At 32.0% G+C, this 60,948-nt stretch overlaps 11 protein-coding genes and 1 pseudogene across 15 annotated transcripts in view; 7 read left to right on the forward strand and 5 right to left on the reverse strand.

Moving 5' to 3' along the window:
- Positions 1-1,172, forward strand: part of LOC123211878 (monooxygenase 2-like) — a 2,355-nt gene extending 1,183 nt beyond the window's left edge. For both annotated transcript variants that reach the window (XM_044630829.1, XM_044630830.1), the window contains exons 5-6: positions 1-204; positions 468-1,172. The exon at positions 1-204 is cut by the window's left edge and continues 25 nt beyond it. In XM_044630829.1, the coding sequence (XP_044486764.1) occupies positions 1-204; positions 468-991 (728 nt within the window). In that variant the 3' untranslated portion in view covers positions 992-1,172. The remainder of the gene's footprint in view (positions 205-467) is intronic.
- Positions 1,173-1,733: 561 nt separating this feature from the next.
- On the reverse strand, positions 1,734-2,833 carry LOC123211879. 2 transcript variants are annotated; one of them, XM_044630831.1, is made up of 2 exons: positions 2,474-2,833; positions 1,734-2,043 (listed from the first exon to the last, which is right to left on the reverse strand). In XM_044630831.1, exons 1-2 carry the CDS (start codon positions 2,712-2,714, stop codon positions 1,982-1,984), a joined length of 303 nt encoding a protein of 100 aa, XP_044486766.1. In that variant the 5' UTR covers positions 2,715-2,833; the 3' UTR covers positions 1,734-1,981. The 2 variants fall into 2 exon arrangements, with proteins under 2 accessions (XP_044486766.1, XP_044486767.1); XM_044630832.1 differs by having other exon boundaries at positions 1,734-2,002; positions 2,474-2,811.
- A 1,840-nt stretch (positions 2,834-4,673) lies between these two features.
- On the forward strand, positions 4,674-7,480 carry LOC123211982 (ras-related protein RABD2c). Its single transcript, XM_044630978.1, has 8 exons — positions 4,674-4,860; positions 5,361-5,433; positions 5,859-5,906; positions 5,998-6,045; positions 6,491-6,562; positions 6,648-6,803; positions 6,890-6,993; positions 7,154-7,480. Exons 1-8 carry the CDS (start codon positions 4,847-4,849, stop codon positions 7,245-7,247), a joined length of 609 nt encoding a protein of 202 aa, XP_044486913.1. The 5' UTR covers positions 4,674-4,846; the 3' UTR covers positions 7,248-7,480.
- A 216-nt stretch (positions 7,481-7,696) lies between these two features.
- LOC123211981 (pentatricopeptide repeat-containing protein At4g16835, mitochondrial) lies at positions 7,697-9,977 on the reverse strand. The gene has a single exon (XM_044630977.1). It carries the CDS (start codon positions 9,756-9,758, stop codon positions 7,830-7,832), a length of 1,929 nt encoding a protein of 642 aa, XP_044486912.1. The 5' UTR covers positions 9,759-9,977; the 3' UTR covers positions 7,697-7,829.
- A 1,339-nt stretch (positions 9,978-11,316) lies between these two features.
- LOC123212009 (RGG repeats nuclear RNA binding protein A-like) lies at positions 11,317-14,672 on the reverse strand. 2 transcript variants are annotated; one of them, XM_044631024.1, is made up of 7 exons: positions 14,270-14,672; positions 13,453-13,768; positions 13,278-13,343; positions 13,022-13,151; positions 12,448-12,606; positions 12,294-12,350; positions 11,317-11,861 (listed from the first exon to the last, which is right to left on the reverse strand). In XM_044631024.1, the coding sequence occupies exons 1-7, from the start codon at positions 14,454-14,456 to the stop codon at positions 11,682-11,684; spliced, it is 1,095 nt and encodes a 364-aa protein (XP_044486959.1). In that variant the 5' UTR covers positions 14,457-14,672; the 3' UTR covers positions 11,317-11,681. The 2 variants fall into 2 exon arrangements, with proteins under 2 accessions (XP_044486959.1, XP_044486958.1); XM_044631023.1 differs by having other exon boundaries at positions 13,453-13,771; positions 14,270-14,639.
- Positions 14,673-19,103: 4,431 nt separating this feature from the next.
- Positions 19,104-21,059, reverse strand: LOC123210315 (phospholipase A1-Ibeta2, chloroplastic-like). Its single transcript, XM_044628590.1, has one exon. It carries the CDS (start codon positions 20,898-20,900, stop codon positions 19,314-19,316), a length of 1,587 nt encoding a protein of 528 aa, XP_044484525.1. The 5' UTR covers positions 20,901-21,059; the 3' UTR covers positions 19,104-19,313.
- Positions 21,060-26,594: 5,535 nt separating this feature from the next.
- LOC123210092 lies at positions 26,595-27,249 on the forward strand. Its single transcript, XM_044628288.1, has 2 exons — positions 26,595-26,713; positions 26,829-27,249. The coding sequence occupies exons 1-2, from the start codon at positions 26,618-26,620 to the stop codon at positions 27,243-27,245; spliced, it is 513 nt and encodes a 170-aa protein (XP_044484223.1). The 5' UTR covers positions 26,595-26,617; the 3' UTR covers positions 27,246-27,249.
- A 74-nt stretch (positions 27,250-27,323) lies between these two features.
- LOC123209935 (ubiquitin-like-specific protease 1) lies at positions 27,324-28,157 on the forward strand. 2 transcript variants are annotated; one of them, XM_044628038.1, is made up of 3 exons: positions 27,324-27,483; positions 27,556-27,952; positions 28,047-28,157. In XM_044628038.1, the coding sequence occupies exons 1-3, from the start codon at positions 27,394-27,396 to the stop codon at positions 28,061-28,063; spliced, it is 504 nt and encodes a 167-aa protein (XP_044483973.1). In that variant the 5' UTR covers positions 27,324-27,393; the 3' UTR covers positions 28,064-28,157. The 2 variants fall into 2 exon arrangements, with proteins under 2 accessions (XP_044483973.1, XP_044483972.1); XM_044628037.1 differs by having other exon boundaries at positions 27,324-27,952.
- Positions 28,158-38,784: 10,627 nt separating this feature from the next.
- LOC123210831 lies at positions 38,785-39,567 on the forward strand. The gene has a single exon (XM_044629318.1). It carries the CDS (start codon positions 38,785-38,787, stop codon positions 39,565-39,567), a length of 783 nt encoding a protein of 260 aa, XP_044485253.1.
- Positions 39,568-51,690: 12,123 nt separating this feature from the next.
- On the forward strand, positions 51,691-52,138 carry LOC123210842 (probable enoyl-CoA hydratase 2, mitochondrial). Its single transcript, XM_044629332.1, has 2 exons — positions 51,691-51,930; positions 52,011-52,138. The coding sequence occupies exons 1-2, from the start codon at positions 51,714-51,716 to the stop codon at positions 52,136-52,138; spliced, it is 345 nt and encodes a 114-aa protein (XP_044485267.1). The 5' UTR covers positions 51,691-51,713.
- A 385-nt stretch (positions 52,139-52,523) lies between these two features.
- LOC123210843 lies at positions 52,524-53,469 on the forward strand (annotated as a pseudogene).
- A 4,498-nt stretch (positions 53,470-57,967) lies between these two features.
- Positions 57,968-58,697, reverse strand: LOC123210973. The gene is made up of 3 exons (XM_044629472.1): positions 58,569-58,697; positions 58,265-58,466; positions 57,968-58,181 (listed from the first exon to the last, which is right to left on the reverse strand). The coding sequence occupies exons 1-3, from the start codon at positions 58,641-58,643 to the stop codon at positions 58,111-58,113; spliced, it is 348 nt and encodes a 115-aa protein (XP_044485407.1). The 5' UTR covers positions 58,644-58,697; the 3' UTR covers positions 57,968-58,110.
- Positions 58,698-60,948: the final 2,251 nt, after the last annotated feature.

The raw sequence follows: 60,948 nt of genomic DNA on the forward strand, positions 1-60,948 counted from the left end.
GTTCTCCCATAGCTAAGTGGATGGGATTCTCTGAGCCAAATTATGTTGGTCATTGTGCTTACCGTGGGCTTGCATATTATCCCAATGGACAATCATTTGAACCTAAAGTTAATTACATCTATGGAAGAGGATTGCGCGCGGGATATGTTCCTGTTTCTCCTACAAAAGTTTACTGGTTTATCTGTTTCAACAACCCATCTCCAGGTCTTGCACTTGCTCTCTATGAGTTGATCTGAATTCATTCATCCAGTGCAAACATTGTCGAGTAACTCTTACATCATCTAATCCATTATCTTTGTCTAATATAATGCTATATATATGAAACAAATAAATTTAATGTAGTTACTGGTAGTATTGATCAGATAAAGTAACTCAAAGTTCTTGCATCATCTTGAGAACCTATTGCCACAACACAAACTTTCAAATTCTACTAAACTGTTCTAACATCTAAGATGACTCTGTTGCAGGTCCAAAAATTACTGATCCAATTATGTTGAAGAAGCAAGCAAAAGCTCTAGTGAGGAACTGGCCTGCAGAGCTATTGAACATTATAGATCTTACCCCTGATGACACAATAATCAGGACTCCCCTGGTTGACCGTTGGTTGTGGCCATCAATAAGCCCTCCTGCTTCAAGAGGAAGAGTTGTGCTGGTAGGAGATGCCTGGCACCCAATGACTCCAAATCTGGGGCAAGGCGCTTGTTGTGCACTGGAGGATGCAGTAGTTCTTGCCAAAAAACTAGCAAATGCAACTAGGTTTACATCTGCACCTGTGGAAGATGCTTTCAGATCGTATGAAAGTGAAAGATGGCCTCGTATTTTTCCATTGACCATACGTGCAAATCTTGTCGGATCACTTCTGCAATGGGAAAACCCAGTTGTGTGTTCTGTTCGGAACAACATTATCATACCAAAGGTAGTTAAACTTGGAACAGTTTTGGAACATACAAATTTTGATTGTCAGCCTCTAATGTCAAGGATAAATGGTTAAGATTTCAGGTCAACAAGCTGTACTTTACAGGGAAGACTTCAGACATTTATTCACCAAAAGTATAAGCTCGCAGAACCCATTTGAAAAACAATTTTTTCTTTGTATTCCACTGTATAAGACCTTTATACCTTCAACACGACAACATATAATATACTGTTTTTATAGGTTCGTCACCGCTACATATAATAATTTTCATATGTGTGAACTATAAACAGCACAGTAGTAGAGTCCGGTACTTGCTGCGCTCTCACTCCTTGATTTTCATCACACACTGGGATGCAATGGCTCGTAAGAATAATCAGCAGAAAAAAAATGACACCCATGTGGGAGGGGTTAATGAAACTGAAAACCATGCGTAGAAATCATATGTGAGATAATAGATGAATTTATAAAGCTAAAAATCCCTTCAAAAGACAAACTATTTTTAAGTATTGTTGCCATGCCGTGATAATTTAACATAAAGGAAAATCCAGAGACATTAACTGAAGCTCTTGTCTATTCTGACCAGCGAAATCAGAATGAAAGAACCATTCGTTTTAGCCATGCAGTATCAAGAAAAGAAAAACCCACCTGCAAAAATGGTGTTGCTCCAATACCTAAACCCTACAAAACCACTTTACTGGTGGAACACGAGTTTGGTCTATGCTAAATGAAATACATAAACTCTTTCGGGCATCAGATTTTAATAGAAATGTGTGTGTGTATATATATATATATATATGAAAGGCTAAAGGCACATATATTTGAGCATTTCCCGCAAGCAAGAGAGAGCTGTATTCATAAACTAGTGCATTACATTCAATTTTACAATACAAATAAATCATAAATAGTGCTTCTTTTCCCAACAAGATGGTGACCTCATTGACACAAAAGAAAAATCTGTATTTCGTTTCTTTTCTTCCAACTTGTCAGTTTTTGATGCACCAGATTTTTGTTGGATAAGAGTCTCCCAGCGTCCGGTTTGTAAGCAAGACATATCTTAACCATATATTAATCTTCACATCCTTGATTCTGCCAACAGTACAACACATCGCCTTTATTTAAAACATAAACTACAGCGAGCAATATAAACACATAATGAGTTCACTTTCTTCTAAAAGTGCCTTATAATTATTAAAAAACAGAATTAACTTCCTGCCTTCAAAGAAAAGGGAACCAGATAAGAAAAGTAATGTATGACTTGATGAAAACAATTTCAAGCAATCAATTAAAAAAATTGAACAAATAAGCACATGTGTTCCTCTGAAGTTTGTAGCTAGAATGGCAAAGAAAAAGGGTGTGTGTTAAAAAACTATCAGAAAAAGGTTACTCTCCCGCTAAAAAGCCTCCAACAAATTACTCAATAAAAAGAAACCCTAAAAACATAAAAAGCTACAAGCCACCCTCAAATCTACGAAATCCGATAAACAAAAACTAAAAGTTTTCCACTGGAATTAATTGCTTCGACAAAAAGGAGATATTAAGATAAATTAATATATATACCACTGTTGGAGAAGAGCCAGAGAACGATAGCGCAGAAAACAAGAACAACAGGGATGGCGTGGACTGCGTTCTCCGCAAATCTGAGACGACGGCGCTCTCTCTTGGCAACGTGCGACAGAGGATCGTATGTCGGGAGATTATGCTCCGTAAATGCGGTGCGTCTCCGACCAAGAGATTTCGATGGTGATGATTTCACCACCAACTCCTCTGCTACACGCCAACCGCTCGCACATCGGAGCATCTTTGTTATTACTCTAATCTAATGAATGTGTTTACGCTCCTTTTCTCGGCTTTATGAGACGGTCCAAGCCCAACAACGCAAAAAGGTCGCGGGTTGGTTTTTTTTTTAAATCAACATATTTTTAATTTTTTTCTCCCAAATAATACCGTCAGACATATTTATGTTTGAATTTATAATTACATCCAATCTACCAACGGAAAAACAAACAGTGTCTTTTTTTCATTGGGCACCGTGAATTAGTCTTGTACTGCGAATCATCACAGCTGGACATCACTGTTCTAGAACTTCGTCAATTCACCATTTTTTAATTTTTGACCTCAGGAAGCTTCTAAGCACGCGCTCTAATGAGCGTGTTCGAATAGTTGTGTCGAAGAATAACTGAAAAATAATCGGGCTCATGGTAAGCAGTTTGCGTCAGACGTGCTTTCGGGGCATTGAGACCCAAGCTTCATGCAGACGTACACGTAAGTCGGCCGCCTAAGGAACAACCCGCTTCCCCGTCCTTCCCCAGCGCCTGCGCTGAAAAACACTTTTAACCAGTAATATGACAAAAATACCCTTACACCTAATAGTTTCAAAAAGTGAAATAATACCCAAACTTTTAAATCAACATTGAATTTTGAAGGATGAAAAAGATAAAATACGAAATAATCTGGATTAAAAATGTTCATTTCCACTTGAAATAATTAAACCCCTGATTTTTTTAAAAAGAAAATTTGTGGTTTATCAGATAATATTCTTAAAGTACAGTTGTCTTGGAAATGTTTTTATCCAAATATATTTACCCAAATCTGGCGGATGATGCAAGTAGTTGTGTATACTCTGTGTAGGGTCAGAAGACTATTTCTCATCAAGGTTCTTATAATAGAAGCGAATAATAAAGGGAAAATTAACTTTTTAAAATTTAAAGGGTAAAAATTATTTTGTTAAACCTTGGTGGGAGATAGAATTTGGTATTTATACAATTTAAAAATCAAATAATGATGAAAATTACGTGGCCTTTATACAAAGCAAATAATGATAAAGCTACGTGCCACTAAAGACCTAAATCCTGGATAATCATTAATGTAACATGACACTTTACATTCAGCAAATCAGATGGGAGCGGTTATTTAAATATACAAGTATAACACTAATTAGGATCTTTTGCCATGAGAACATTTTGTTAAAACCCAATGTTTATTGTAAGTTTAAAGTGATACCCATTAAATATTCAAAATTAACAAAAAATAGTTAGTTTAAAAGATAAAATTGTTATTTGATTTATAATATATTAAAAATAATAAAATATTATTTATTTTTATTATAAATTTAAAAAATTATATATATTTTTTTAAAATCAAGCTTTAAAAAATTATTTTTTTTAGTTAGAGTTTGTATTTTCTGACACTCTATTTTTCGGCGATAGTCCTCCTTTTTTATTTTTTTTAATATCTTTGTCAGAAACAAAAATGTTGGAGAAGGGGAAGAAGAAAAGACCATCATCGAAGGGAGATAAAATTGTCAGAGAGAGAAAAGATGAGAAAATAAAAATTCTAATAAAGAGAAAATTAAACTTTTGAAAGGAAATTGTTAATTTTTTAAATTTAAGAGAAAAAATAAATAATATTTTATTATTTTTAATATATTATTGATTAAATAATAATTTTATTCTTAAAATAAATTGCTCCTATTAATTTTAATATTTTATAAATAAAAGTTTAAAATTTTAATACATAATAAATATCAATTTGGATTTGCAATAAATCTTGGATGGGATTATGTCTTTTGGCTAAAAATATATTTCAATATATGTAGAATTAAAATCGCAAAAGCCACATGGATAATAATACGTGAAGGTAATAATGAAAATGCGTAATTTCGTCATTCCAGTACAAGTGCACAACACATGGCATCAATTGGTTTCTGTTGCCACGTCACCCCTGGCTTCATGTATATTAATTAAATCAAACTCAACAGCTTCCCGTTCCTTTTATAACACGCACCGTCTCTTATTCCCCCATTCTCTCTTCCCCTTTAAGCTCCTAACCGGCGATCGTCTTTAACTGCCTTCGGATTCTCGCGGGATTCCATTTGTCTCCTTAATCTCTTGTAGCTTCTGGCGATTTACTCGATCCACTAGCAACACAATCATGAATAACGAATAGTAAGATTCTATTCTGCTTGAAATTGTTTTTTTGCATCAATTCGATATAATTTATCTGGATCTGTGGTGAATTTGTTACTTTTTTTAATATTTTATTGTATTTTTTTAGGTTAGTAGGATTCTTATTTTGTTTTGATGATTGATGAAATTATGTGGTGTTGATTAGGTCGTTGATTCAGATCTTGTTAATCTAGTTTAGATCCATTGGTTTTTTCAGTTTCGTATTTCGTTTAAATGATCTGTTGACTAGAAAGAATAACATGATTTCAAAATAAGTGATGTCAAATTATGAGTTTATTCAGCTGCAAGTTTGGATGGAAGCTTGGACTTTTTTATTTAATTTAGCAAAATAATGAGACAGGTAAAACACGAATTATGAAATTCTGATTGATTTTAATTGCTGGACGTTGCTGAAGTATTATGCGTGTTTTTTTAAAATTTTAAGTTTATGACTGTTTGTTACGGGGCGAGCCTAATTTTCTGTGTTATGATATTTGCAGTGACTATTTGTTTAAGCTTTTGCTCATTGGAGATTCTGGTGTCGGCAAATCTTGTCTGCTTTTGAGGTTTGCTGTAAGTTCTTATTCATCCTGTCGTTATGTATTTGAAGTTTTAGTTTTTCACGTATGCTAAATTGCAGTTATGTAGATGTTTAATTTGGAGCGTCAGCGTTCCTTGTCTAATGTATCATGAGCTCTTTTTGAGTTCTAGTTAAAATATTGTTTAGGAAAATATCCTTTAGGAAGGATTCCGTAGTTGTTAGTAGAGGTAGTTTCATTTTTTCTGGGTACACAAATTGGAGATACTTAAACTATGACTATTAATTTTACAATGTCATATGGAGATCTCTTGTGTTGGTCTGGGGCAAAAGGTGGGATAAAATGGAAATAGGAAATGAGGCTGCCTCCTGGTTATGGTTTAAAATAATTGTTGTGGCTTTGTGATTTTCAATGCTCATTTAAACTGCATTGTAATGTTGATTATGTTTTGTAAACCAGGATGATTCATATCTGGAGAGCTACATTAGCACCATTGGAGTTGACTTCGTGAGTGATTAATTTCTCTGTTCTCTTTCTTAAATTTTTTTGCTTAATCATATGCTTGTGGAACTAACTTTCTATTTGGCCTGTTATCCAGAAAATCCGCACTGTGGAACAGGATGGAAAAACCATTAAGCTCCAAATTGTGAGTTCTTTTTGTACTCCTTTTTTTTTTTTTTAGCTTTACTAAACTTTAAAGTAAGTTTCCACATCTAGGCTGAGTATAAACACTGTAATTTTGGAATTATAGTAGTTGTGTCGCGCTACCTCCTAGTAAAATTGATTGAAAGTTAAGATTGTATTTATCCCAAGATTTATGACTTACATAATCAAAGGTTATAATTATTCTGGAATTTTTATATTAATGATCTTATGTTTTACAGTTTGTCAAAAATAAAAAATTATCTGATTTCTTGTCTCAAAAAATCTCATGTCTTGTCTCGTGTAAGAGACATGTTTGATTTTCCTTGGAATAATCTGATGTTAGTATTTCTTTCTTTTCTATCTATGGTAGACTTCTTCAGCTCTGTTTCATGTTTTTTAGCTTTTTTTTACATTCTCATCGTTTTTTTTATGTTTCCTGAACACAGTGGGACACTGCTGGCCAAGAGCGTTTTAGGACAATCACTAGTAGCTACTATCGTGGGGCTCATGGCATCATTGTGAGTGTTTCACATATTTTTAATTTGTTTTTGTATCCCACGTATCGCTCTGTGTAAGAGTTTCCTCATGCTGGTGCTCCTTCAGGTCGTTTATGACGTCACTGACCAAGAGAGCTTCAACAATGTTAAACAATGGTTGAATGAGATTGACCGCTATGCAAGTGAAAACGTGAACAAGCTTTTAGTTGGTAACAAGTGCGATCTCACAGCAAACAAAGTTGTGTCCTATGAGACAGCTAAGGTAATTTTAGTTGTGTGGACTAGTTTACATATTTGTTTAAAACACATTGCTTCAGCTTGATGGATATTTTTTTTTTTCTTTGTTAGGCATTTGCTGACGAAATTGGGATCCCATTCATGGAAACAAGTGCAAAAAATGCCACCAATGTTGAACAGGCTTTCATGGCCATGGCTGCTGCAATCAAGAACAGGTACCACCCTTTTTATTTTATTGTTAGATAGTTCTGAAAGAAACATAAAATGATGACAGTATTATTGAGTTTACCAATACTGTGTAGGGTTTAAGATTTAGGATTTAGGGTTCGTATGATACAAATTTCAATCCCTTTACCTGTCGGTTCGTTTGTGCAGGATGGCAAGCCAACCTATGAACAATGCTAGGCCACCAACGGTGCAGATTCGAGGACAGCCTGTCAACCAAAAATCCGGTTGCTGCTCAACTTGAAAGGGAATTAGTAATGGACATATGATCATTATTTTGTGTTTGTGGAATGTAAAACTAGTTCTCTCTTCTTAATGCGCTTTTATATCAAGATTATTTCTTATGATTTGCTTTTCTTGTCAGTTCAACGATCTTCTAATATTTCCATTCTTTTCAATGTATTTGACTTTAAAGAAAAAAAAAACATTTGTACAAATTAGGAATGTTGGTGAATGGCAGTATTTGTCTTTCTGTCACCTGTTCTTTGCTACTCTTCAACGTAAGTTTAGCTAATTACCGTGACTAGTTTCTTTTATTACTTTTAAAAGAAGAAACATTTCTTTATCAAAGTGATGAGAGAAAGCTAGGCCCAGATAGAGAAAAAAGAAATTGTTTTTCTTCAGAATTTGATTTTAGTTTGAACAGAATTCACACATTCAATCACTACCTGAAAATGATTTTAAAAAATGAAGTGTTTTTAAAAGTTTACTAGCTGCATGCTTGACCAGCCGGTGATCAATCTTAACATAGTCATCAAACAATCATTTTAAAAGCTTTTGACAGAAATCCATATTACCCCTTAGACATAAGACCATTTTTATAAACTTACCAATAGTCACCACAAGAACAAACACTGTCCTTAAAATGATGGAATCTTGTTGTGTCTCTCACAATAATTTCTCTTTTTTCTATTGCTGATATGTGCTTGATAGCACGATGGCAATCCCCACATACTCTCAAGTTTTTAAACACTCGAATGGGAGTCCCTAATGGCACTTTCATTATCCCAAAAGCTATTGCCAGCTTTTCACTGTGAAACAGCAAAAGTTGTTCTTTCAGTTCTTCTCCTACATCATGTAAGGCAAACTCAAGGTCGGGCACATAGCCCGCCAACTTCATTTTCTTCTCTAGTTCTCTCAGTTTTTCATGAATACTAGTTAGCTCTTTGTGAACCCGATCACTGGATCTAAACTCATGAACAACACTTCCCACCTCAATCCAACTATATCCAGGCGTCTTTACCACCTTGTTTTCTTTCATTGACCGTCTAACTCTAGCAACATCATCCCATTTATTCATAGCTGCATAAACATTAGCAAGTTGAACATACCCAGCAGCATTTGTTGGATCAAGACTAAGCAAGCTGTTGGCAGCAAACTCAGCCAGATGCAATCTTTTATGGATCCTACAAGCACCCAACAGGGTTCCAAAAATGGCAGGATGGGGTCTAAAAGGCATTTTCTTAATCAAGTCTACAGCTTTATCTAGCCTCCCAGCTCGACCAAGAAGATCAACCATGCAGGTATAGTGATCCAGCTTGGCTTCAATTCCATAATCCTTTCCCATTGACTCAAAATATCGAATCCCAAGGTCTACCCATCCTGCATGGTTGCAAGCCAGTAACACTGCAACAAAAGTGATCCAATCTGGGTTCATTCCCTCATCCTTCATCTCACCGAACAATTGGATTGCTTTTTCACCTGCTCCATGTTGAGCAAAGCCAGAAATCATAGCATTCCAAGTCACAACATCTTTTAGTTGAATCTCAAGAAACAACTTCCAAGCATCTTCCAAGTCCCCACACTTAGAATACATACTAATCAATGAAGTCGCTGCTGTTGTATCACTGTACAACAAGGACTTACAAACTAATTGATGAACTTGCCTACCAAACTGCAGTGCAGATAATTCGCTACAACCCAATAAAACACTACTCAAACTTGAAGCGTTTGGCCTAATCCTTAAGCTCTTCATCATCCTAAACAGCTTCAAGCCATCCTCAGCTCTACAATTCTCAACATAACCTGCAATCATAGCATTCCAAGTGACTAAATTCTTCATGGGCATTTCTTTAAATAACTTCTCAGCTAAATCAACCTTCCCAAACTTCATGTACCCATTAATCATTGCAGTCCAGGCCACAATACTCTTCACCGGCGCATCCTCAAAAAATTCCACGGCTCTATCCAACTCCCCACACTCAACATACCCAGATATCATAGCACTCCAAGAAACACTGTTTTTCTCTGGCATGGCCAAAAACAGGTCCCGAGCTTTGCTCATTCTCTTGTCACGGACGAAACCTGATATCATTGTATTCCAAGAAGCTATATCTTTGAAAGGCAATCGATTAAAGAAATCAAAAGCAGCTTCTATATCATCAGAATTGAGTAAAATACAAGAAAGCATGATATTATATGTAACCGTATCTGGGTAAGGAATTTTATCGAACAGTTCCTGTGCTTCCTTCATTTTTCCCTTCCTTCTGGAATAGGCCGCTAAGATTGAATTCCAAGTGACTGTTGTCTTAACCGTAATGTTATTGAATACTTTAAGGGCAGAATCTAAGTCACCTAATCTAATGTAGGTAGTAATACTCTTATTTGATGAAATGATTTCACTATAGCAATGCTTGCTTGGGTTGGCATTTGGGGATTGGATATAGAAAAGACAGTTTTGGTATCTGATTGGTAAGAAAATTTTGCGGAAAGGAGTCGAGTATTGTTGGTTTCTTGTACTTCTGAGGTAAAGCATTAGTAAGTGTAAAAAAACTCAGTTAATTATACAATACACAGCATCATCATACAACAAGGAAACAACGAAAGGCAGATTCTAACGTTAACAATAACGTTGGTGCTGTCTCGATGTAAATCGCCATTGCAGACTGTTTATCATTGGATAAACTTGATCATTTGCTTCCTTTGGGCTCAAGTATTTCCGAGCCTGGTATTCTCAAGTAATTTGTTGCTGGGATTTCCTAATTGACATGCTATGCCGTTGGAAAAATCATTTAATGATTTTGTAATGTTCAATAAAATTAAATCATTTTAGTCCTTAAAGTTTTACTAACTATATTTTACATCCTTAGTTAATGCCATTGACTTTGCTGGCAAACCAGCCGTATCCTATCCAAGATAATGTGATTTGGACTAGATTGCATCTAATCATTCAACATGGTGTGATTCTGTCAAAGTACATTAAGATTGTGTAATTTGACTGGAACCATGTCTTGAATTTATTTTTTTTAAAGTCAAATTACATTATTCTAAATGCAATTTAGTTGTACTATATCATCTTAAATATGATTCAATAAGATCATACAATTTTAGATATAATTTAGCTAAAATCACATTTAGAAGCACTTTAATGACCATTTAGAATAATGTTAAGTTAAAATTTTGATCTTTTAATTTAAAGATGTTGATGTAAATGATTAATTTTCAAATTAGTGAAAGAAGTGAATTTGTATATGTTTTAAAGGTGTAAAGATGTTGAGTTCAACTTGACTAATAGATGGACGGGCTCAAGTTCAACTCATTATTGAAATTTAAAACTTTTAAAATAAAATTTTAACTTATCAATTATTAAATTTAAAAAAATTATATTTTCTAATAAAAAAATAAAAAGAAATTTCACTATAATAAGAAATGAAGAAATAAACTTATTTATAATATGTAAGTTTGAGTTTTGGAAAAATTAAAAACTTCAAGTTTTGGTTAAAACCTAGTATTTATCATTCTTTATAACGAGTGAATGAAGTAGGCTTAGATTCTCAACCACTTAACCAAATAATAATAGAGTTTTGATTTGCCGGTAAAAGACTTGAAGTCAACCACTGAATTCAAATTCTCTACCGTAAAATCACACCAGGGTCCGGGTCCGGGTTCGGGCTCGGTGATAGTTGATTGGTTGTTAAATTGTCGACGGTTGGATTTTGTGGTGGTTTGATTGTTTTCCTCGTGAGAAAACAAGAAATCCTCCGCTTTAACCAGCTTTATCTTTTCACTTGAGACAAACATATATTCATAATCACCAGAACAAATTAGGCAAAAGGATGCTTCAGCAGACTGAGAAGCTTGTACGACCGAAAATAGCGGGGACTTCGAAACATACTTATTTCCACATTTGATTGACACGATGAAGGAATAAGATCCAACACACTGCACAGAACCCAAACCTTTGAATGCTCAAAATGCAAGCAAATGCCAGGTTTTTACTGTAATTGAAATGATTGAATATTTTATTTTAAAACCTACCCTTTTGATGGCCATTCACTCCAAGTGTATATCTCAAGACACGATACATATATATATGTCAACAAAAAAAGAATTCATTTCTGTAGCCGCATTAATAAAAGTAAAGCATTAGAAACACCAGAATGCAGAAATTCAAATTCAAAAGATCTAAAATCCTACCACAAAACCAAAACTGATGCCACTACTCGGTTCAACAAGAAATAATGACCCATCTGCCCTAATAATTTAAGCTGAAAAAGAAGGGTATGCATGCACGTCAAAGACTTAAAATTTACACTCAAGAAGACTTAACATTCACCATGGTTTTTTATGCAGGAAATATGATTCCTGTTAAATAACCTTCGACTTGACACGACTCTTAAATAGATCACAAGAGTGCAAATGGGGGAACATTAGGGTGTACTGAAGATGAGATGATGTTTCACTTGCCCCCCAATGAGGGAAAATGTCCAGGATCCTCAATAGATGGGGCTGCTACATTACTGGATGAGTAGCCTCCATATCCACCTCTTGAACCACGGCCACGGCCTCGACCACGACTGCCAGGGTTATAGTACCTCTCTCCTTCAGCAGGTTTCAAGAACTCATTTATGCTAACAGACTACAAACAAATTAAGTAATTCATTAGACAGGACTTCAACATCTATAATACAGGAAAACACTAGTAACACAGTTAAACTCAACAATATTGAAAGTTAATTTTCATTAATAAATACTAAAGAAGCACAAGTTCACAGCTGTATGCAAAACAAGAACAGACCTAAAATTTTGAAAACAATAACTTAAAAGAAATCAGCACCATACCATTACAAAAACTTGAATATTAATTTATCATCAATTTTGATAAAATTAGTAGAGAAAGCTTTGACTAGTGAATAGCCAAATTATATTCACATGTCGTGGAAAGAATTCAGAGAAAGAAGGTGGTTCCATCATGAGGTTTGTTTGGGGATAATGACACTATAAAATCAATCACAGAAAATAACAATTACTTATCAAGACTATTTTGTTAAAAATTGTTTCTAACACAAACCTTCTTAGCTTTCTCTTCTTTATCAGCAGCATCTTTGCGTTTGTCCTTATCAGAGCCCTAAAAATCAGTAGTCAACAAGTTAATGCACCAGAAAAATGTAAAATCAAAAGAAAAGGTAATAATAACTATAATTAGGAATGTTAATGGCTCTTACCAGTTTGACAAAGATGTCATCATTGCTTTTCTTACTTGATAGTGGTTGCATGGACTTGAACTCTTTGTCCACATCAACCTTCCTTTCCTCAGTCTTCAAGGCAAGCAAAGCTTTCCTCTTCTCTTCAAGAAGCTTTTCATACACGTCCAAAGTCATTTCCTTCACAAAATTGAAAGAAGTGAAAACTAGAAAGATGTGACTAAATATGCAAGAGATAGAAGAAATTAACAGGAAGAAAAATGGATTCATTGCACTACTCACAGGGTTATCACACATGCTAAACTTTGATAAAATTATTTCAGTAATTCTACAAAATAAAGGCAAAGGAAAGCGTAGAATTTAACACAGTTCACTTAATACAAACAGTGTAATCCATAACTGAAGTAACATCGCCTCCATCTTTTAATTTACCTTTATTCACATTGAAACATACTAATAAAGCACTTAAATTATGCTCTAAATAGCACTACAGTGATTAAGAGCATCCCAATCAATTCTATATTCTGTAAATAACCAACAGCTGAATATGGAACGTTTAAGAGACCAGCCACAATGTTCAGATAAGACAATGTACCTTTTCTTCAGGCTCCTTATCTTCTTGCTCATTCACAGGATTCTCCTTATTGGCACCCACATCTTCTTCACCAGCAGGCTTGTCAGCACTCACATTCTTCTCATTTTCAACAACAGGCTCTTCAGTCTCCCTTACATTGACAAGAAAAATAAATATGTATGTAAGCAGGACAACTCATATAAAAGAATAAAAATCAATCAACTGCCAGAGAAAAATAATTATTAAGCTAAAGTGATCAGATGGACAAAATACTCACGGTGCAATTTCATCAGCTGGAGTTCCCCAATTGCCACGACCAGCCCCATCACGTTTAATCTCATTGCTGATAAAATAAAATAAAATCCATAAATGGAGTTTGGAAAAAGAAAAAGGAGATTATGTTAACCTATTAGGTAGCTGAAGATGAACATCTCAGTTTTAAGAATACAAACCCACGCCCTGTCCCACTGCGACGTTCAAATTGTCTACGTGGACGATCTCCTTCCCCAGATTCTCCATTGCCAAAGACACCACGGCGACCCCCACGGAAGGAACCACGAGGAGCACCATAACTACGCCTTTCAGATGGCTTTCCTTCTTCTCCCTCTTCAGAGGGTTTGTATCCTCCAGAAAATCCATTACTGCCACCAAATGTGTCATTGTTGCTTGAATCTCGGTCATAGCCACGACCTCCTCCACCACGCCCAAAACCACGACCACGACTGCCACGGCCCCCACCACGTCCACTTTCAGTCTTTGAATCCCTCACTACTTGAGAAAAGACCAGCAAGTTAACAGAATGGAAACTCAATAAGTACCTAAATTTGAAATTTATGACTATATACAGCTAAGCTTTTGCCCTTTATTGTCTAATGTTTTCTTTTATAAAAGATTGATTTCTTCCTTACTTTTGTTCGGATTCTTTGCTCTGTTCCATAGCACAAAACGAAACGACACAGTTACAACAAAACCGATGTAGGTAACTTCAGACGCCATAGATTGTAATGCAAATATAACACTTCAACGGATCCCATCAACAGGAAATCACCAAAACAACAATCATTCACAAACTGCAAACACATAACACTCAACTGGCACCAAGCACATATATTCAAATCACTACTATGAAATAAAAGACAAGCGAAAAGTTAAAAGCTTTAATCTTCCAATCACTTCCTCAGCAACCAAACAATAAAGTACTAACAGAAATTGAATGCAACAATAAGGATCAAAAATAAAAAATAAACGAAACGAGTAGAGGAAGCTCACCAGCTTGAGTGGGAGGGGTTGGCTTGGTGGGAAATTTCGGCGCCGGCTTGGCCGCTGACTGAGCTTGAGGAGTTGACACAGATTTCTTAGGCTTGTCAGCGAGCTTGGGCTGCTGAACAGAGACGAGCTGACTAAGGTCTTCGTTATCATTGTCACCCAGCAGGTCAAAGGGGTTCATTGTGGCCATTGTTTTGGATAGGTATGGAAACTACCAAGTCAACAAATCAGGAGTTCGATAGAAGGAAATGAAGCCTTATTGCTCAGAAAAAGCCATTAAAGATTCGATCTAAAGAAAATAAATTTCTGAAGCAAAGAAAGAGAAAGAGAAAGTGAAAGTGAGAGAAACCCTAGCCTAAGCGGCAGAGAAGTAAGAGTAAGGCTAAACCTAATCTTAAAAACCCTAAAAGTGTGAGGCTACGGCCAGTTTCACTTTAACTAGTTTGCTGTTGCTTTTGTTCGCCGCCTGATGTCCACACTTATTCAGGATTGGCCCAACTCACTTACTATCTCGCTCCCTCTCTTTATATTTCAATGTTCATGTTTGGAACATTTTTTTATTTATTTAGTTAATTTTTTTAATTTTAATTCCTATGTAAATTTTAAAATTAACTATCACATTAAATTTATAATTTCATATATTAAGAAAATAAATTTTAAAAACTAACAATGTTATTACTTGTTGTACCTAATGATATATGATACTACATCATCGACACAATTCGGGTATGCTTTTTTTCCTTGCTCTTTTTTAGTTTTTAAATATAAAAGACCCAAAATTAAAATTAGGAATGAGACCTACTTTGTCCTTATCCTTTTTAAAGTTGGATTCAAATCAAACTCATTCAAATTTGAGCTTAAGTTCGGTTTAAATAAACCCGAAACGAGTCAATCCTATACGAGCTTGGTCAAGCTCTAGCTACTCGTCAAAATTTTAAATTAAAAATTTTGATACAAAACGATATCGTTTTGACTAATATATATTAAAATGACATCGTTTTAATAACAAAATAGTTAAAAACTCAAGTTCAAAATGAGTTAAGCTGAATTCGAGCTTAGTTTCTACGAACTTGAGTTCTACTATATATAAATCAAATCGAATTTAAGTTTAACTCAGATCGAATCTGGTCTTGATCCTTTCTAAAAAGAAAGTCATTAATTAATAAAATCAATAAAAATGATTTCAGACCTATTTTCACACACAATCAATTCAACCAAACATTAACTTAATTGAGTAGATTAACAAAGTTTTGTAGATTTATGTTTGATTGGCTAAAAAAATAGGGCTTATTTAGTTTGAATTTCATTAGAATTACAAAAAATTAAATTCATTTAGAAATAAAATGGCGATGGACTTGAATATTTATTACGTTTTAGAACTTAAAAGTCAAACTGGTGAGCACAAAAGTCCGTAAAATTTAATTAACAAACTGGGTTAGAAGTAGTGGTTGATTAATTAATACTATAAGATAAATTTATTTATATAAATTAAAATAATAATATTTGATTGGATGATTTTAAAGTATCAAATGATTAAATAATCATGTTATCATATCATAGGTATGTACAATTTGTTAATATGTATAATTTTATAGTCAAAGGACTTTTTTTCATTTAAAAATTATCGTTTTTTTAAGTTTTTATATTTTAATTTTATAAACTTTTTTATTTATTTATGTTAAAATTAATTAAATTTATTAGTTTTAAAACTTTACCTCATTTTTCGTTTTTAAACTCTAAAAACTAATAATTTTTCTTTAGATTAAGTTTAAGAAACATAATATTTTCTCTTTAAAATTTAGTTTTTAATCTTCGATATTATCGTCAAAGGGAAAGATTACTAGTAATAGAATCGGAGATTAAAAACTAAACCATAAGAGGAAAAGTTATTTTTTAAAACTCGATATAAGAAAAAAATTATTGATTTTTAGGATTTATGAAAAAAAAAAAGAAATTTGGAATCCATCATTCAAAGGAATAACAAATACAAGTCTATCTCCTTGATTTGGATTGAACTGTGATTAATATACATATTTATATTGACTGAATAATATATTTCAAACCAAGCTTTATCGCATCAAAGTTTCATAAAGACATTTTTTCTTAGTCCTCCTCACGATTCAAACTTTATCTTAAGACTGTCAGATAATATTTTCATAGCTTGCAAAATATAATATCTTCATTTTTATGTAAATATTAACAAATTATATTTTCTTTATCAACTGAAAAATTAATCACTTAACTACCCATTTTTAACTGAAAGGATCAAAAACCCACCCATAACATACCTTATTCCAAAAGGTCAAATCATGATTTTAAAACATAGATGAACTACTTCAATCGATTTAATTGGGAATTGGTTGGTCATTTGATCCTGGTAAACAAAAAAATAAGCTTTCTTATTTTGATTAAAATAAATCATAGTCAAACCAGATAGATGTTATCAAGTTTTGTAGCTCAATTTATTCATTTAAACTTTTTTTTTTTCCAATAAATCATAGGAGTCAAACCAGATGGGAATTGGTTGCTAATTTGATTCTTTTGTGTTTTTATAAATATCGAATTAATTATTCATTTAAACATTTTTTCCAACTCCAGTCCACGTGGATAAAAAAGTACAACATAATTTGCCCCCAGTCTGCGGGTAAGATTAATAAAATTCTTTAAATATAAAGGACAAATTATAATATTATTTAATTTATAATATTAGAAAATAATATAATATTATTTTTATCAGTCTAAATTTTGAAATCTTATTATTTTTTTTTTTCCTTCTTTGGCGACTATCTTAATCTCCAGCTGACTTTGTTTTTCCACCTTAAACCTTCATTGGCATCCAAAGACGAAGGCGATTCTCGCTAAAATGACAAATACAAAGATGAATAGTCTCTCGGCATTCATTATGTATTCACGGTTGGGGCGCTTGCACAATGTTTTGACGGAAGTCAAAATTTTGCCTGTACATATTTTTTACAGTGAATTACATTTTTCCTACCCAGGGTTTAGCTTTAAAATCCCTTTCCAGCCATATTTAACATTAAAAAAAAAAAATTTTAATCCAAAAATCAAGTATAAATAACAATTTTTCACCTAAATTTAAACTCAGTGAATGAAATAATAATATTAGATAATAAAATAATTATTATTTTATTTTTTTAAATTACCATATAACTCTAAATTAATAAAAATTAAAACTAATCTTTTAAATATCTAAATTGTTAAGAAGTCATTTTTTTCAATTCTCATCATTTATTCGTCTCTTTTTATAGTTTATTCTATTTTTTAATTGAAACCGAGTTGGTACGTAAAACATTGAAGACGCGGATGGTCCGAGTGGGAATTGCATTTGACATTAATCTTGGTATACTTTTGAAAGTTGAATTAAAATAATATTAATCTTTGAGTCAAATTATAATATAAAAAATGTTTTCATACGATTAATATTGATTCTTCTTTTCTTTGTCCATAATTCGGCTAAAAATTTAATGATATAAAATTCAGATACGAAATTTTGACAAATTCTTAAGTTTTAATTTGGAATGTTTAATTCAAAAAAAAAGACGTTAGTTGGCTGTGAATGCCGGTGCGGTGGGAAGGTCAAGTAAACATGCAATGCCATCCATCAAGAGAGTAGATGATTTCAAAGCACAGTTGGGTCGTCCACCCACAATCTTCTTCGTTTGCATACGAAATCTAACCAAGGCTTATACTATTGCCCCTTGCTCAGGATATTTTATCAAATTAGCCAGATGCAAAGAAACTTCAACAGCTTTGACGGATTCGAGTTCAGTGCCTTGCTCAAACTAAATGCGCGCCACGACTACAGATGGATATCTCATTTTCAAACTCGACATAGTTTACAAGAGTAATAGCCGTAAGACTTCAAATTTTGACGGAGCCAGCCAGCGTTGATTCCTTCACTTCTGAGTTCCGACCAAATAAATGTAGCTCCTTTTCGTCTTTCAATAATTCTTACTCTGAGACTGAGATGCATCCACATTGATAACAATTGCTGCCATTAACTAAGTTTTCCAAGCCTCGATCGGTTATCACAGGTTTCACACAATTAGATTTAGCTACTTATGCTACGTTTGTCACCTTTATGGAGCTTTTGACTTTAGGCCTCATAGCTAGTGCCCAAAGTCCAAGTTGTCGGTACAAAAGGACATGAATTTGCTCACCCAATGTTTGGTTTAAAAACATTTTCATCCCTTTTTTTGCATAAATATCAGTCTATCACTCAAAAGCAAGCTCTATGTATATTGTATTATATTCTAATAGTTGTAATATGATATTTATATTCATAATTTGTTGTGTTATATTCAATTCTTTAAGGGTGAAACTACCATTTTTTAAACTATTAAGAGTAGATTGATATTCCAAATATTTTAAAAGACCCCAAACTTTTATGTGAATCTTCAATAACACCCTAAAAATTTCAAAAAGACCTAGTACAATTTACACCTAATATACAATTTTACTTTAAATAATAGGAAGAGAGAAAAAAATGTAGGAGTACAAGGAAAAAAAAAAAAAGACTTCTTTTATAATTAAATATTTAAAAGATTATTTTTAATTTTTGTTAATTTAGGATTATATGATAATTTTGAAAAATAAACTAATAAGGATAAAATGATAATTTCTTTTAAATATTTTTGTTTCATTAATAAAGTTTAATTTTAGGTTGAAATGTTTAATTCATGTTTCTTTTTTTAAATGAAAAATGTTATTTATACTAATTTGGGGTGAAAAAGGTTTTAAGGCCGAATATTGGATGGGAAAATGTAAATTTCTTTCAATAAAAATTAATACTTAAACCAGAAATATGGCTAACAAATGAGGAAACAAGCGGTCCTTGGGAAGGAATTTCTTCTTACAATCTAATACATAAACTGTTATAATCCCTCGTGTTTGAGAGTTACAACTTGGGGATCATACAGATAATTACACAAAACTAACGTACTTCCACATGAAAGATGATTTAAATTGTTTATATTTACAAGGAGCATAATAATATGCTCTCTCTCGTTGTTTACAGCCATTTAAGTTACGATGGACTAGGTAGACAACCAGAGGAGGGTATGGCGACTCTTTCAAGATTTAAACTCATTAACTTTTTTGTGTACAATTTTTTAACATTAGGTCCCTGTTCATTCATCAACTTCACCAGACTTCTCTTGGCGTTTGCTCTGAATGGACAATTTGATGCCAAAAACCCATCCACCAAGTGCAGATAAGCCTCCAAATCATGGCAACATGCAACATCCGCATCCGGCTTCAAATATGGAGACATTTTGGTATCCACTCGTACCTCTGTTCCGACGTGTGAATATGCCAAAGGGTTGTTGTTGTCCAGAACATTCAGCATTTTTGTAATAGTTGTATTTGTCTTCTTTTCGTTTGTTTCTTCTCCGATGAATATGCCTGGAACTCTGGTTATCAGATCTTGATTGTTAACAATTCTTAACACCTTGACATTTTTTTTATTGATACGATTAGCGAACCCACGATTGCCAACACGTGGCCCGCCGAATGAGAAGACTGCCACCGGTGGAACCTGGGAGGCGCATGTGCTTAGCTCGTCGGCAACTAGCAATGCCAAGGCGGCTCCGAGGCTGTGGCCTGTTACTGTAATGCTGAGGGTCTCGCCTTTGTATAATTCCATCAGTCTTTTCACTTCTTCCACCACCGACTCCGCAAGACTAGGCACGTGAGCTCCACGTGTCTGGTACAAGCTTAAGAATCCACATTCAACTTTGGGATCTCCATGGGCCGAGACCGAGTCATCGGATCCCGGCATGTGTACAAGTTGAGCTCTTAAATTTTCAGCCCATTCAAGACACGTGGAAGTCCCACGTAAGGCGATGACTATGTCTCTCCTTCCCATCCGTTGGATCTCCCTCTTGTCTTCACATACAGCCACATAGCCTATCCAACTTGACCGTTGGGTCATCCACCCGAGATCTGGTGCAACATCATCGACCCACTTGGGTAACCCGACCGATGATGTTGCATAAAGACTCTTGGACACCTTGTACGACCTATCGGGCAAGGCCACGTATCTATGTGATGGAGCTTCTTCTGTTGACATGGCTGGATTCGAATGAAATGAATGATAAGCCGCTTGCACTAATTCACCGTATCTGACCACTTCTCGCCTCAGGTTTTCATCAAGCGGGTCAAGCAACCCGACCCAATCTTTACTCCCGTGATATTCCAGCCACCGGGAACCAAGATTGTTCCTTGGAGAATATTCTGCAGTTTTGGATAGCAAGCGTTGAAGCCTGTTCATGTGTCGCGGTGACATTTCTTCAGCTGCTTTAATTTCAGGCCAAATTCTAGCCAAATTGAGACTTTCTAAAAGATTTCTCCCCTTATTTTCCGTTGAGCCATTGATGGATTTTTTATGAAGTACCGGTGGCCGCGGATCAGGGTGGGTTGGTTCCGGGATTTGTTTTTGAAGGAGTTTTTCAAGGTTGGATAAATGTAGCGGCGTCGAATCTTTAGGAGGATTATATGATTTAATGAATTGAGTTGAAGCCGTAGTGTTGTTGGGTTTTGTTAATGGGTTCAATGGCGATGCTTGGCATATAAAGCTACCACGTACTGCAGGGTTACTCTGCAGAGACTGCATGGGAGGAAAAAACAAGGAGAAAGAGCTGAATTTGGGCTTCACCGAAGACAGCCAATGAGATACTGTGAGATTGGATCAATTTGTTAACCGAATGAGATCAAAGCACCCATATATAGTTTTGAACTGTCCCCCTACGCCCTCAGGGTTTCATATTGTTTATAATTAATGACGGGGTCATGGATGGCAAAACACATTATTGTGACCAGAATCGCGTCCTCGCTCGCGTGTTCGCGTATGAAAAGTCTGCAAACAGTGTGAAAGTACTTTATCGTTTTTAAAATTATAAATTGACCGGAATGCCCGTCTTACTCTATCCTATTGACGATTAGGTACTCGTAGGTCTCGTTGGATTGGTTGACGAGGATTACCCTGGATTAATGCAAAGATCATATAATAAGGAAAAACAATATTCGCATTTATTTTATGAAGATTCATCGCAAATAAGCCGCTTAAATAATTTTTGGTTCAACAAAACTAGGTTGGCTTTTGGACTGATTTTTTTAAAAATTACTTTATTTTATTTTAATATTTTTGCAAAAGTGATTTTTTAGATAAATGAGAATATATTTATATGTATTATTATATAATTAAATATTATTTTATTTTTAATTTAAAATAAATTAATTATATAATAACACTCATAAAAATAAAATATATATTTAAAATAAATATACATAATTTTATTATTTTTACACACTAAATTGTGAAATAGAAAGAGAGATTGAGGTTCAACTGCAACAAAAAAGACGGTATGTCATTGAAGTCAAATTATTAACTCTAGTTGTTGGAAGAGATTGTCAGGAAACAACCTTATCCACATTACATTAAATATATAAATGGGAAATTGAAATTTTTAGCACTTTTTTATTCCGTGTATACAAAATTGCCACCTATCCTAAAGCTTTCACAAATATACCACAACAGTACTCACCTTCCCCAAAATACCCCTCTTCAATTTTTCATGCATAAATTCTCTCTCCTCTTCTCTGCAACTTTTTTTTCTCTTCTTCCTCTTCTTCCAAAGTTATAAAGAAATCACTCTCTCTTCTCCCTCATCTTCAAAAACAAAAACAGGAAGGAAACAACCAAATTCTTCAAATTAAGAATTCTTCAAAGTAAGGATTTTTACAAAAAAAAGAGGAAAAAAAAGAGCAATCTACAAGAGAAAAAATGACCATCGAAGAAATGACCATGTAAGATGATCATGTAACAGAATTTAACTGGAAAAAGAAAAAAATTGATATTTAAGGATTTAAGTGAAACAAAAAAAACTGGGCATTTAACTTAAAAAAAAAAAAATAGTTGGCGTGAAAGTTGCTGTGTAACGCCAACTTTAAAAAAAAAATGTATATAATATTAAATAATATTATTATATTAATATAATATATTATATACTATAATATTATAATATATTATAATTTATATAATTAAATTATAATATTTTATAATATAATATTACATATATAATATAAAATATATTTTATATAATATATATAATTATTACAGGGGTTGGCGGCATCGCCAACCCCTGGCGTCGCCAGGGGTTGGCGATGCCGCCAACCCCTGGAAATATATATTATATATATAATAATAATATTATAATTATATATTAATATAATATTATTATATATAATATAATATATAAAATATTATAATTTATATAATTAATTTTTAATATTATTATAATATTTTATAATATAATATTTTATAATATATAATATTATATTATATTATATATAATATTATATATTTTATAATTATATATTATTATAATATATTACTTATTTTATATAATATAATTTATATTAATTATAAATATTATATTATAATATAATTTTATATTTTATAAAATATATGTAAAAGCAATCTGGGTTGGCGATAAGGGAAATTGGCCTGTAGCATTAATGTAGGGTGGGCCCACCTTTTATAAAGCAAAACATGATTTTTATATATATATATAATTATTTAATTTATATAAAATTATATCATATATTAATATATGATATATTATATTATATTTTAATTAGAATATTATAATTATATTATATAATTATATATTATAATATATTATATACTATAATATTATCATATAATAATATATTAATATAATATATAATATATAATATATTATAATTTAAATAATATTATTATAATATAATATTACATATATAATATAATATATATAAAATATATTATATATAATTATTACCAGGGGTTGGCGGCATCGCCAACCCTTGGCGTCGCCAAGGGTTGGCGATGTCGCCAACCCCTGGTTATATATATTATATATTATATATATAATATTATATTATAATATAATTTTATATTTTATAAAATATATGTAAAAGGACTCTGGGTTGGCGAGAAGGGGAAATTGGCCTGCAGCATTAATGTAGGGTGGGCCCACCCTTTATAAAGCAAAACATGACTTATATATATATATAAAATTTTTTAATTTTATATATATATAATTATATTATATATTTATATTAATATATGATATATTATATTATATTTTAATTAGAATTTTATAATAATATATTATTTATATTATTATAATTATTATTTTATTATAATAGTATATTAATATTAAAATATATTATTATATATTATTATAATATTAAAGATATTCTAGTATTAATAATTATATATTATAATATATAATATTATATATATTAATATAATATATATAATATTATATTAATAAATTTTTTTGCCAGGGTTGGCGGAACGCCAACCCTTGGCGTACGCCAAAGGTTGGCGATTCCGCCAACCCATGACTTATATATATATATATAATTAAATAATTATATATATAATTATATTATATATTAATATATATAATATATTATATTTAATATATTATAATATATAATTATAATTATATATTATATTATAGATAATATATATTATATATAATATATTATATTATCTTATTTATATTATATTTTTAATTAAAATATTATAATTATATTATATATTAATATATAAAATATTTTCTTTAATATATGTATAAGGGTTGGAGTTGCCAACGCCAACCCTTATATGTATATATTATTATTATATTGATATTATAATTATAATATATAATAATAAATAATAATATTATTTAATTTTATATATAATATAATATATATAATAAGTTATTATATATTATATATATTCTGAAGAATTCTTATTATTATAATATTATATAATAATATATATTATTATATTTTTAATTGGAATAATAAATTATATTTTAGTATAATTAAATGATTGATGCTCATGAAGTGACCCATGCAGAGAATCTCTGTAATATGAGGAAAGAATCCCAGCAGCATGAAACTAAAATATTAGTATTAATGGTAGGAAGAAGACATGTGACTGAACAATAAAACATGTGAGAATCCATTATAAAAGATTCAAAATGGACATAAGGGAGGGAGAGACGAACATTGATAAATTTATTAAGAGAATAAACACCTGCTGCAAAAAATTCATAGCAAAGTCATCCACGTCCAGGTTAGTGTTGACTTAACCCTTTATGTTATTTGTTTTCTTTATAAATAGCTGAAACTTAAATAATTATGGTGTTTTCATGTTCATGTAAAATTTAATTTTATTATGATTTCATGTTGTTAGATTGTTTAATGCTATTATTTCATGTTGTTTCTATTGTTTAAAGTTATTATTATTGTTTAATGTTGTTGTGATAGCTATAAAATACCAAAATACAGCTGAAAAAAAATTCCAGTTTAATGATGAACAGGTTGGCGGAATCGCCAAGGGTTGGCGAAACGCCAACCCTTGGCGTTTCCGCCAACCTGTTCATCCCCACTTAATTTATTTAATTTTGGATTTTTCCCTGTTTTCGTCTATTGCACGTAATTTCTTTACTTTTTATACTTGTTTTTTCCTGTCTTCTTTTATTGCATGATGTGTTGTGACTTGTATTGACAGGGAGTTAGAAAATATATTACAAAATTGCCACCAAATATGCCCCACTGAATTTATTTAATTTTTCCTGTTTTCTTCTATTGTAAGCAATTTCTTTATTTTTTATGCTTGTTTTTTCCTGTTTTCTTCTATTACATGATGTGTTGTTTTCCTTGTATTAACAGGGAGTTAGATAATATATTACGAAATTGCCACTATCTATTTTTTCATGTTTTGCCTTGATACATTTTTGTGCATCAGTTGATGATAAGATAGTTAAATATGTATATATGAAGTTTGATGCCATTGGTACTGCATTTGGGGCTTAATTTGAAAAAATGGAAGCATAGTGTAATTTGGAGTTTTTATGTTTTTAGGTTTATTTTTAGTTAGGATGGAAAAAGCTGCATTTAAGATTCGATATGGAGGCCAATGGGTTGAAGGTGATGATAATGTCACAAGATATGTTGGTGGGAATGAGAGAGGGATTTGTATTGACCCAAATGTTGATTTTGATGGATTCATTGGAAGAATCAGCTCTCGTCTAAGACTCAATCAAAGACAGTCAATTGTGCGTGTATTTACAGTAGGTGATATAGGTCCAATGGAGATTGTTGACGATGATGATGTGGAGTTTTTGATGGTTGTAGCAAGAGGTTCACAAGGTTACACAAAACTTTTTGTTACCGAGAGTCAAATTGACGGAAGGGCCAATCAACAAGGCGAAGATGTTCATGATGAAGAACGGTCAAATCAACCGACAGATGAGTGGGCACATCCACAAAGTTTTCAAGAGTTTGGAGGGAATTATGGTGTTAATGATGATAATGACGAGAACATGGATGAGGATTATGATGTAGAAGGTAATGAAGAGGAAGAGGTGGAGGAGGAGGAGGAGGAGGATGATGATGATGAAGACGAAGAATTCTCGGGGTTTGGTGACGACATAAACGGTGTTCCGAGCCAAGACGCTGGCAGAAGTCAAAGTCATCCTTGCTACAATGAGGCTGAATGTAGCACAAGACGTCATGGCTTTATGAATATTGGAGCATATTCAAGTAACATCCATAATCCAAATCCATTTCAATGGGTTCCTGAGCCTGCTGTTGATGTTGAGAATACAGGTATTACTAACCGGGCAACACAAAGGGGCAATCGTTTGCAAATAATGGGTTTTTATAACTCCAAGGCTGAATTGAGAGCACTATTTCGAACGTATGCCTTGGAGACCGGAATTCAGTGGAAGGTTGGTCACTCCGATAACATACGGTACGAGCTTAAGTGCGTACACCCACAATGTAAATGGCGGGCACGAGCGACGAGAGAGCAAGACGGAGACTATTGGGTCTTACGACGTATGGATGAGACCCACACTTGTCCGCGAGATCAAATATTGCCACATCACAGACAAGCAGGTGCCGAATCATTAGGTAACATACTTAAGTCCATGTTCGTGGTTGATCGTATTTATCGACCAAAGGAAATTATTTCAGACATGGCAGATAGGTATCGGATTGACATATCATACACGCAAGCATGGCGTGCCAAAACATATGCAATAAATGCATTACGAGGATCTCCGGAAGAGTCTTTCGGTATATTACGTGAGTACTGTCATAATTTGGAGCTTAAGAACCCAGGAACTATGGCACGTATTGATGTCGATCTGGAAAATAGGTTCAAGTTTTTTTTCATGTGTATGGGGTGTTCTATACGAGGGTTCCAACAATTCTGTCGTCCGGTGATATGCATTGATGCTTCGAGGGGAGTTACAGGACCAATGGCAACAACAACAATCGATGTTTCGGGGGGAGATGCAGGAAAAAATGCAATCATTAAATAATCGAATTACAGGACTTGAGGGTTCTTATGTTCAAGCATCTGAATCAGTACAGGTTATTATCCACCATACTTAATTTTATTTTTCAATTAGTTTTATTATTTAATTTCTTTTTTCAATTGCTTAATTATAAAGTTATGATAAACATTATTTTTTTTTCTTTTTTCCAGTTAGACGAATCATCCGACGAGGAAGTCCAACAACAAATTCAGGACCAACCAACAACTGCTCAGAAGCCGACAACAACTAAAAAAGTGTCAGCTTTCGGTCGTGTACTGCGAAAAGGGAAACAGTTGGTCAGTCCATTCACAAATCCAGTAAAGGAAAAAAAGAACAAACAACCAGTAATTAAGGGTATTGATGTTGACCCCAAGTTGGCTGGGTGCTATTCAGAGTTCACAATATGGTATGATCAAGCGTCTGATAATGACAGTCGACGCGTCTTCCTCGGGGGACCAGCCGGAACGACAGCCCGTATGCCCAAACCATGGTGGACCCAAATTGTAACACTAGGGCAATGGTTGGAAAACACGGTATGTACCCTTCCTTTGTATTTGTTTCTATTACTTATCATGTTCAAAGTATGATGTGATTAATCTATGAACACAGCATATTGAAGCTTTTATGGGTATATTTCGTAAATCTTATCCGGACGGTAATTGGACTACTGTTTCCACCCAATTTGTTGCACTTCTCCCTCAGTGTTACAGTGAGTTTAAACAATTGGGTGCAAATATGGAGTGGCCTACGTTTTTTCTAGATCAAATCAATGGAATCTCGCTTCGGACAAAAGAATTCTTTCGCCCATGGAGTAGTGTTGACAAGGTGGTGTACAACTGTAAGTTGTTTACGGTAAGATTGATTATTGATACTTATTTCATCTTCATTGGTCGACAGGTATTCTTTCCGATCAACTTCGACAACCAACATTGGGTGTGTGGCGTATTGGATATAAATGAATGGAGGATGTATATATATGACTCTGCCCAATATACTGAAAGCATAGAGAGGGTGAAGAAGTTATTGATGCCATTTAGGACACTAACACACCTAATGAAGGCGAGTAACTTCTATATATCAAAGGGAATTCCATCACCAGATCCTCTACCGACATTACAATATAGGTGTGTTCGTGATGTCCCAAAACAGGATGTTGGAAGTGGAGACTGTGGCATTTTTTTACTCATGTTTATGGAATACCTTGCCCGAGATCACCCATTTAATTTTACATCAGCACATTCCAAGAGATTAAGAAAACGCGTGGCTACAACCATATTCCAAGGAAGGACCCTCAGTAAGTATTAACTGTTTATGAGTTTATTTGTATGTCAGCAAAGTTTACTAAATTGATTGTCTTTATTCAATTCAATTGGAATGTGACAATGCAGGTTTCGAGGATTTCTAAACAGGCATGGATGGACGGGCATGCATACGAATTGGATGTCATTTTATTATGGCTTGAAAGATGTATTTTATTATTGATTGAAAGGTGTATTTTATTATTTTTTGAATGATGTCATTTTTTATTGTTTGTATGGTGTATTTGACACATTGTTTTATTGAAACACGGTATGGGCTGCATTAAAAAATAATAAATCAAATTGTTTTATTAATTTTACTAGTCTTCTTATATAAAAATATTAATTAACTGCCAAAATCCTAATAAATTTTTTTGTCAATTTGATTTTAGGTCAATTTTGATCCACCTTTAAAAACAATCCTCTTTAGCTATTATATTGGCATCATTTTAATAATATTTAACATATTGATAATAGTATAAGTACGAATATAAATAATATTAATAATATATTTTATAATAATAATATATAATATAATATATTATATTATAATAATATATAATAATATATAAAATTAATATAATAATATATATATATTAATATAAAGGGTTGGCGGTATATATAAAATATATTATAATATAATTTTAATATATTATATTATATAACATATTATATATTAATATAAATTATAATTATATTATAATATTATATAAATTAATATATAAAATAAACTGATAAGGGTTTCCACCAACCCTGGCAATAATATATACATATATTATATTATATATAATATATTAATATTATTAATAATATATATAATATATTATAATATAATATATTATAATATATAATAATATATATTTTATTATATATATAATTATAATATATAATTATATATAAATAATATATAATATTATATATTATATATAATATATTATTTATTATATATATAATATATAATATATTATTTATTATATATAATATAATATATTATATATAATATATATTATCTATAATATAATATATAATTATAATTATATATTATAATATATTAAATATAATATATTATATATATTAATATATAATATAATTATATATATAATTATTTAATTATATATATATATATAAGTCATGGGTTGGCGGAATCGCCAACCTTTGGCGTACGCCAAGGGTTGGCGTTCCGCCAACCCTGGCAAAAAAATTTATTAATATAATATTATATATATTATATTAATATATATAATATTATATATTATAATATATAATTATTAATACTAGAATATCTTTAATATTATAATAATATATAATAATATATTTTAATATTAATATACTATTATAATAAAATAATAATTATAATAATATAAATAATATATTATTATAAAATTCTAATTAAAATATAATATAATATATCATATATTAATATAAATATATAATATAATTATATATATATAAAATTAAAAAATTATATATATATATATATAAGTCATGTTTTGCTTTATAAAGGGTGGGCCCACCCTACATTAATGCTGCAGGCCAATTTCCCCTTCTCGCCAACCCAGAGTCCTTTTACATATATTTTATAAAATATAAAATTATATTATAATATAATATTATATATATAATATATAATATATATAACCAGGGGTTGGCGACATCGCCAACCCTTGGCGACGCCAAGGGTTGGCGATGCCGCCAACCCCTGGTAATAATTATATATAATATATTTTATATATATTATATTATATATGTAATATTATATTATAATAATATTATTTAAATTATAATATATTATATATTATATATTATATTAATATATTATTATATGATAATATTATAGTATATAATATATTATAATATATAATTATATAATATAATTATAATATTCTAATTAAAATATAATATAATATATCATATATTAATATATGATATAATTTTATATAAATTAAATAATTATATATATATATAAAAATCATGTTTTGCTTTATAAAAGGTGGGCCCACCCTACATTAATGCTACAGGCCAATTTCCCTTATCGCCAACCCAGATTGCTTTTACATATATTTTATAAAATATAAAATTATATTATAATATAATATTTATAATTAATATAAATTATATTATATAAAATAAGTAATATATTATAATAATATATAATTATAAAATATATAATATTATATATAATATAATATAATATTATATATTATAAAATATTATATTATAAAATATTATAATAATATTAAAAATTAATTATATAAATTATAATATTTTATATATTATATTATATATAATAATATTATATTAATATATAATTATAATATTATTATTATATATATAATATATATTTCCAGGGGTTGGCGGCATCGCCAACCCCTGGCGACGCCAGGGGTTGGCGATGCCGCCAACCCCTGTAATAATTATATATATTATATATAATATATTTTATATTATATATGTAATATTATATTATAAAATATTATAATTTAATTATATAAATTATAATATATTATAATATTATAGTATATAATATATTATATTAATATAATAATATTATTTAATATTATATACATTTTTTTTTTAAAGTTGGCGTTACACAGCAACTTTCACGCCAACTATTTTTTTTTTTTAAGTTAAATGCCCAGTTTTTTTTGTTTCACTTAAATCCTTAAATATCAATTTTTTTCTTTTTCCAGTTAAATTCTGTTACATGATCATCTTACATGGTCATTTCTTCGATGGTCATTTTTTCTCTTGTAGATTGCTCTTTTTTTTCCCCTTTTTTTTGTAAAAATCCTTACTTTGAAGAATTCTTAATTTGAAGAATTTGGTTGTTTCCTTCCTGTTTTTGTTTTTGAAGATGAGGGAGAAGAGAGAGTGATTTCTTTATAACTTTGGAAGAAGAGGAAGAAGAGAAAAAAAAGTTGCAGAGAAGAGGAGAGAGAATTTATGCATGAAAAATTGAAGAGGGGTATTTTGGGGAAGGTGAGTACTGTTGTGGTATATTTGTGAAAGCTTTAGGATAGGTGGCAATTTTGTATACACGGAATAAAAAAGTGCTAAAAATTTCAATTTCCCTATATAAATAGACTCTCCCTTCCCAAAAAGTTGTGGTTTTATTTATCATGGTTAATGTTGACTATAAGTATGTCAAACAGTGAGTGTGATTGGGTATAAAAAAATTTAAAACAATACTAAAATTGTGATAAATTTAATTACGGTTTGATTCAAATTAAATTTATTTAAATTTTAATTTGAATTTAATTTGAATAAACTCAAAATAAGTTAATCTTAAACAAGCTTGAGGTAACATTTTTTAGCTCAAGTTTGCTTGTCAAGATTATTAGTTAAAAATTTTGATATAAAATGACATCATTTTAATCAATATATATTAAAACAATATTGTTTTAATAATGAGCTAATTAAAAGCTCGAACTTGAAACAAGTCTAGTCAAACTCAAACAGAGTTTGAGTTTAGTTGTAACGAGTTTGAGCTCTATTATGTGTAAATCGAACAAAACTCAAACTCAAGATTGACTCGTCTCGAATCCAACCTTGAATAAAATATTGTTTTTTAAAATAGTTTACCATGTTATTCATAAATTTATAACTTATAACTATAAATTTATATCTATAGTTATGTTCTTAATTTTTTTTAGGGAAAATAACTAGTTCCCACCCAAATTTTAATTGAACTGTAAAATCACACCTGCAGTGATTGAAAAACTCAAACTCGTATTCATGACCTAATTTCTGTTAATTTTTTCTTTTAAAAGTAAAGATTAAATGATCATTTTATTGTTTATATTAAAAATATATAAAATTTGTTATTTTTTTCCTCTCAGGTTTTAGAAACTAACAATTTCATCATTGCCTAAAGTTTTTAAACTTTAAAAAGTAACTTTTTCACCCCCAAACCTAGGATTTCCATATTTTTTCATCTCTTCATCACACCACCTACCATAAGTTGAAGAGAAAGAGGAGGCCAACGAGAACATCAAAATGAATGTCAGAAGTTGAAGTTGAATAGTGAGGGTAAAATTGTTATTTTCAAAAGTTATGGGGGTGACTAAGTTTAAAAAATATAGAAACCCTAGATTTGAGGTGAGAATAGTACTTTTCAAAGTTTGAAAACTTTAGACAGAGGTGAAATTATTAATTTTTAAAACTTAGGAGAAAAAGTAACAAATTTTATATCTTTTTAAAACTAAGGTGAGAAAAAGAATTTTTAATAAAATTAACAGAATGATAGGTATTTAGATTTTCAAAAGTTAACATATAAGAGATTAGATTTGCATCAAGTTTTGGGTGGGAAATAGTCAATCGGTCTAGTTAATATTATAATTTTTGTAATGAATTTGGACAAAATCCATTGGTTAAGGAAAGTAAATGATTTTGTGCTCTCAGTTTAGTAGGGAATGATCTTTAATCCTGTAATAGTACCACAAGAAAAAAAAGTATATTAAATAAATCATAAAAAATGATATATTTTAACTATCGCGAGTTTTTATTATTTTACTTTACAAAAAAAAAATCTTTTCTATATAATAAATCATAAACATGTATATAGATGATACGATTAAACATTTTATGTTGTTCATATAGGTAATCATGATATACTGAATAACCATTTTCTTTAATATCACTTTTGTGAAATTGTCCAAAGAGAAATATGATGGGACAGTGCACAACACCAAACCACAACTTGTGCCCACAACTTGAACAGCCTTTCAATAAAAAGATGGAATATTGCTCGAGCACTAAAAAATGTCTCTATTACCACATGCGATGTAATGCCTGAGCACTACATAAAGAATGTAAAAGTAATTTAAAAAAAACAAACGGATCAGTATCCACTACTACATCAGTAGTAGTGGATAAGTTATAATGTAAAAGGTAACGATTCTTTTCCACTTTACTGCCAAAATATAATCTTTTTCACAAAAGAATATGCTAGATGGTACGCAATCAAGATTCCTTTTTTCTGCTTGTTTATCACACGTTGCTTTTCCTATTTGCATAGCAATCACAAGCCAAATGTGCGAGAACCTCAAGGGCAACGTGTAAAATGACATTCATTTAGCATAAAGTGATCGATTATGGGGGGTTGGTGGACCTTTGAAGAGTGAAATGATTTCCTTTTCTGTAATAATTTATCTGAATGTAACCCCACATAAGAAGTGGATGGTGGGTGGACCTATGTGGAGGGAATGAGTAAATTCGAAGTAAATTGAACTAGGCAGAGTTTGAGTTTTAGGATAAGCTTAAGATGGGTTTAAATTTATGAAATCTAATTTAATTTTGAATTCAAATAATATTATAAAAAAAGAGAACAAACTAAATTCAAATCAAGTTATTGCTGTAACTTAAATTTTATTTGCTCTAATTGGATTCGAGTTAAATCACTCTCAAAGACTCAAGATTTAATTCCTGGGATATTGAAATTTTTATCACTTTTAAACCCTACTAATATAAATTTATCACACATTTTATTAACTAAACATTTATACTACAAAATCTAGCATAATACATAGAGTACCATTATCTTTAATATAAAAAATATAAGTCTCAGCTAGCCTTAGAAAATTAAATAACAAATATTTTATAAAAATATTGTATAAAACTCATCATAATCCAGATCAGTATTGATTCATACCCTTTATATTATGCATTTTTTTGTTTCACAATTAAAACCCAAATAATATATAGTAGACAAACTCTATCATTTATGGGAATTGAGAATTTATTTTTCAATGGTTTAATTTGTCAGTTAAACTAGTTAGGATACGGATAATACAACCTCAAAAATAAAATTTGATTAGATAGAATGATCATTTATGATGTGTTTAAGATAAAATCAGGTAAAAAATGTACATAGAGAAAATTGAAGGGTATGAGATATCTTTTAGGGTAGACAATATCTCTTGAAGTGGGAGATATCTCCCACTAGTTCTTTTAAACACCAATTTGATTTAATAATTTAAATTTTTAATGAAATTTAATTAGGAATTTAAATTATTAAATCAAATTGGTCATCTGAAAGAATTTGTCGGCAACCTCACCTACCCTAAGAGATATCTCCTAACCTATAATTTTTTCTAGGTACATTTTCTCACTTATTTTCACTCAAAACACATCGTAAACAATCATTTTACCTAATTAATTTTTATTTTTTCAATTGTACTGTCAACATTCAAACTAATTTAATTAACAAAAAACAGTATTGAAGGATAGGTTCTTATTGTCCATAAATTATCGAGTTTATTAATTATATATTTTTTGATTTTTAATTATAAAACAAAAAATAATGTGGTCAATAATAAAGGTATTTTAGAAAGTGTGTATATTTTATAGTATAAATATATAGCTTATAAAAAATGTGATAAATTTTGGATAAATAAACCCAAAAAATATAAAAAATTTTAATAACCCTTAATTCCTCTCGATAGTATGTGAAATAAATATAAATAAGTATACATTATTTACAGTCCCTCGGTGTCTGCGAAGTTTCTTCGCCATGTCCAGTCCCATCTGTAAAATCACGTGTTCTTGATTGGCATGGAGGAGAGTACCTATTCATCGACCTCACGTGTCACTCACTTCACTTGTAGTTGACTCAACAACCTTGAGAATGTGTATCACCAAATCTCTCTTCCTTAAACTGTAATCAATAGAAAGGTAAGAAAAAACGTAGTCCAAACCGACTAACGCCAATGCCGGACACGAAATTATACACCAACTTATGTAAGTCAAAAAAAAAAAAATGCAGAGAACACGGGGCTGACGAACGCTGGCTCATGGTTTCAACAACCGCAAGCTCACCGACCAACCCTTGCTTTCTTTTGAAAGGGGGGGAGAGAAAAAGGAACGCGTTTGTCTTCTAAATTTCTATGTAAACGTATGGTTTGAAATTAAATAATAAAAATATATTGATTTCGTCACCCAGATATGACGAAGGCGGTCGGCACCAGAAACCGCGAGACAAACTAATTTAACACAGTGGTAGATGGATGGAAACAGTGTAATATGTAAGAGCTGGCGTTTGGTACAACAGTCAATGTCAGGACTCACACGGGAGTGAGTTAAACACATAATACTTTTAAATACAAACTTATGATGAAAAATATAAATTATCTGACTTTTAAATTGGTCTTTGTCAAGGGATGACAAAAAAAAATTCAAGTTATATGAATATTCAATGAATAAAGTTGGTGGATGTTGATTCAAAGGCTATTTGGTATTACTGAGACTTGTTAAAATTGTTGAAAAGTGATCGAGCTGTAAAATTTCAGAAAAAGAAAATCTAAGTTTGAGCTGCATTGATCCCATGATAATGTATTTTGAGATTTTTTTTATCATAAAAAAATGGAGATGGGAACAAAAAAATCTTAGATTTGAAAAAAAAATATTTTCTAAAACTAAAAAATATAAGATTAAAAAAATTGTTAAAAGTCTCAAAGAATATGACAATGTTCTGCTGGAGAAACAAGATCAATCTTCGATCTCATTTATTTCCTCTCTTAATTTTGTTGTTTGTTTATGTGGAATTAATTCAAGATATTCAAAATTTAACTGCAGTCTGGTCTCATGTCAACTGCAGTTGTCTCCCCCTTTATTAGGCTGGACGGTGGATAAGAAGTGATTTATCTTTAGGACAAAAAATAAAAGATTGCAACCAATTTCTTCCAAAAAACTAAGAAGTCAACACTTCACGTTCAGATTAGATCTCATTTTCTTGCAGGTCCGACCAGAAGAAGCAAAATTGTTCACAACAAGAATATTAAAGGCTCATATACTATGGATTTGTTAGAAAAATCAAATTCTAAATTCTATCATACATGTAACTTCCAGTATTTGTCAAATTCAGATAGTACTATAAAGAATATATAATTTATTTGACCAAGCAGTTCTTCTCATGTAATGAGATGAGCAAGTCTCATTTTTTATTTCGTAGTTGAATGCTATAAGAAGATAAGACCAAGGACTCCATGTCGTAATAAGCCAACGAACTATTTCTCATCAACCATTGATCTCTTGTTCATAAATTGTCCGTCATTTATTTTTGTTAATAAAAATAATAATATAAAAAGACAAAAATAACATTTTATATAAACTTAAAAAAGAGATTTGAGTCTGCAGTGATGGTGGGTGGATTAATTGAAATAGAGAGAAATGTTAGAGAGTGACAAAACATACATCATTTTCGAGATGAATGTCGTGGTGGAGAGAGCCATTGATGCAATAGATGTTAATGGTGATGGAGGAGAACTTCTTAATGGATTAGATATTAACGATAATAAAAGTGATAGACTGAATACTTCTAGTGGTAATAGATGCAAACTTTTTCAATAATAGTGAGATGAAATAAATGTTATCAGAGATGATGCATAAATGAAATTTTCGAATTTAAAGATTGAAAAATTGTCATTCAATCCAAAATTTGGATAGGAAGTAGTCATTCGAGTACCAAATTTGATGGAACAGGCTACCAAATTCACAGTGGAACACAAACACAGAACTTAAACGTACCTAACAAACAGAGACATGTATATTATAAATCCCTCACCTAATGTTGATGAATTTGAAAACTTGTCTCTGACTAAATATGAAAACAGACTCCTGCTGTTTCCTATCAATTTCCCCAAGTGTAGGACTTTCAAAAAGCATTAATTTTTAATTGAAATTCTCAAAGTCTTCCATCTACCTGATGCAAGTCTAAAATCAAACAAGGAACATCGATTACCAAATTAAATAGTAACATTTTAAGGCATGTCTACTTCTCTAACAAACATGGTTCTGTAAGCATCCCCCCCACACGGGGAGTGGAGGGCAATAAAGCTTGTTGGAGAGTGGGAATCTACTAGCCTAATATCGTTGAACAAAATCAAAGTCATTACAAGTAAAGATATTTTATTCTTCCATTGCAAGCGTGCGTTGACATCCATATTTTCTTTGTTAGGCGTGGGTGGGTTGACAAATTTGATCTTCACTATAGTATATGAATTTTAGTCCCATCACAGTTGACTAAAATTTGCACTGATATAAAACGGAACACGGAACACGTTTTATGTTACTTAAGTTGTCTTCTTGTACACATAATGAATATGATGTATCGGAGTCCAATAACTTGGATAACAATATGGGGTAATTTATGAATACACGAGACCTATTAAAAAAATAGTGACACTTCTTTTATAAAGTTTGTATGAATAATTAAATATACAATGAGGTGACATATGATCTTATCTTCATTGAATGAGCTAATTTTCCATTTTGACTCAATTATTTTGTATATATATTTTGTAAGAATAATATATCGTATTTTCTCTGGGCTTCCTTTTTTTTTTTAATGATCATATATTTTTACACTTACTTGAATAAGTATAATGATCGATCTCAACATGTTTGTGAGGCAACATAAATTAACTAATGATACTGTTAATATATACAACCAGTATAATGTGATAAAAACGATGATTTTATCTCATATAAAGATGATTGTCGTTATCTCATGGTCAAAGAGGGATACAGGAGAGATTAAGAAGAAGAAAGAATGCGATGATAAAGTTTGTTGGAAAGTGATGACAAAGAAAATCAAACTCTAGAGGGGAAATACAACTTTTCAAAACTATTAGTTGAAGAAAAATTGTTAGTTTTTTAAATAAAAATGAAAAAATAAGATAAAAATTTAATTTTTTAATTTTTTTTTTAAATATAATTCTTGGGTGGAAGTTTTCAAAACAAAAGAGTGAGCATTTGAATTTTTGAAACTTTGTTGATGGGGATTAAAAATAGATCAAACCTTTGGTGGAAATATGTCTTTTGCCCTTTAAATATAATTCTTGAGATACATATTATTATTAGAAAATTATCTTTTCAGTTTTAATTCAAATAATTGATCAATGTTGAGTCGTTGAAAATTGAAAAAAATATGAATTTGTTGTTTAATTCCATAAAGACAAAGCTTTTTGTTACATCCCTTAATTAGAGAGGTCCAATCTTTTCTAGAATCGGCCCAATCTTTTCTAGAATCGGCCCAATGTCTTGGCAAAGTCGAACAACGACCTCATGCCAAGTGATTTCTGACTCAAGCTACCTAACGGATCCTATTGAATCATGTAAATTTTAGACTCTTTAGCTTTCTTGCCCATATTGAATATTTAAAGTAAAAATAATATTATAAATTTAAAAAATATTTGATTAATTTTTTAGATAAAATATGCCTAGATGTATTTCAATATTTTGACTATTATGATTAATTTTTTTTATTAATGTATTTTCATTTACATAGAAGAGAGAAGATAATACAAACATGAAAACTACATAATAAACAAACTATTGGAAGTCAAAATCACATCCACATCCACATCCACATCCCTGGAAATCATGCAAATCATATCCAGAAGATCAAGCAAATCAGAATCCATATCATATCCCAGATAACTAGCAATCACATCCCTGGAATCATGTTTATATTGATGAGCAGATTGTACAATATTATGTTACCGAAAATAGATTGTAATTTACAGTATATAAAACCATTGCATATAAAAACCATATACACAAGTAATAAAAAACAGAATTCTTTTTTACTCTTCTTGAGCTTCTCTGGTTCGCCACATTGAACCAACTCTGCTCTATCAAATTTTGGCATGGTATCAGAGCGACTTTCCGAATTGCTCCTTCTGTGATCTTCCGAATTGCTCTTTTCTTGATCTTCAGTTCCAACATACTTGCATTCCATTAACCTGCACAAAGAAAAAGATTGGATTAGATGGAACCAATCAAAGCAACCACCAAAACATCACCTGAATGCACCACTGAAACATCATAAATGCCAGCGTTTCGGCTGGTTCATTCAAACAAAAATAAACCGGAGCCTGGAGATGTTCTTTATGCTTCACCATCGGATGGACCAGAACTCGTGTTGATAAAACAGACGCTGATCGGAGCCGATAATTATGCACAGTGGGCTAGAGATTTCAGAAGAGCCCTCATCGCAAAAGACAAGATTGGATTCATCGATGGCACTGTACCCATACCGTCGGAACCCGATCTTGTCCGATTTTGGATGCGATGTAACACCCTTGTCCGCGCCTGGATTAACAATTGTTTGACTGAAGAGATCGCGGCTGGTCTACCACCTACAGAAGATGCAGGTGAGCTTTGGGGATTCATCAAAGACATGTATGGAGCTTTAGATCTTGCAAAGATCTACAGCGTTCGACAGATTCTTGCAGAGATCCGACAAGAAAATCTGCCCGTCACGAACTATTTCAACAAGCTTTCTGTCGCCTGGAATGAATTGGATACTGTTGAGGAGTCGATCGTTGCACCACCGGAGGTTCTTCGACAAATCCAACGCGCGAAGGAACGGGAGAGGTTAACGCATTTTCTAATGGGGCTGAATGAAGGATTTGCGGCTTTCAGAACCCATATTCTCACTTTTGCGGAAGCACCATCGCTGCGACATGCGTATCATCTTGCCGTCCAAGATGAAAGCCAGAGGAGTCTCGGTCACCATGAAGAAAAGGGCATGACGGCTTTGGCTGCTTATCAAAGGAGGGAGACGTCTGGAGAAGATAATGAAATAGGGCAAGCTCAAAGTTTTAATTGACATAGCAAGATGAACGGCCAGGATGGAGTCAAGAGATCTAACGGACCATATTCGTCCATAGCTCAAAATCAATTTGGCACCCAAGCTTTTAACAATTTTTGTCAAGTCCCAAGCAATTGTAATAATTACAATCAGCCACCCAAACAAAAAGGAAAACTATATTGTGATTATTGCAAGCGACGTAATCACACCAAAGACACTTGTTGGAAGCTGCATGGTCGTCCTAGATTTAGCAAAACAAAGGTAGAAGGGCCTACTGCAAATCAAACGACTTCAACAAGTATGAGAGCTACAACCAATCTTTCGTCTGAACAATATGATCAATTGATCCAACTTCTGAATCAGATACCAAAAGGCAATGACATCTCCACTCCCTACGCAGGTACGATTTCGTGTTTTAATACTTTTATTTCTTCGGATGTTTGGATAATAGATTCAGGGGCTAGTGACCATACAATATGTTCCCCAAAATTTTGTACCAACAAAAAATATCTATCTCCTCCAACACCTGTCAAATTACCAAATGGGATCACAACCCAAGCCACACAAATAGGAGATGTCTAATTAGATAAACTCACACTTAAAAATGCCCTTTGTATACCCACATTCCGCTTTAACCTTATGCATAGACAACAAATGTGTAGTAACCTTTCTACCTACTATATGCACATTTCAGGACCATTCGACTGACAATCTAATGGGCTTGGGTAAAGAATAACATGGGCTGTACTACTGGACACCGAACCCCAAGACATTTTCTTTATTGAATAAAACTTGTATTACTTCTCCCTACTGTAATACAAATCAAATTAATAAAATGTCATTAATTTCCCATCAAAGATTAGGACATTCAAGTATTATTCCATATCCAAAATGTCCCATTTGCCCCCTTGCTAAGCAAACTCGCACTACTTCAACCACAAAACCATTCCAATTGATACATTTGGATATTTGGAGACCTTATAATACTCCTAATTATGATGGATCCAAATACTTCCTTACTATAGTAGACGACTTTTCACGTGCCACATGGTTATACCTTATGAACTCAAAAGCCCAAACACATACCTTTTTCTTGAAATTCGTATCCATGGTCCAAACTCAATTCCATACAAAAAATCCAACGAATCCGAACAGATAATGCCAAAGAATTTTTTAACCATACCACCACTACTTACCTTAATTCTCAAGGAATTCTACATGAAAGTTCCTGCCCTTACACACCCCAACAAAATGGTACTGTGGAGCGCAAACATAGGCATCTATTAGAAGTAGCCTGTGCCTTTAAACACCAATCCAAAATACCACCTAAATTCTAGGGAGATTGTGTGGTCACGACAGCCTATCTGATCAATAGAATGCCAACCAAGGTTCTGGGTGACAAAACACCTTATGAACTTCTCTTTGACAAAAAACCAGACATCAGGAATTTAAAAGTATTTGGGTGTCTCTGCTACTCCACCAAACTTCAGCAAATAGACAAATTTGACACTCGAGCCACTCGTTGTGTCTTCATGGGATATCCCCCACTACAAAAGGGATATCGTCTTTATGATATGACTGCAGATAAATTCTTCATCAGTAGAGACGTCACATTTCATGAAGATGTTTTTCCTTTTGCTAATGAGATTACAGACACGACACCCATTGGTTCATCACCGATGACACACAATGAGTTCCTTGAAGAAAGATATGATGTTATCCCATTGCCTCGCAACACTTGCGGTCTATTAACAGGATCTGAACAAGGTGTTGTCCCATCTTCACCTACTCAAGATCCAACTTCACCATCCATAGACATTCCAGTTACTTCTGATGATCCTACACAAGTTCCCTTGAGACGATCATCACGAACCACAAAACCTTCTATTTGGAGCACTGACTATGTTTGTACTGTTTCATCTGAATCTTATGATATCTCTCAATATATTAATTATTACAGGTTATCTCCAGAGCACAGAGTCTGCATCAGTCACATCTCTGCACATCGAGAACCTAACTCATATTCAGAAGCAGTTCAATTACCTCAGTGGCGTCAAGCAATGGCAGAAGAGTTAGAAGCTCTATATCTCAATAAAACCTGAGACTTAGTTCCACGACCATCTCATAGAAAACCCATCGGTTGCAAATGGGTCTTCAAGATCAAGCACCGGGCTGATGGCTCCATTGAACGGTATAAAGCTCGATTGGTGGCAAAAGGGTTCACCCAACAAGAGGGACTTGATTACCAAGAGACTTTTTCGCCTGTCATCAAACATGTTACAGTTCGCACACTCCTTGCCATCGCAACCTCTCATGATTGGTCTATTCATCAGATGGACGTTCACAATGCTTTTCTTCATGAGGACTTAGATGAAGAAATCTATATGGAAGTTCTACCAGGAATTCGTAGACAGGGGGAGGATAATTTGGTATGTCGACTGCAAAAATCTCTGTATGGCCTGAAACAAGCGTCTCGACAATGGAACACCAAAATTACTGAAGCATTGATCACGTTGGGTTTCAAACAGTCAGACATGATTATGCCTTATTCACAAGAAGACAAGGAAAATCATTCATATGCCTGGTAGTTTATGTAGATGATATCCTCATAACTGGGAATGATACGATCGCCATAGAAGAGCTGAAAGGTCACCTCCATAAGTCATTCAAGATTAAAGATTTGGGATCTCCAAAATATTTTTTGGGGATTGAAATTGCTTGATCTGCAGATGGAATCGTCCTCAGCCAAAGGAAATATACCTTGGAGTTAATAGCAGACACTGGATTATCTGCTTGCAAACCAAGTATAATCCCAGTAGAACAAAATGTCAAACTCACTAGTCAAGAGTACGATCGTAACAGTGAAACAGCAGAAGACTCGCCACTATAGGATCATCTCGAATATCAACGACTAGTGGGACGACTAATCTATCTCATAATGACCAGACCAGACATTAGTTATGCAGTTCAAATCCTCAGCCAATTCATGCATGCACCAAAACAATCTCACATGGATGCAGCATTAAAAGTGATTAAATACCTAAAAGGATGTCCAGGTCTAAGGTTATTATTCCCTCGCGATAAAAACCTGAAAGTAACGGCTTACTGCGACTCAGACTGGGGTACATGTCCCATGACAAGGAAATCACTGACAGGTTTCTGTGTAAAACTTGGGGATTCTCTTATCTCATGGAAAACAAAGAAGTAACCTACCGTCTCTCTTTCTACAGCTGAAGCAGAATATCGGGCAATGGCAAAAACTACTTGTGAAATAATATGGATTCATGGTCTATTAGAAGATCTAGGCGTGATAATCTCAGAACCAGTTAAACTCTATTGTGACAATAAGGCAGCAAAGGATATCTCTACCAATCCAGTCTTCCATGAAAGAACTAAGCATATAGAGATCGACTGTCACTTTGTAAGAGACAAAATACAGAAAGGCTTAATAAAACCTTATCACATTCGAACCACAGAACAGTTGGCTGACATATTCACCAAACCTCTAGGATCAAAACAACATTTTTATCTCTTACACAAGCTTGGAGTTTATGACATCTACAAACCACCAGCTTGAGGGGGAGTATTGGAAGTCAGAATCACATCCACATCCCTGGAAATCATGCAAATCATATCCAGAAGATCAAACAAATCAGAATCCATATCATATCCTAGATAACTAGCAATCACATCCCTGGAATCATGTTTATATTGATGAGCAGATTGTACAATATTATGTTACCGAAAATAGATTGTAATTTACAGTATATAAAGCCATTGCATGTAAAAATCATATACACAAGTAATAAAAAACAGAATTCTTTTTTACTCTTCTTGAGCTTCTCTGGTTCGCCACATTGAACCAACTTTGCTCTCTCAGATTTTGGTACAAACATTTGTGTTCATTTTTACATACAAACCTCTGTAAAACAAATTAAAATATTAATTAAGATCCTCTTCCAAGAGTTCAAGATTCAGGTCAGGAAGTGCAACCTTCTTATTGCCATCTGACCAGATAGATGTTGTCATATGGCTTCTTGAGGTCACTTCTTTGGGCAATCACCTTGTAACAACAGTAATCTTTCCCACTTGAAGCACAACATGGCGGCTCTTATCCATGTACCAAACTTGCTCATTTTTTTGAATAATCTCCATTGCAATCAACCATGAGAAGACTGTTTTTTTGCTTGAAAGTACTTCTCTGCAATTATTGGAAGTACGCTCGACATTTGGTGCTAAACGTTTGAGCTTTATTGACTTCTCCTAGTTGTCCTTGCTTGGAGTGGATTACTTCGCCGTCATGATAGTGGCCCTTGTTCACCCCCATTATTATGGCTATTGTTCCTTGGAGGGTGTCTACGTCTCCTCTCCACAACGCCACCATTAGATGATGCTGAGCTCACATCATTGTTTCTTGATCTTTTTTGTGGCCTAATAATTGTGTAGTCAAGGTCTAAGTACGTAGAGTCATAACCTTCATCTTCTGAACTGTTTGAATAACTAAAATAAATCCTCTTCTGCTTTCAAGTCTTCATTTTATAAGCTACAATTTCAAATGTTAGTGTTATTTCGGGCTTTAACAAGTAACTGAACAAAGAACCCATGGCTTAAAAAAATTCAAGCAAGAAGCTAAAATTGTAATAGAATATCTATAAAGATTCAAAATCATTTGAATCATCCTATTTCATCTATGAAATTTATATTCAGACATGATGTCTTCATTATAATTATTAGTATTTTATAATATAAGATACGTTTTTTTACGTTACCATATAATATAAATAAAAAATAATATATATTATATAATTAATACGATACGATAGAGATTAAGAGAGATTAAAGAAAATAGTAAATTACACTTTATCTATTTTTTAAAAGGCATTTATATAAGAAAATATCTACGAAGAAACTATGAAAATAGTACATAAATGTATATAAATAATCCCTCCCAAGGGAGAAGGAGTGCAGCACTAATCAATCAATTTTACCTCCATATCCAAACAGTTCAATTAGAAGGTAGAGGGGCATATGTCGCAACAAATTAAGTCTCCATGGCACATATAATACATGCATATCATTTCTATCATATCAAAGACAATTCTATGCATCTGAATGAAATCAAATGCATGACATTGGACTTCATCCTCTCGTTGCAATGCCTTGACCATATATGAGATCTCTTTATTAATTTGCTATGAGAGATAAATAACGGAGATTTTAAATAAGAGTAAGTCTCTAATATCATGGTGATATTATAGATATTATAAACTTCATTTTGGATTCTGAAGGCAGATGCATCCATGGCCACATGTTATATACATAACATAATTGACCAGAAAAGGAATCTAAAGATATAAAGCAAATACAGATCACCAAATTCTCATTTTATATAAAATATAATTACATTTATAATCCTTTCTAGGCAAAAAAAACAAAACAATTATAATTACATTAGAGAGAAAAGGAAAATACAGGTAAGAATACAGAAAGAAATTGAATGGGGGTTTATATTTGGTAGTCTGATTAATTTTGCTTCTATTTAAGGATAAATTATATGGCAATTAATAATAATTATGATACCATTTATAAATAAATAAAATCTTGATAATTTTGGTATTAAATTTATTGGATTTATAAAAATAGACTGAGTCTTTTTTTATTTTATAATATATATGTACGATAAATTATCCCATTAAAAATATTATTATTTTGGAAACACATAAGAAAGAAAGACCAATTTTTAATTTCAAGTATTTGCCGCTGTCATACCCTTGTTTGCTTATTACATGCCTTGTATGCTTATTATTATCATTAATTATGTAATAATCAAATAATGGTATGACAGTGGCACACGTACAAGACACTGTGAAACAAAATAAGATATTAATTAATTATGTAATAATCAAATAAGATCGTCTTCTGGGGGTGCAAGATTCAGGTCTGGGAGTGCCACTCTGTTCAATTTATCATCATCTGCAGAAATTAGAAAGTTTAACTGAATTAATGAATGAATATATAAGATCAGATATAAAAAGATTTTGAAGATGGAGAAAAACCTGCATCGGTTGGGTCTGTGGGTTGTAGCGCCAGGGATTTTTGAAGTCTGACAGCAGTTGGAAACATCAGTGTGTTGGTGAAGATTAAATCCTTCATCAAGCTATTGCTGATGGGGGAAAAGCTGCACTTTTCCCTCCACATTGGAACAAGCTCAGGTACTGATGGAATCACAAGATTTTCCACTTTCAGAAAGCAAAGGGCCTGCAAATTAATTTCCATTACGAATTGTTCCAAGAAAAGAGAATAAAGATTAAACAAGTGATTAATAAATTTTTATTATTCTTAAAAAAAAAAAAAACTTACAGATTCTAGGGCAGTAAGTAGTTTCTGCAGCATTCCTTTGCCCCTGTACTTTTCACAGGTTCCAACAAATGGCATCTCAGCTAGCTTGTTTCCATGCACCCTATAGAATCATCATCAACCCAACACTCATTACGTTACATGGATAGTCATGCTGCACTTTGCACAAGCTTAACAATGGAGATATCAGAAAAACAAGACGAAAATAAAAATAAAAATAATCAATATACCTTAAGGATGCGACTGATATAATTTTATTATTGTGTTCCAACACATCAGTGAAAAAATGTCCAAAATTCAACCGAACTAAATTAGACCTGAAAGACAGAATTTAAATGAATTTTTTCTTCAAATAAGAAGATTGATGTCGAAAAAAATAATGCTTACACACGACTATAGACGACACTCTAGATGATATTTATTGTGGTAAACCGATCAATGTTGGGTAAAAAGATTTCATCCATGACGGTCCATGCTACTGCAATTTTGCAGTTACATTCGACCATTTTGTGTAGATCATTACCACTTTTAGACGTTGTCCATGCTGGCATCCATTGCAGGAGAGTCCAAGAATAACCATTATCTAGTTCATTTCTTACTCCCACCATCTCCTTCAGCTTCGTATATATCTTATAAAGAGGGAAAAAAGAAAGTTGAATATAACAATAGCAAAGAGAAACGACATCTTCATAATATTTTGAATGATCATATAAATAATACAACAATAGCATAAACTGAAGAAGCACCTCCCCACAGATGTTGCTGCAAAATGCATTGGGACAATTGAGATCTATGTCTTTTGTTTCCAGAAGACATTCCCCGTGATCTGTATCAGAATCAAAGCAACACATGTGAGAGCTTTATTTTTATAGAACTATGTACTTAATTTGCTATGAGATGTAAATAATAGATATCTGAAAGAGCAAGCCTATAATATCGTGGTGATATTATAGACTTCAATTTGGTTTCTGAGGGCAGATGCATCCATGGCCATAAGGTGGCAATGATATACATAATTCTAAATCATAACAGAGAAAAGGGGAATAATAACATACATTTCATTTCACATTCGAAGCACTCTGTATTGCTGCCAGCACCACAAAATTTGCAAACACAGCGAGGACATAGCCAATCTCCTTGAGGTACATTCTGCACAATTTGCCAGACTCAGCTTAAGAATTAATTAAGAGAGATTAAAATAACAGTAAATTGCACTTTATCTATCTTTTAGAAGACATTTGCATCAAAAAATAAATATGAAAATCGTGCATAAATGTATATAAATAAGCATGTGCAGGGACTATGTTCTTGGTACAAGGTTGCCTAGTGAAGAAACAATAGAGAGATTCAGTACCTCCATATCCAAACAGTTTAAATGATAGGTAAAGGGGCATTGGTGGCAACAAATTAAGTCTCCTCCGTCGGCACATACAATGCAGGCGTCATCATTTCTATTTGACGCAATTGTATGTCGTTGAATGAGATTGAATGTGACTTCATCCTCTCGTTGCAATGCCTTTACCATAATGGATAATAAATAGCTCTGCAATCTAACGAGATAAATGTTATCACATGGCCTCTTGAGGTCACGTCTTTAGGCATGACCCTCAAACTCATGAACTGTAATCACTTTGTCACAGCAACAACAAAGCACACCAACCGGAGTAATCTTTCCCTTTTGAAGTACAACATTTTGGCTCTCATCCATGTATCAAACTTGCTCATTTTTTTGAATAATCTCCTTGTCAATCAACCATGATAGGACTGTTTTTTTGCTTGAAAGTACTTCGCTGCTATTGTTGGAAGTACTCGGCGTTTGATGCAAGTCTGAGCTTCTACTTTTCCTAGTTGTCCTTGCTAGGAGTCGATTACTTGGTTGTCTAGATAGTGGTCCTTGTTCACCCCCATTACTTGGACGACGTCCACGTCTCCTCTCAACAGCACTGCCATTATATGATCTACTAGAGCTTCCTATTTCAGGTGTTGTTCCCTCCATTTGAACAGTACAATCTGCCATTAGCGTTGGAGCGTTTGACGATGATGAGCCCACATTGTTGCTTCTACATCTTCTTTGTTGCCTAATAATTGTGTAGTCAGGGTCCAAGTACGTTGAGTCATATCCCTCGTCTTCTGAACTGTTTGACTGAGAAAAATAAATTCTCTTATGCTTTCGAGTTCTCATTTGATGCCAAGCTTAAGGCTGGATTCGAACCGAGCCAGCTCGAGCTCGAGCTCGGCTCGGCTCGATCGAGCTTGAGCTGGCTCGGGTTGGCTCGGTAATTTTTTTAAAAATTTTTTTATACAAAACGACGTCGTTTTGATCCATATATATATACAAAACGGTGCCGTTTTGATATGAAAAACGAGCCGAGCCAAACTCGAGCCGACCATAAAAAAACCGAACTGAGCTCGGCTCGAATCCAGCCCTAGTCAAGCTTTAAATAGTAACTAAACAAAGAATCCATGGTTTAACAAAATTCAAACAAGAAACCAAGATTGTAATGGAATATTTATAAAGAATCAAATTCATTTTAATCATTTCATTTCATTTTTTTACTTATATATTCTTATATGTCAATCATATTATATTAATTCGATACACTTTAAGATATGATCATTTATCACATATATCATATCGTAAGATATTAATAAGTATGATTTGCACAATTTAAATATTTATAAAATAAAAACAAAATGAAGTAAATTTTTGTATATTTAATTCATGGTTTATTGTACTTTTGTTATATTTCATATGACAATAATTTTCTCATCTTTTTGAAAAAATATATGATATGAAATTTTTTTTTTTTATATTCAATATGATATATAACCAAACATGAAAGAAAAAATTTAAAAATAAAAAAAAGGTCAAAAAATAAAAAGAATCCAAGTTATAAATTTACTAAAAGATCTACTAAAAAAATTAAAATAACAACACCAATCAAATATATTTTATTTAGGTATATTTCAAAAATAAAAATGTTATATTTTATTTAAAAAATTTACTATATCATACGGTATGTAACAAAACACCAAAAAATTTGAAAAATAAAAATTCTCCAAGTTATAAATTAACTAAGAGATCTATTTAAAAAAAATAAAATAACAACACCAAATAAATATCTTTTATTTAGATAGATTTCAAAAATAAAAAACGTTATATTTTATTAAAAAAACTTACGACAATACGATATAAGATATATACGAAACATAGAAAAAAAATTGGAAAATAAAAAAATTCAAATTTTTTTTAAAAAAAAATCCAAGTTATAAATTAACTAAGAGATCTATTTAAAAAAAATTAAAATAACAACACCAAATAAATATATTTTATTTAGATAGATTTCAAAAATAAAAATGATATATTTTATTCAAAAAACTTACTCAAATCAAATTTGTTGAAACTGAAATTACAATTGAAGGTGTCAACGTCTACTGTTTTATTCGTCCCTACATGCATAACACGTAAATCAATTATATCTTAAAAAAAGAGAGTAAATAATCAATAATAATATTTATGATTTATTCATCGATTTTGGGTGAGTAAATTTTCTCGCTTTGAAAACAAAATGAAATTTTAAATCTATAGCATAATCATACACCTTAGATTTTAATGAAGAAGAAATAGTACCTTAGATATTTATACGAAGGTGAATAAAAAATGTATGTTGGGCAATTAAGATGAGACAATTAAATAATTGAAAATGGTTGAACTATCTAGTAATATGACCGATACTAGATCGTATATCTATAATATGGGTGCTATAAAAGAGACTCGAAACAAATGAAACTTTAAAAGAGACTCAAAGTAGGAATGGTTGTGAAGAAGAGAGACAATGAAGGTAGAATATATAGTATGCAAGGTTGTTTGTGTTGATGTTTGAAATTTCATTGAAATTGTCAATAATTATATTTTATTTGTCAAAATTGCATTTTTGTATAAAATACACCTAGACTTATTTTATTTGTTTTCCATATATTACACCTCAATAAATTTAATTCATAATTACGTATTAAAAAGAAAAATATATTATGAGATTTCTATTTTAAGGAATTCTAACCATTAGAATGTATGTTAACAGAGTTAGTAACGACGATGAAATATGCGTTAGTTGACTGTATATCAAAACGGTACGCTTCCTGATGATGAAAACATTTTAAAGAAACATATATTTTGACTACTTGGGATGGCCCAATGAGATGAATGCATATCATTATAATGTTCATTTTAACACCTAGGGTATAGTGGGAGCTATATTGCCCTCTAAAGATAACGCAATAACTTAGGGATTGTAACGTATATATGTTGTTTGTGTCTATGTATAACACACTATATGTATTTTATTTGACGATGGTATTGACACTAATATTAAGTAATTAAATTGAAGTGATTGAACCATTAGTTAAATAAGACTATCTTATCAAATATTCTAAAGAAAATTTTAAAATATTTCTCAGATAAGTTTTAAAACTTATTGTAGATATTATTTTAAATGTCATTTTCTAAAAGAACAATTGAGATGGAAAAAGAATTAAATCAAGTTCTAATTCACAAGATAGTATATACATAAAACAAATAATATGCTATAAAAAATAGTTGATCATTACAGCAAAAATCATTTATTCTCGAAAGGGATGCGAGTTATTTACCTATTTATACAAAAATTTTATACGTATGATGAGGTATAAGAATTAAATTTCTCACAACTCTTGATAAACATACCGATCATTCATGATGATAGAGATAGAAATCTACGGTGATGTTGAAATAAATTCAAACGTGTTTATGGGTGTTGCATACCATATGCAAAAGTTTGACCAATTAATATTCAATGGCAATTTTTTTGGATAATGCCTAGAAGTGGATGAGATTATATCACAACTAATGATTTTAATCTTGAAAAGGAATTGATCAGGTATTCAAATTGATGAGTTTTATATGAAGAGTTACAAGAATGATAAGAACCTAAAGAATTTATTCAGAGAAAACTATAAAAATCTATAAATTTTATTAAAATGAATATGAAATATGTAAACAATGATAAATGAAAGTATAATGATGATTTTGACGTTGCATTTTTATATAATTGTATGACAAAAAAGATATACCATATTTGTCGTTGGTATAAGTAGAGGGTAATCAAACATCTTTTCATAAAAAAAGGTTAAACTAAGTAGTATATATTCTTGTGTTGTGATCTATTATAGTAGATTGTATAAATTAATGAATTTAAATCAAAGTGCATCAAACTGACGAAAGTTAAAGAAATTCAACTTAAAAGAATTCAAAAAGATCCTTCATGCCTCTATTGGGAAATGTGTTGTTACATACACGAATTGAGAGAAAAAGATGATTTAATTTTTACTAACACTTGCTATTAGATTAATCATGTATGTCATATTATATACTCAAATTGAAATCTCAATAATTCGGGTATTCTCAAAAAATATCAATTATATCCAACTAGGCATCGTGGTTGATAATATACGCTAAAACAGGTCCATTGGGCTCAAATTGGACATGTGCCAAGTGTGTGAACTTACTCAGTGACCAAATAATTTGTAAATTTAGCATAGGCCCAAATAAATCCACGGAAAATTTGTAAACATTTGGAAATGGGGAGGGCCGAAGAGTACATTATGGAGGCCCATTAGCCCACAACTATTCTTTTAATATTTTAACAAAGAGTGCACGATGCCAGCCTTGAGTTATGTAGGATTTCAGGATAATATCAAATCACTTTGATCAAATTTTCCAACTGCATCTCTCTCTTTCAGTGTCGCTGCTCAAGTCTGTTTGATCAAACATGGCCACCATAACGAGTCTAACAAAATCTGTGGCTGAGCATTGCATGAAGAAATCCAAAACCTATTGGTATAAACCTTCTCATCCATTGCTAAACTTGTTAGTTTCAGAAGAAAATTTGAACCAACCTCATCAGTACCGGAGCCGTAGAACTCTCATTCTGGAATCCGCTTCCTCTGAATCGGTCAAACTTCAGCGACTCTCCGACTCTGATTCTGGTGCTTGCTCATGTGTTTGTTTTGCTTAGACTTAGAAATGTTTGTTGTTAATTTGAAGTACTTACCGTTGTGATTAACAGGAATTATTGAAGTTAGTTTAAACAGGCCTGGAGCTAGAAATGCGATTGGAACGGAACTACTGAGAGGCCTAAAGCATACATGTGAAACTATTAGTGAGGATTCTTCTGCTAATGTTGTAATGTTGTAATGATTTCTAGTTCGGTACCTAAAGGGCTGGTGCTGATTTGTAGGTATCAGTTGCTCTTTTTATGTATTATTACAATTTTAATCACTGAGATTTCACGGGTTTATTTCTTTATTTTAAATGTGATGCAAAGCGAACATAATCAATTTCCTTTTTCTATTAAAACTATAAATCAGAGGAAAAAAGTTTGATCATGAATTTGTACTGGAAATTAAAGTTATAGTGATTAAATTGAGAATATCTTTTTCTTCTGTCAACATTCGTTGTTGAGTAGCAGCTTGGGCACTTGGTAGAATCATGAAATAATGGGTTATTTTCTTGGTTAGTGGCTTCATAATGTGGTTGTGTTGACTGTAGTTTTCCTTGGGGACATTACTTATACAGTGGATACTAAACGGTTCCGCCTTTTATTGGCTTGTTAGGAACGCAGGGCAATGAGTGCATCTGAGATTCATTATTTTGTCAACTCTCTGCGATCCACCTTCTCATACTTAGAGGTAATAAGACTTGATGTTTGGTCACCCTTTTACAGAAGATTTCCACGTACATATGTGTGTATAGAAAATGTTAAAGCCTACTACTTATGCTGAGCTGATACTTATTCTCATTTGCCGTTAAAGATTCTTTATACATTTGCTTATATCATTACATTTTGTTGTGAATTTTATCTTACTCTCGAGCTTATATAACTTGTTTGCACCTGATACAGGCACTTCCTGTTCCTACCATTGCCGTCATTGAAGGAGCGGCATTGGGTGGTGGACTTGAAATGGCTCTAGCGTGTGATCTTCGTGTCTGTGGTAGTTCTAATTTATTCATTGAGAAAGTTTCTTTCTCCTGAAAAGGATAAAATAGAATTTTCATGGATTTTAATTTCTGATTACTCAGGAGAAGATGCAGTATTGGGTTTACCTGAAACATGACTTGCTATAATTCCTGGGTATGTACTAAATTTTGTTTTTAAATCAAAGTTTAAGTGACATCTCATGGTTTACTACTTGATTTAATTTTGTTTGATGGTGAGGGTTCAGATTAGTTCTGTTCGCTTGCTTGCAAATTGTAATAACATATGATTTGTTCCTCCAAAGTAGATCAGTATTTTTGCTCAGGAGAGTGGCTCCTAATTGCATTGTAACAGTATTAAATGGGTTGTGTAAATACTTTTCCTTTTCGAAAAGTAATTGCAGTGATAGATTACTCATACAGTCGTGACTTTTAACAGAGCAGGTGGGACACAGCGGCTGCCTAGATTGGTTGGAAGGTCGGTAGCAAAGGATCTTATATTAACTGGTCGGAAAGTTGGTGGCGGAGATGCAATGTCTATAGGTGAGTAAGATTGCAGCAGATGCATACACAAACATATATGTATCTAGGGATATTAATTAAAATAGGCAGTCGTTTTCCCGCTTAAACGTTTTTCGGCAGCAATTCATACGTTTTACCTTTTTAAGCAAATTGAATTTTTCATTTCAAAAATACCCTCATTTAATTTTTTAACGTTTACCGTAGTATTTCGCTGATTAATTACTTACGTTTAACTATATGCATTAAGATTAATTTATCTGTAATGAATAAAATCTATAGATTGAAAAATATATATACTACAGATCGAATAAAATCTATAGATTGAAAATGTTAATCTATGAATAAAATTGAAAAACACACTGAAAATCTATAGATTGAATAAAATTTATTTTATAAAATCTATAAATTTATAAAATAATTAAATTTAAAATTGATTGATATATATGAAAAATAATGGATATATCGAAAATGGTACATTTTTATCAAAACGGTGCGTTTTCTCAAAAGGGGTGCAAGAAAGTGTTAAGGGGTGCGGGAAGGGAATGAAAATACAAACGAGTGTGTGAAAATACAAATAGGTACGTGAAAATATAAAAGGGTGCGTGAAAATACAAATGGGTGCATGCAAATACAAAACAAGTACGTAAAAATATAAACGGGTGCGTGAAAATGTGAAAGGATGCGTGAAAATTCAAACGGGTGCGTGAAAATGTGAAGGGGTGCGTAAAAATACAAATGGGTGCGTGAAAATGTGAAGGGGTGCGGGAATTGACTAAAGGGTATGGGTGCGTGAAAGGGTGCGGGAATTTACCAAAGGGTACGAGAATTTATTAAAGAGCGCGGGAATTTACTAAAGGGTGCGGGAATTTATTAAAGGGTGCGTGAAATTGCATCCCTTTATATTATATAAAGGGGTGTGGGAAATGTGTAAGGGGTGCGGGAAATTGCACCCCTCCACGCACCCCTTTATATTATATAAAGGGGTGCAGTAAATGTATATATATATATATATATATATTATTAATATAATATATATTTTTTATATTCCATGCACATGCACCCATTCCCGCACCTCTTCACACACTCGCACCCCTTCCCGCACCCTTTAGTCAATTCTCGCATTTTTTCAAAAATTGTCACACTCTTTCAGTAATTGCTACACTCTTTCAGTAATTACTGAAAGGGTGCGATAATTTTTGAAAGGGTGCGGGAATGAGTGGGGGTGCATGGAATATAAAAAATATATATTATATTATATATATTATAAATATATATATATATATATATATATATATATATATATATATATATATATATATATATATATATATATATATATATATATATATATATATATATATATATATACATTTACTGCACCCCTTGATATATAAAAGGGTGAGTGGAGGGTGTGGGAACCTTTATATAATATAAAGGGGTGCGTGGAGGGGTGCAATTTCCCGCACCCCTTTATATAATATAAAGAGGTGCAATTTCACGCACTCTTTAGTAAATTCTCGTACTCTTTCATACACCTGCACCAATTCCCGCACCCTTTCACGCACCCGTATCTTTTAGTCAATTCTCGCACCTCTTCACATTTTTACGCACCCGTTTGTATTTTCACGCACCCCTTCACATTTTCACGCACCCGTTTGTATTTTACGCACCCTTTCACATTTTCACGCATTCGTTTATATTTTTATGCACTTGTTTTGTATTTTTATGCACCCGTTTGTATTTTCACGCACCCCTTTATATTTTTATGCACTCATTTGTATTTTTACACACTCGTTTGTATTTTCATTCCCTTCCCGCACCCCTTAACACTTTCCTGCACCCGTTTTGAGAAAACGCACCATTTTGAGAAAAACGTACCATTTTCAATATATCCATTATTTTTCATATATATCAATAAATTTTAAATTTAATTATTTTATAAATTTATAGATTTTATAAAATAAATTTTATAAATTTTATAGATTTTATTCATAAATTTTATTCAAATCTATAGATTTTCAATGTGTTTTTCAATTTTATTCATAGATTAACATTTTCAATCTGTAGTATATCTATTTTTCAATTTATAGATTTTATTCATTACAGATAAATTAATCTTAATGCCTATAATTAAATGTAAGTAATTAATCTGCGAAATACTACGGTAAACATTGAGAAATTAAATGAGGGTATTTTTGGAATGAAAAATTCAATTTGCTTAAAAAGGTAAAACGTATGAATTGTTGCCGAAAAATGTTTAAGCGAGAAAGCGACTGCCTATTTTAATTAATATCCCATGTATCTATTATATATAATTCTTGAGATACATATTATTATTAGAAAATTATTTTTTCAGTTTTAATTTTAATAATTTATCAATGTTGAGTCGTTGGAAATTCAAAAAAATATGAATTTGTTGTTTAATTTCATAAAGATAAAGCCTTTTGTTACATCCCTTAATTAGAGAGGCCCAATCCTTTCTAGAATCGGTTCAATGCCTTGGCAAAGTCGAATAACGACCTCATGCCGAGTGATTTCCGACTAAAGCTACCTAACGGATCCTATTGAATCATGTAAATTTTAAGCTCTTTAGCTTTCTAGCCCATATTGAATATTTAAAGTAAACGTAATGTTATAAATTTAAAAAATATTTGATTAATTTTTTAGATAAAATATGCCTAGATGTATTTCACTATTTTGACTATTATGATTAATTTTTTTTATTAATGTATTTTCATTTATATAGAAGAGAGAAGATAATACAAACATGAAAACTACATAATAAGCAAACAATGTTATACATGACAACGGCAAACATTTGTGTTCATTTTTACATACAAGCCTCTGTGAAACAAATTAAAATATCAATTAAGATCCTCTTCGAGGGGTTCAAGATTCAGGTCAGGAAGTGCAACCTTCTTATTATCATCTGACCAGATAGATGTTGTCATATGGCCTCTTGAGATCACTTCTTTGGGCATGCTCCTCAATCTCATGAACTGTAATCACTTTGTAACAGCAACGACAAAAGCACAACAGTGCAAGAAATCTTTCCCACTTGAAGCACAGCATGGCGGCTCTTATCCATGTACCAGACTTGCTCATTTTTTTGAATAATCTCCATTGCAATCAACCATGAGAAGACTGTTTTTTTGCTTGAAAGTACTTCTCTGCAATTACTGGAAGTACGCTCGGCATTTGGTGCTCAACGATTGACTAAAATAAATCCTCTTCTGCTTTCGAGTCTTCATCTTATAAGCTACAATTTCAAATATTAGTGTTATTTCGAGCTTTAACAAGTAACTGAACATAGAATCCATGGCTTAAAAAAATTTAAGCAAGAAGCTAAAATTGTAATAGAATATCTATAAAGATTCAAAATCATTTGAATCATCCTATTTCATCTATGAAATTTATATTCAAACATGGTGTCTTCATTATAATTATTAGTATTCTATAATATAAGATACATTTTTCTACGTTACCATATAATATAAATAAAAAATAATATATATCATATAATTAATACGATATGATAAAGATTAAGAAAGATTAATCTTAAGCTAAGTTTGTTTATATCAGTCTAATAATTAATTAAGAGAGATTAAAGAAAACAATAAATTGCACTTTATCTATTTTTTAAAAGACATTTACATAAGAGAATATCTAGGAAGAAACTATGAAAATAGTACATAAATGTATATAAATAATCCCTCGGACAAGGTTCCAAATAGGTAACCTTGTCCCCAGGGAGAAGGACTGCAGCACTAATCAGTCAATCTTACCTCCATATCCAAACAGTTCAAATTGACGGTAGAGGGGCATATGTCGCAACAAATTAAGTCTCCATGGCACATATAATACATGCATATCATTTCTATCAAAGGCAATTCTATGCAACTGAATGAAATCGAATGCATGGCATTGGACTTCATCCTCTCGTTGCAATGTCTTGACCATATATGAGATCTCTTTATTAATTTGGTATGACAAGTAAATAACGGAGATCTTAAATAAGAGTAAGTCTCTAATATCATGGTGATATTATAGAATAGACTTCATTTTGGATTCTGAAGGCAGATGCATCCATGGCCACATGTTATATACATAACATAATTGACCAGAAAAGGAATGTAAAGATATAAAGCAAATACAGATCACCAAATTCTCATTTTATATAAAATATAATTGCATTTATAATCCTTTCTAGGCAAAAAAACAAAACAATTATAATTACATTAGAGAGAAAAGGAAAATACAGGTAAGAATACAGAAAGAAATTGAATGGGGGTTTATATTTGGTAGTCAGATTAATTTTGCTTCTATTTAAGGATAAATTATATGGTAATTAATAATAATTATGATACCATTTATAAATAAATAAAATCTTGATTATTATGGTATTAAATTTATTGGATTTATAAAAATAGACTGAGTCTTTTTTTATTTTATAATATATATGTACGTTAAATTATCCCATTAAAAATATTATTATTTTGGAAACACATAAGAAAGAAAGACCAATTTTTAATTTCAAGTATTTGCCGCTGTCATACCCTTGTTTGCTTATTACATGCCTTGTATGCTTATTATTATTATTAATTATGTAATAATCAAATAATGGTAGGACAGTGGCACACGTACAAGACACTGTGAAACAAAATAAGATATTAATTAAGATCGTCTTCTGGGGGTGCAAGATTCAGGTCTGGGAGTGCCACTCTGTTCAATTTATCATCATCTGCAGAAATTAGAAAGTTTAACTGAATTAATGAATGAATATATAAGATCAGATATAAAAAGATTTTGAAGATGGAGAAAAACCTGCATCGGTTGGGTCTGTGGGTTGTAGCGCCAAGGATTTTTGAAGTCTGACAGCAGTTGGAAACATCAGTGTGTTGGTGAAGATTAAATCCTTCATCAAGCTATTGCTGATGGGGGAAAAGCTGTACTTTTCCCTCCACATTGGAACAAGCTCAGGTACTGATGGAATCACAAGATTTTCCACTTTCAGAAAGCAAAGGGCCTGCAAATTAATTTCCATTACGAATTGTTCCAAGAAAAGAGTATAAAGATTAAACAAGTGATTAATAAATTTTTATTATTCTTAAAAAAAAAAAAAACTTACAGATTCTAGGGCAGTAAGTAGTTTCTGCAGCATTCCTTTGCCCCTGTACTTTTCACAGGTTCCAACAAATGGCATCTCAGCTAGCTTGTTTCCATGCACCCTATAGAATCATCATCAACCCAACACTCATTACGTTAAATGGATAGTCATGCTGCACTTTGCACAAGCTTAACAATGGATATATCAGAAAAACAAGACAAAAATAAAAATAAAAATAATCAATATACCTTAAGGATACGACTGATATAATTTCATCATTGTGTTCCAATACAGCAGTGAAAAAACGTCGAAAATTCAACCGAACTAAATTAGACCTGAAAGACAGAATTTAAATGAATTTTTCTTTCAAACAAGAAGATTGATTTCGAAAAAAATAATGCTTACCCACGATTATAGACGACACTCTGGATGATATTTATTGTGGTAAATCGATCAATGTTGGGTAAAAAGATTTCATTCATGATGGTCCATGCTACTGTAATTTTGCAATTGCATTCGACCATTTTGTGTAGATCATTACCACTTTTAGACATCGTCGATGCTGGCATCCATTGCAGTAGAGTCCAAGAATAACCATTATCTAGTTCATTTCTTACTCCCACCATCTCCTTCAGCTTCGTATATATCTTATAAAGAGGGAAAAAAGAAAGTTGAATATAACAATAGCAAAGAGAAACGACATCTTCAAAATATTTTGAATGATCATTTAAATAATACAACAATAGCATAAACTAAAGAAGCACCTCCCCGCAGATGTTGCTGCAAAATGCATTGGGACAATTGAGATCTATGTCTTTTGTTTCCAGAAGACATTCCTCGTGATCTGTATCAGAATCAAAGCAACACATGTGAGAGCTGTATTTTTATAGAACTATGTACTTAATTTGCTATGAGATGTAAATAATAGATATCTGAAAGAGTAAGCCTATAATATCATGGTGATATTATAGACTTCAATTTGGTTTCTGAGGGCAGATGCATCCCTGGCCATAAGGTGGCAATGATATACATAATTCTAAATCATAACAGAGAAAAGGGGAATAAAAACATACATTTCATTTCACATTCTAAGCATTCTGTATTGCTGCCAGCACCACAAAATTTGCAAACACAGCGAGGACATAGCCAATCTCCTTGAGGTACATTCTGCACAATTTGCCAGACTCAGCTTAAGAATTAATTAAGAGAGATTAAAATAACAGTAAATTGCACTTTATTTATCTTTTAGAAGACATTTGCATCAGAAAATAAATATGAAAATCGTGCATAAATGTATATAAATAAGAATGTGCAGGGACTATGTTCTTGGGACAAGGTTGCCTAGTGAAGAAACAGTAGAGAGATTCAGTACCTCCATATCCAAACAGTTTAAATGATAGGTAGAGGGGCATTGGTGGCAACAAATTAAGTCTCCCCCATCGGCACATACAATGCAGGCGTCATCATTTCTATCTGACGCAATTGTATGTAGTTGAATGAGATTGAATGTGACTTCATCCTCTTGTTGCAATGCCTTTACCATAATGGATAATAGATAACTCTGCAATCTAACGAGATAAATGTTGTCATATGGCATCTTGAGGTCACGTCTTTGGGCATGACCCTCAAACTCATGAACTGTAATCACTTTGTCACAGCAACAACAAAGCACACCAGCCGGAGTAATCTTTCCCTTTTGAAGCACAACATTGTGGCTCTCATCCATGTACCAAACTTGCTCATTGTTTTGAATAATCTCCTTGTCAATCAACCATGACAGGACTGTTTTTTTGCTTGAAAGTACTTGGTTGCTATTGTTGGAAGTACTCGGCGTTTGATGCAAGTCTGAGCTTCTACTTCTCCTAGTTGTCCTTGCTAGGAGTCGATTACTTGGTTGTCTGGATGGTGGTCCTCGTTCACCCCCATTATTTGGACGACGTCCATGTCTCCTCTCAACAACACTACCAGTATTTGATCTGTTAGAGCTTTCTATTTCAGGTGCTGTTCCCTCCATTTGAACAGTACGATCTGCCCTTTGCGTTGGAGCGTTTGATGATGATGAGCCCACATTGTTGCTTCTACATCTTCTTTGTCGCCTAATAATTGTGTAGTCAGGATCGGAGTACGTTGAGTCATATCCCTCATCTTCAGAACTGTTTGAATGAGAAAAATAAACCCTCCTCTGTTTTCGAGTCCTCATCTGATGTCAAACTGTAACTAGTAACTAAACAAAGAATTTATGGTTTAACAAAATTCAAACAAGAAGCCAAGATTGTAATAGAATATTTATAAAGAATCAAATTCATTTTAATCATTCCACTTCTTTTTTTACTTATATATTTTTAAACAACCATCATATTATATTAATTCAATATACTTTAAAATATGATCGTTTTTCATA

Source organism: Mangifera indica, chromosome 3 (genome assembly GCF_011075055.1).
Source record: "Mangifera indica cultivar Alphonso chromosome 3, CATAS_Mindica_2.1, whole genome shotgun sequence".
Taxonomy (NCBI): domain Eukaryota; kingdom Viridiplantae; phylum Streptophyta; class Magnoliopsida; order Sapindales; family Anacardiaceae; genus Mangifera; species Mangifera indica.

What these genes read in the sequence shown, in the direction of transcription:
- LOC123210831 (XM_044629318.1), top strand. Translation starts at nt 38,785, where the DNA reads ATGCCAGCGTTTCGGCTGGTTCATTCAAACAAAAATAAACCGGAGCCT.
- LOC123211981 (XM_044630977.1), bottom strand. Translation starts at nt 9,758, where the DNA reads ATGCTTTACCTCAGAAGTACAAGAAACCAACAATACTCGACTCCTTTC.
- LOC123210973 (XM_044629472.1), bottom strand. Translation starts at nt 58,643, where the DNA reads ATGCCATTTGTTGGAACCTGTGAAAAGTACAGGGGCAAAGGAATGCTG. An exon ending in TACTTACTGCCCTAGAATCT is followed by an intron (nt 58,467 to 58,568) that starts GTAAGTTTTTTT and finishes ATTAATTTGCAG; the next exon opens with GCCCTTTGCTTTCTGAAAGT. An exon ending in CACAGACCCAACCGATGCAG is followed by an intron (nt 58,182 to 58,264) that starts GTTTTTCTCCAT and finishes TAATTTCTGCAG; the next exon opens with ATGATGATAAATTGAACAGA.
- LOC123210092 (XM_044628288.1), top strand. Translation starts at nt 26,618, where the DNA reads ATGTTTCGGGGGGAGATGCAGGAAAAAATGCAATCATTAAATAATCGA. An exon ending in AAGCATCTGAATCAGTACAG is followed by an intron (nt 26,714 to 26,828) that starts GTTATTATCCAC and finishes TCTTTTTTCCAG; the next exon opens with TTAGACGAATCATCCGACGA.
- LOC123211879 (XM_044630831.1), bottom strand. Translation starts at nt 2,714, where the DNA reads ATGCTCCGATGTGCGAGCGGTTGGCGTGTAGCAGAGGAGTTGGTGGTG. An exon ending in CTGGCTCTTCTCCAACAGTG is followed by an intron (nt 2,044 to 2,473) that starts GTATATATATTA and finishes TGCTCGCTGTAG; the next exon opens with TTTATGTTTTAAATAAAGGC.
- LOC123212009 (XM_044631023.1), bottom strand. Translation starts at nt 14,456, where the DNA reads ATGGCCACAATGAACCCCTTTGACCTGCTGGGTGACAATGATAACGAA. An exon ending in ATGACATCTTTGTCAAACTG is followed by an intron (nt 12,351 to 12,447) that starts GTAAGAGCCATT and finishes ACTGATTTTTAG; the next exon opens with GGCTCTGATAAGGACAAACG. An exon ending in AAGAAGAGAAAGCTAAGAAG is followed by an intron (nt 11,862 to 12,293) that starts GTTTGTGTTAGA and finishes ATTTGTTTGTAG; the next exon opens with TCTGTTAGCATAAATGAGTT.
- LOC123210315 (XM_044628590.1), bottom strand. Translation starts at nt 20,900, where the DNA reads ATGCAGTCTCTGCAGAGTAACCCTGCAGTACGTGGTAGCTTTATATGC.
- LOC123210842 (XM_044629332.1), top strand. Translation starts at nt 51,714, where the DNA reads ATGGCCACCATAACGAGTCTAACAAAATCTGTGGCTGAGCATTGCATG. An exon ending in ACTCTCCGACTCTGATTCTG is followed by an intron (nt 51,931 to 52,010) that starts GTGCTTGCTCAT and finishes TGTGATTAACAG; the next exon opens with GAATTATTGAAGTTAGTTTA.
- LOC123211982 (XM_044630978.1), top strand. An exon ending in GTCTGCTTTTGAGGTTTGCT is followed by an intron (nt 5,434 to 5,858) that starts GTAAGTTCTTAT and finishes TTTGTAAACCAG; the next exon opens with GATGATTCATATCTGGAGAG. An exon ending in TGTCCTATGAGACAGCTAAG is followed by an intron (nt 6,804 to 6,889) that starts GTAATTTTAGTT and finishes TTTCTTTGTTAG; the next exon opens with GCATTTGCTGACGAAATTGG.
- LOC123209935 (XM_044628037.1), top strand. Translation starts at nt 27,394, where the DNA reads ATGGAGTGGCCTACGTTTTTTCTAGATCAAATCAATGGAATCTCGCTT.